We start from the raw sequence: 72,089 nt of genomic DNA, 5'->3' as shown, positions 1-72,089 counted from the left end.
TCAACCCCGTTCACTTGAACGCTTCCGCTTAGCGATCTACAAGGGTATGTAGATGCACTCTCCTTTCTACTCGTTGCTGGTCTCTCCATAGATTGATCTTGGTGATGCGTAGGAAAATTTTGAATTTCTGCTACGTTCCCCGACAGTGGCATCATGAGCTAGGTCTATTGCGTAGATTCTATGCACGAGTAGAACACAAAGTAGTTGTGGGCGTTGATTTTGTTCAATATGCTTGCCGTTACTAGTCTTATCTTGATTCGGCAGCATCGTGGGATGAAGCGGCCCGGACCGACCTTACACGTACTCTTACGTGAGACTGGTTCCACCGACTGACATGCACTAGATGCATAAGGTGGCTGGCGGGTGTCTGTCTCTCCCACTTTAGTCGGATCGGATTCGATGAAAAGGGTCCTTATGAAGGGTAAATAGCAATTGGCATATCACGTTGTGGTTCATGCGTAGGTAAGAAACGTTCTTGCTAGAAACCCATAGCAGCCACGTAAAACATGCAAACAACAATTAGAGGACGTCTAACTTGTTTTTGCAGGGTATGCTATGTGATGTGATATGGCCAAAAGGATGTGATGAATGATATATGTAATGTATGAGATTGATCATGTTCTTGTAATAGGATTCACGACTTGCATGTCGATGAGTATGACAACCGGCAGGAGCCATAGGAGTTGTCTTTATTTTTTGTATGACCTGCGTGTCATTGAAGAACGCCATGTAAATTACTTTACTTTATTGCTAAACGCGTTAGCCATAGAAGTAGAAGTAGTCGTTGGCGTGACAACTTCATGAAGACACGATGATGGAGATCATGATGATGGAGATCATGGTGTCATGCCGGTGACAAGATGATCATGGAGCCCCGAAGATGAAGATCAAAGGAGCTATATGATATTGGCCATATCATGTCACTACTCTTATTTGATTGCATGTGATGTTTATCATGTTTATACATCTTATTTGCTTAGAACGACGGTAGTAAATAAGATGATCCCTCATTAAAATTTCAAGAAGTGTTCTCCCCTAACTGTGCACCGTTGCTACAGTTCGTCGTTTCGAAGCACCACGTGATGATCGGGTGTGATAGATTCTTACGTTCACATACAACGGGTGTAAGACAGTTTTACACAGCGAAAACACTTAGGGTTAACTTGACGAGCCTAGCATGTACAGACATGGCCTCGGAACACGGAGATCGAAAGGTCGAGCATGAGTCGTATAGAAGATACGATCAACATGAAGATGTTCACCGATGATGACTAGTCCGTCTCACGTGATGATCGGACACGGCCTAGTTTGACTCGGATCATGTAATCACTTAGATGACTAGAGGGATGTCTATCTGAGTGGGAGTTCATAAGATGAACTTAATTATCCTGAACATAGTCAAAAGACCTTTTGCAAATTATGTCGTAGCTCGCGCTATAGTTCTACTGTTTAGATATGTTCCTAGAGAAAATATAGTTGAAAATTGATAGTAGCGATTATGCGATCAGTAGAAAGCTTATGTCCTTAATGCACCGCTCAGTGTGCTGAACCCCAACGTCATTTGTCGATGTTGTGAACATCGGACATACACGTTTTGATAACTACGTGATAGTTCAATTAAATGGTTTAAGTAGAGGCACCAAAGACGTTTTCGAAATGTCGCGGAACATATGAGATGTTTCGAGGGCTGAAATTAGGATTTCAGGCTCGTGCCCACGTCAAGAGGTTTGAGACCTCCGACGATTTTCTTAGCCTGCAAACTAAGGAGAAAAGCTCAATCGTTGAGCTTGTGCTCAGATTGTCTGAGTACAACAATCACTTGAATCAAGTGGGAGTTGATCTTCCAGATGAAATAGTGATGGTTTCTCCGAAGACATTACCACCAAGCTGCTAGAGCTTCGTGATGAACTATAATATATCAGGGACATATATGATGATCCTTGAGATATTCGCGATGTTTGACACCGCAAAAGTAGAAATCAAGAAGGAGCATCAATCGTTGATGGTCAGTGAGACCACTAGTTTCAAGAAGGGCAAGGGCAAGAAGGGATACTTCATGAAACGGCAAATCAGCTGCTGCACTAGTGAAGAAACCCAAGGTTGAACCCAAACCCGAGACTGAGTGCTTCTGTAATAAGGGGAACAGCCACTGGAGCAGAATTACCCTAGATACTTGGTAGATAAGAAGGCTGGCAAAGTCGATAGAAGTATATTGGATATACATTGTGTTAATGTGTACTTTACTAGTACTCCTAGTAGCACCAGGGTATTAGATACCGGTTCGGTTGCTAAGTGTTAGTAACTCGAAATAAAAGCTACGGAATAAAACGGAGACTGGCTAAAGGTGAGCTGACGATATGTGTTGGAAGTGTTTCCAAGGTTGATATGATCAAGCATCGCATGCTCCCTCTACCACCGAGATTGGTGTTTGCGTTGAGCATAGACATGATTGGATTATGTCTATCGCAATACGGTTATTCATTTAAGGAGAATAATGGTTACTCTGTTTATTTGAATAATACCTTCAATGGTCTTACACCTAAAATGAATGGTTTATTGAATCTCGATCGTAGTGATACACATTTTCATGCCAAAAGATATAAGATAGTAATGATAGTACCAATTACTTGTGGCACTGCTGTGTAAGTCATATTGGTATAAAACGCATGAAGATGCTCCATGTTGATGGATCTTTGGACTCACTCGTTTTTGAAAAGTTTGAGACATGCGAACCATGTCTATTGGTGTATATGCATGAAGAAACTCCATGCAAATGGACCGTTCGGACTCACTTGATTTTGAATCACTTGAGATATGCAAATCATACCACATAGGCAAGATGACTGAAAAGCCTCGGTTTCAGTAAGATGGAACAAGATAGCAACTTGTTGGAAGTAACACATTTTGATGTGTGTAGTCCAATGAGTGCTGAGGCATGCAGTGAATATCGTTATGATCTCACTTCACAGATGATTCGAGTAGATGTTGAGAATATTTACTTGATGAAACACAAGTCTGAATTATTGAATGGTTCAAGTAATTTCAGAGTGAAGTAGAAGATCATTGTGACAAGAGGATATAATGTCTATGATATGATCATAGAGATAAATACCTGAGTTACGAGTTTTGGCACACAATTAAGACATTGTGGAAATTGTTTCGCAATTAATACCGCCTGGAACACCATAGTGTGATGGTGTGTCCAAACATCATTGTTGCACCCTATTGGATATGGTGCGTACCATGATGTCTCTTATCGAATTACCACTATTGTTCATGGGTTAGGCATTAGAGACAACCACATTCACTTTAAATAGGGCACCACGTAATTCCGATGAGATGACACCGTATGAATTATGGTTTAGAGAAACCTAAGTTGTCGTTTCTTAAAGGTTTGGGGCTGCGACGCTTATATGAAAAAGTTTCAGGATTAAGCTCGAACCCAAAGCGGATAAAATGCATCTTCATAGGACACCCAAAACAGTTGGGTATACCTCCTAATTCAGATCCGAAAGCAATATGGATTGTTTCTTGAATCGGGTCCTTTCTCGAGGAAAGGTTTCTCTCGAAAGAATTGAGTGGGAGGATGGTGGAGACTTGATGAGGTTATTGAACCGTCTCTTCAACTAGTGTGTGGCAGGGCACAGGAAGTTGTTCCTGTGGCACCTACACCAATTGAAGTGGAAGCTTATGATATTGATCATGAAACTTCGGATCAAGTCACTACCAAACCTCGTAGGACGACAAGGACACGTACTACTTCGGAGTGGTAAGGTGATCCTGTCTTGAAGGTCATGTTGCTAGACAACAATGAACCTACGAGCTATGGAGAAGCGATGGTGGGCCCGAATTCCGACAAATGGTTAGAAGCCATGAAATCCGAGATAGTATCCATATATCAGAACAAAGCATGGACTTTGATGGACTTGCCCGATGATCGGCAATCCATTGAGATAAATGGATCTTTTAAGAAGAAGACGGACGTGGATGGTAATGTCACCATCTATGAAGCTCGACTTGTGGCGAAGTGTTTTCTGACAAGTTCAAGGAGTTGACTACGATGAGATTTTCTCACTCGTAGCGATGCTTAAAGTCCGTCGGATTCATGTTAGCATTAGCTGTATTTATGAAATCTGGCAGATGGATGTCAAAACGAGTTTCCTTACCAGTTTTCGTGAGGAAAGGTTGTATGTAATACAATCAGAAAGTTTTTGTCGATCCTAAGGATGCTAAAAGGTATGCTAGCTCCAGCGATCCTTTTAAGGACTGGAGTAAGCATCTCGGAGTTGGAATGTACGCTTTGATGAGATGATCAAAGATTTTGGATTTATACAAAGTTTATAAGAAACTTGTATTTCCAAAGAAGTGAGTGGGAGCACTATAGAATTTCTGATGAGTATATGTTGTTGACATATTGATGATCAGAGATGATGTAGAATTTCTATAAAGCATATAGGGTTATTTGAAAGGTGTTTTTCAATAGAAAACCTGGATTAAGCTGCTTGAGCATTGAGCATCAAGATCTATAAGGATAGATCAAAACGCTTAATGGTACTTTCAAATGAGCACATACCTTGACATGATCTTGAAGGTGTTCAAGATGGACCAGTCAAAGAAGGAGTTCTTGCCTGAATTGTAAGGTACGAAGTTAAGACTTAAAGCTCGACCACGGCAGAATAGAGAGAAAGGACGAAGGTCGTCCCCTATGCTTAAGACGTAGGCTCTTCAGTATGCTATGCTGTGTACCGCACCTGAAGTGTGCCTTGCCATGAGTCAGTCAAGGGGTACAAGAGTGATCCAAGAATGGCTCACAGGACAGCGGTCAAAGTTATCCTTAGTAACTAGTGGACTAAGGAATTTTCTCGATTATGGAGGTGGTAAAAGAGTTCGTCGTAAAGGGTTATGTCGATGCAAGCTTGACACCTATCCGGATAGCTCTGAGTAGAGAGACCGGATACATATAATGGAGCAATAATTTAGGATAGCTCCAAGTAGAACAGTTGTTTGGAATAGCTCCAAATAGAGCGTGGTAGCTGTATCTAGGAGATGACATAGAGATTTGTAAAACACACACGGATCTGAAAGGTTCAGACCCGTTGACTAAAACCTCTCTCACAAGCAACATGATCAAACATAAAACTCATTGAGTGTTAATCACATAGTGATGTGAACTAGACTACTGACTCTAGTAAACTCTTGGGTATTAGTCACATGGCGATGTGACCTGTGAGTGTTAATCACATGGCGATGTGAACTAGATTATTGACTCTAGTGCAAGTGGGAGACTGTTGGAAATATGCCCTAGAGGCAATAATAAAAGTATTATTATTATATTTCCTTGTTCATGATAATTGTCTTTTATTCATGCTATAACTGTATTATCCGGAAATCGTAATACACGTGTGAATACATAGACCACAATATGTCCCTAGTGAGCCTCTAGTTGACTAGCTCGTTGTGATCAACAGATAGTCATGGTTTCCTGGCTATGGACATTGGATGTCGTTGATAACGGGATCACATCATTAGGAGAATGATGTGATGGACAAGACCCAATCCTAAGACTAGCACAAAGATCGTGTAGTTCGTTTGCTAGAACTTTGCCAATGTCAAGTATCTCTTCCTTTGACCATGAGATCGTGTAACTCCTGGATACCGTAGGAGTGCTTTGGGTGTATCAAACGTCACAACGTAACTGGGTGACTATAAAGGTGCACTACAGGTATCTCCGAAAGTATCTATTGTTTTATGCGGATCGAGACTGGGATTTGTCACTCCGTGAAAACGGAGAGGTATCTCTGGGCCCACTCGGTAGTACATCATCATATGCGCAATGTGACCAAGGATTTGATCACGGGATGATGTGTTACGGAACGAGTAAAGTGACTTGCCGATAACGAGATTGAACAAGGTATTGTATACCGACGATCGAATCTCGGGCAAGTAAAATACCGCTAGACAAAGGGAATTGTATACGGGATCGATTGAGTCCTTGACATCGTGGTTCATCCGATGAGATCATCGTGGAACATGTGGGAGCCATCATGGGTATCCAGATCCCGCTGTTGGTTATTGACCGGAGAACGTCTCGGTCATGTCTGCATGTCTCCCGAACCCGTAGGGTCTACACACTTAAGGTTCGATGATGCTAGGGTTATAAAGGAAGCTTGTATCTGGTTACCGAATGTTGTTCGGAGTCTCGGATGAGATCCCGGACGTCACGAGGAGTTCCGGAATGGTCCGGAGGTAAAGATTTATATATAGGAAGTCCTGTTTCGGCCATCGGGACAAGTTTCGGGGTCATCGGTATTGTACCGGGACCACCGGAAGGGTCCCGGGGGCCCACCGGGTGGGGCCACCTGCCCCGGGGGGCACATGGGCTGTAGGGGGTGCGCCTTGGCCTTCATGGGCCAAGGGCACCAGCCCCAAGAGGCCCATGCGCAAGGAAACTTGGAGAGGGAAGAGTCCTAAAGGGGGAAGGCACCTCCGAGGTGCCTTGGGGAGGATGGACTCCTCCCCATCCTTAGCCGCACCCCTTCCTTGGAGGAGGGGGCAAGGCTGCGCCCTTCCCCTCTCCCTTGGCCCTATATATAGTGGGGAAAAGGAGGAGCAATCAGACCTAAGGCCTTTGGTTGCCTCCCTCTCCCTCCCGTGACACATCTCCTCTCCCGTAGGTGCTTGGCGAAGCCCTGCGGGGTTGCCACGCTCCTCCATCACCACCACGCCGTTGTGCTGCTGCTGGATGGAGTCTTCCTCAACCTCTCCCTCTCTCCTTGCTGGATCAAGGCGTGGGAGACGTCACCGGGCTGTACGTGTGTTGAACGCGGAGGTGCCGTCCGTTCGGCACTAGGATCATCGGTGATTTGAATCACGACGAGTACGACTCCATCAACCCCGTTCACTTGAACGCTTCCGCTTAGCGATCTACAAGGGTATGTAGATGCACTCTCCTTTCTACTCGTTGCTGGTCTCTCCATAGATTGATCTTGGTGATGCGTAGGAAAATTTTGAATTTCTGCTACGTTCCCCAACAGCTTTCTCGCAGGGAGTCGAGAAAGGATCTCTGGCCGAGGTTGATAACACTACTACTACTTTACTTTATGCTACTCTACTCCCTCCTGTTGCTGCAAGATGGTGGTTTCCAGAAGATGCTAGTCTTCGATAGGCTAGGCTTTCCCCTTCTCTTCTGGCATTCTGCAGTTCAGTCCACATATTCAGCCCATTTCATTGATATCGATGCATATGTAGTGTAGATCCTTGCTTGCGAGTACTTTGGATGAGTACTCACGGTTACTTTGCTCCCCCTTTTCCCCCTTTCTTCTTCTTTCCGGTTGATGCAACCAGATGTCGGAGCCCAGGAGCCAGATGCCACCGCCGATGCTTACTACTACGTGGAGGTCGCCGATGACCAGGAGTAGTTAGGAGGCTCCCAGGCAGGAGGCCTTGCCTTTTAGATTGTTGCTACTGTTGTGCTAGCCTTCTTAAGGCATCCTTGTCTAACTCATGTCTGTACTCAGATATTGTTGCTTCCGATGACTCTTGTGTATTCGAGCTTATGTATTCGAGCCCTCGAGGACCATGGCTTGTAATATAAAGCTTGTATTATTTTAATTTGTGTCTAGAGTTGTGTTGTGATATCTTCCCGTGAGTCCTTGATCTTGATCGTACACATTTGCGTGTATGGTTAGTGTACGATTGAATCGAGGGCGCCACAAGTTGGTATCAGAGCTAGCTGACTGTAGGTAGCCCCCTTTCCAACTCCTTGGCCGAAGTCGAGTCTAGTCACTACAAAAACTTCTACTAACATGGTTGTGTGTCTTACAGACCCAGATCGCCATTGGGTGGTATTACGATATTTTACTCCTCATCTATACTCTGGGACTCTGATCCCTCTTCCATTCGGGTTAAAACTTCTACTAACTTTGACTTTAGGTTCTCGTAAGTACTTTCTCCCGAAGAGCCCCTTCATTCCAGATGATCGCCTGCTTCACCAGAAGACTTCAAAGATACTCTCTGATGTTCTCCCGAGAACATGCGCTCATCGCTTTTGCAATTCTCTTCCACCGACAACCCCTATGGATAACAACATACAACTATCGTTCATACTTCCATTCCCCATTACTCTTATTATTACAAGATGCCCCGAAGTACTTTTGTTGTCCCGAGAATCCTTTGAGCTTACTGCCTTGCAGTTCTTTGCCACATGAATACCCCTATGGATAATTCCTCGCACTTAACGAGTATCCATTCATCCCTAGTTGTTCATATGCTTCATAAGATACTTGAAATACTATCCGATCTTTGGAGAATCCTCTTCAAACTATTTCTCTACAAATACTTGTCTTTTTGCATTATGGATCCTTCCCATATGTTTAGCAATATTCATTAGTATCCTTTGACACTGTCATTTTGATCCTATTGATTCAACATGTGTGTGAATGCATGCAATCATCAGTTGATCCCTCTAAATTATCTTTCCGGCTCAGACGTCATTTTGAACATGAGCTGGTTCTCGACCAATCTATTTGCGGTCGATTGTGCCCCTGGTCTATTCAACTTATACATCCTTGATCAGAGTGTATGCTTCTGATTCTTCATTTTGGAAATCATAATCCTTTGTTATCTAAGCATGGAATTATTCAGATGTTCTATAATCCGATGCCCTTACATTCTTTCTTCCTCTGATTGAGTACCGATACTCACATCCGCTCCATTGTGGACCGCCAAATCCATTTGTTGGATTATTATCTAATAGTGTCCTTCATATTTAATCACCTTGTGAGTTATTTCCCTGATACATAATGCCTTTGGTAAATTGCAACCTCTCCTTTTGTCAACCATGCTCTACTTTCGAGCTGGTGTTCATTATTCCTGAAGTTCGTGGTATATGCTCCTAATATACCCTGATGGGTTGAACCTATGCCTTCTCTAACCCGGGTCAACCCGATGGTTTCCACGGGTCATACTCCTCTGGTAATTCACTAGGTAGTTCTTCACTTTCAAATAATTTTTAACAAAGAAGTGAATGGAAGGTTATGCATTGGAGAAGCGGGACTCGACCTTGAACTTTGTGTTCATGCCCATGAACCCGATGTGGAACTTATCATGGAAGCTTCTTGTGATAATAATAATCCCATTGTTATAAGTTAATATGGTATCTATGTTTGGTCCTTTGCAACCGTGGCTCTGACCATGATTGTTCCCCTTTGATTCCATTTCTCGGACAAGTTAAAGCACTTGTCTTCTACATATGAATCCATCTCCTCAACCTCTATTTTGATATTCCTTCGAGTATTACCCCTGGTATCTCGAGGATATCATGCCATTGCATGACATCTTATGAACTTTTGATGAAGCACTACCTTTCCCTGTCATTGTCACTTCACGGGTTCTCGGTTGTTTATCAATCGAGAACACTGATAAGTGAACCAATTCCACACTCTGATTCAATAACTATAAGTAAATTTCATTGCTTACGAGTTTAATAATCCCTCAAGCCATTCCTAGCCTGATCGGCTATATCATTATCTTGCTAAATTTTAACTGTGCTACCTGGTCCTTCCCGGAGTACAATTTTCGACGATGAGCTAAGATTACGTCGATCTTTCTCGTCATATCATTTTTCCTTGAACAACAAGCTGGATTCTGAGTTTGTGATGTACCCATGGTTCCAATAACCTCTTGCTTCATCATTCCTTTGACTTGATTTCATCGCCGATCGATTACACCTTCATGAAATCTCTCGACAATTCTGTCGTGATCATCGTCAACATTTTGAGCTCTTCCAGGATATCAATCAAATTCATGATGGGAAATACCATCCTTGCCCGTCGATGATTTGTGTTGTCATCGACACCATCCTTGACTTCCTACCAATACAGAGTTGGTCATGTTTTGGTTATATCTTACATTCCTTGACATTCTTGGAATTGTTCCTTTGTACTTCTTGTGACCTTCAGAGTCAATCTTCCTTGAAACATCATGTTAATGGTACCTCGAAGCATGACTGTGGTACGCCGAACAACAACAAGAACATTGGAAGTGCATTGCCAAATGTTTCTTACTCTATTATCCAAACACCATTGTATGGATAACATCATGAATTCCCTTGCCCCTTTATCCAAATGGTGCTGTACTTGTTGATCTAACATGTATATCATGCTCTACTTTCCTTGGGAAAAGATACACTCCTAAATCTTGTGTATAAACATATTTTTCCTTTCCGTTGGTTTGCTTAACCTTTCTTGTGATCTATATATATTATAAGCAGAAATAATTCCCTGCTTATGTAAACATCTCGGTTTACAACTCTGTTAGTGTGACCCTGTTACTATTGCTGACGACATCCCGGTAACCCCCGATGGACGAGAACTTTGCCTATTGGTCCGCCTCGTTCAACGAGCAGGAAAATAGTTCTCTTCGTCCCTCGCCCTTGGTATCCACGTTGTTGCCAACATAAATGACAGGCTATCCTCTGACCTACCTTGCTATCATGACCGTTTAAGATGTTAGCGCCTACCTGCTTTTAACCCACATGGTGGGCCAATAACCCACAGTTCCTCAAGATCGAAACCTGACTCACCTGTACACCCTTGTTTCTAAGGATATTTCTAATGCTTGGCTTCATATGAAAATCCTGAGCCGCCTTCCGGGAGGCAATCTATTCTGGTATGAGACGCAATACTTATTCCCATAGCTCTGGACCCCCTTCACCCCTTGTTTCAGGCAACAAACGAATGTCTATCAAGTTGAAGATTCTTATTGCACCTCACCTTCCTTTTGATGACTTTCTTGAATTTCAACTCGAGAGATGTCTCTGCCACGTTCACTGACAGAGTCCTCACGTACCTATCTTGTGTTGAGCTCCATCCTTCCAGAGTCTTTCCCCTTACTCCACCTCTTAAATCTCGGGACGAGATTTCTTGTAGTGGAGGAGATTTGTAACACCCCCAGTGTCATGCTACAGTAAACCTCTATGATTATGCTAACTAAGCATTGCTTGATCACCCCTTGATTCAAATCTCACTGAAATTCCACTTTGGAATCAAATTCATTTTGCAAGTGAATTTTGAAGTTGCACAAAAGTTGCTGCAAAATAGTTCATCATTTAGTCAAAATTCCATAACAAATGATTGTTAAAGAAAACAACATCACCTCCAAGCTAAGATGGACTATAGAAAATTAAAACAGTGCCAACTCAGCAAATTAATTTGCTTTCCCATTTTATGCATTTTCAAACTAATTCAAACTTCTTCCAAACTTATTGTGGCAGTGCCAAACATTGCATTGTATTTATGTGGGCAATTCCCATATTTTACAAAAATCATTTTGGCGCCCCAAATATTACAAAACCCTCTCTATAAAAGAAAAGCAAAAGAATAAAAAAAGTAAATGAAGGCCTCCCCTGCCCCATTGGGCCTTAGCCCAACAGGCCGGCCTAACCCAACCACTTCCCCCTCGGTCGTCTTCATCACTGCTCACCCGATCGAGAGGGCGCGCGCTCGCTTCGCCATCGAGCCGCCTCCGCTGGCGACGCCTGAGGCGATAAGACCTCCCCTCTCCCCCTCGAACCCTAGCTACCCCACCCAGATCCGCCAGCTCACCCCCTCGCTCTCTCCTCTCCCTCTTGGCCTCTCTCCCATCCTCACCCAGATCCACCACGGCCACCACCGCAACCGCCATGGCCAAGCTCGCCGGCGCGACCACCGTCCTCCTCGGCGCCTGAAGCCCTGTCCACGGACTCCGTCGGCCTCCTCTACATCCTCTACGACCACTACTCAAGCTGGAATGCGCAAGTCAAGCGGACCAACCTCTTCCTCTCCGGCCGCCGGACCTCCTCGTCAAATCCGGCGTCGTCTGCTGCTCCCGGCCACCACTGAGCCTCCCCCGAGTTCGCTTTGCGCCTCTACAGCCGCGATGTGAGATCCTCCCCAAAATTCCCCTCTCCCCTTTGTTGATACGTGCCTGTAGTCGCCATTCCCGTGAGCTTCGTCGCCATGGCCGCGCCGGAGTTCTGCACGCACACGCGCCCGCCTCCCTTGCGTCGGTTGCACTTCCCACGGCCCTGGGTCGTCCCTCCGGCCGCGTCCCCTGCCCCGTGTAGCCCCTGTCCGCCGCACGTGCAGCCCGTTGCTGCTCGCTGCTCCCTGCGCGTGCGCCCGCAGCCGCATGCTGCCGGCTCCAATCTTCTCCAGCCGTCGCTGACCGCCCGCAGCTCGCCGGCAGCCGCGCCTGCCACTACTGGCCGGCCTCGTCGTGGCCGCTGCCGCCCTCTGCCGGCATCCTGCTGCTGCTGCTATGGCCGGCCGGCCCTTATATGTTTTTTTGGCCTAATTAGTTTAGGAGCTAATTGCCCCCCAACCAATGACAGTGGACCCCATCTAGTTAAAAAAAGATTTTAAGAATAATAATAATTAATCAATTAGGTAATTAATTAATTAAATACTTAATTAACTTAATTAGTTAATTAGTCTAAATAACTAAATCAGAGAATGAAAGGGGGCCCACCCTTGTTGACCAGTCAAACGTTGACTGGTCAACCAGGACCCCCTGGCCCACCTGTTAGTCACTGTGTACACTTTGTGTACACTGTGCTGGGTGCATCTAGCGTTTTAATCTTTATTTTTTTTATTAATAGTAATTTCAGAATATTGTTTAAATCTTTGAAAAATCGTAGAAAATAAACCGTAAGTCAGATGAAAATATTTTATATATGAAAGTTGCTCAGAATGACGAGACGAATCCGAACGCGTGGTTTGTTTACATGTCAGATGCCTCTAACTATCTGAACATGGAACATTCCCCCTCTGGTCATCTGTCAGATACAGGTTCGGAACCGACAGTACATTCCCGGTTGAGTTCCCCCTTTGCCGGTATCGTGTAGCACCGCGTTAGAACACGTCTAGCTTTGCATGTTGTCCTGTTATGCACTTGCTTGCTATATATTTACTGTTTCTCCCCCTCTTCTCTTCAGTAGACCCCATGACGATACTGATGCCCCTGTGATCGACTATGTCGACGACGACCCCTCCTTGCCAGAGCAACCAGGCAAGACCCCCCCCCTTTGGTCATCCCGATATCGTCCATTCCATTCTCTCATGCTTGCATTAGATTTTGATATTGTTATTGTTTGCTCCTATTCTGCTGCATAGCCTGTTTATTGTATCCTGCTATTGTTACCTACCTGCTTATCCTATACTGCTTAATATAGGTTGGTTAGAGACCCATCAGTGACCCCCCCCCCACTTGACCCGACCGCCCCGCTGGATTATCAGAAGACCCGATCAACGGGATCGAAGACCAGGCCCCGACACCTCACGTCACATCACGCCCCTTTGTTGCTCGACTCTACAGAGTTACCATCGAGTGCCGAGGGTGGAACCTCATACATCACTCCTGATGAGATCTCTGTAGAGTAGCTATTCGGTCGTGGTCATCGAGGGTGATTTCCTCCTTAACCACTTCCGATACGACTCTGTCGTGCAACCCCTCAAGTGTGAACCTCGAGGGTGGTTCCTCTTACATTCACCTTGATGTTTACATCGAGTGGGAATCCGACAAGGGTGATTCCTCAGGTTTTCCCCCTTGGTGTTAGACACACGATTACTATGGTTACTATGACTTTGCACTGGACCCTGTTACTAAAGACGGGTTGGCCCTGAGGGGTACCCGCGCGAGCTTAATTGCGAGTGATGTGGAGTCGGGCGGACCTGGAAGGTGCCCGCGAGATAATTACGAGGCGTGGCCGGGCATTCCGAGCCCTTGCCGCAAGTCCTCGAGACGGGGCAACGGGGTCACATCTTTCGCGAGTCTCTGCTTGTTACCGCGCATTCCTAATCCATTACGATTTGGATATTTGATCCGAGGGGCCTCTGGCCTAATAGCACTAACCATCATGTGCGCATAGTATGGGCGTTCTGCGTCGTATACATCAGCCGAAGCTTAATAGACATCAGCGACTGAGCGGTGCGCGCTGGGTTGGACTGCGTAAGCGCCTGCCTTGTTGAAGGAGGTAGCTAGGTCTGCTCAACGACCGCGTACGCAACATGCAGGAGTTCCCGGGGAGATGGCTCATGACCCCTGGGGGCATAGGTTTAGTCCGGCGTGCTGGCCTCTCTATTAAGCCTAGGTCGGGTTACGGTGTCTTGTTTGGCCGAGGCCGGGCATGACCCAGGAAAGTGTGTCCGGCCGGAGTTAATCGAGCGTGGTGGGTAAGTTGGTGCACCCCTGCAGGGAAGAAAACATCTATGATAGCCTGTCCTACGGTAACGGACACTTGGAGTTGTATCCCGATCGATACAACTAGAACTGGATACTTGTGATGAGACTGGATGGTGAAGAGTAATGGATTGTGATGATAACTGGATAGTATGGCTCTGGGATTGCTTTCTCGCAGGGAGTCGAGAAAGGATCTCTGGCCGAGGTTGATAACACTACTACTACTTTACTTTATGCTACTCTACTCCCTCCTGTTGCTGCAAGATGGTGGTTTCCAGAAGATGCTAGTCTTCGATAGGCTAGGCTTTCCCTTTCTCTTCTGGCATTCTGCAGTTCAGTCCACATATTCAGCCCATTTCATTGATACCGATGCATATGTAGTGTAGATCCTTGCTTGCGAGTACTTTGGATGAGTAGTCATGGTTGCTTTGCTCCCCCTTTTCCCCCTTTCTTCTTCTTTCCGGTTGATGCAACCAGATGTCGGAGCCCAGGAGCCAGATGCCACCGCCGATGCTTACTACTACGTGGAGGCCGCCGATGACCAGGAGTAGTTAGGAGCCTCCCAGGCAGGAGGCCTTGCCTTTTTGATTGTTGCTACTTTTGTGCTAGCCTTCTTAAGGCATCCTTGTCTAACTCATGTCTGTACTCAGATATTGTTGCTTCCGCTGACTCTTGTGTATTCGAGCTTATGTATTCGAGCCCTCAAGGCCCATGGCTTGTAATATAATGCTTGTATTATTTTAATTTGTGTCTAGAGTTGTCTTGTGATATCTTCCCGTGAGTCCTTGATCTTGATCGTACACATTTGCGTGTATGATTAGTGTATGATTGAATCGAGGGCGCCACACCTCCTCATGTGGGTTGTGAGGACATGACCATTTGAAGCTTTTTAAGCGGCCCAAAGAGGTGCAGAAACCCACTACCCATTAGGGTTATTACCTAGGGTCATTTTGGACTTCGCACGTGAGTGGATGGGGATACTTTACCCTCCATCTAGCAGCCACCACCAAGGTTGACGAAAAATCAATTCATCTCCCAAGGGGGAAGAAGAGAGAAAACCAAGAGAGGAAGGGAAGAAGAGGAAGATTGAAGGAAGAAGCAAAGGGAGCTCCACCCCAAGGTTGTGATGGTCCAGATCCATTACCTTGTCTCCTTCAAGCTCCGGTTCCACCATATTTTGTAAGATTGTTCCAATCCCTAGTTCTTGAGCCCAAATCTTGTTGAGTTCATCGAAGATTCAGAAATCTTGATGTATGAGATCCTCTAGTGCTATCTAGGGAAGAACTTGTTGTATCCCACATTTGATAATAGTGGAAGATGATTTCAGTGGCTTTGGCCCGTGGTTTTTCCCCTCAAGTTGGGGGGGGGGGGGGTTCACGTAAAATCTGGTGTGTCTGTGTTGATGCTTGCTACTGAAAATCTGGGTTGAGAGAACATAGGACTTGTCCTAGCTGCTTGCTGAAATCAGCTAGTACTTGTCCTGCTTGGCTGCTGGTTGCACCCAGAAGATGTCCTAGGTTCAGACTAAACCTAGTATCTCCATATATGTTTGATGCATATGTCTCCTTCCGTGTTGAGTAACGATCCTTGAGTTAGTACATTATGTGGTGCTGAGATTACCTTGTTTTCGCTGCAGTATTCAGTTAACCATAAGCGCATTTGTATGCTGATTCCCATCAGAGGGCTATCATAGCCTTAGTTGCTTAGAAGGTTACTAATCCTAGTTACTTGATTGTTACTGGAAGTGTTCCTCACAATCGCTTTGGAAGAAAGCGCTACTACAAGTGGTATTATAAAACTTGATTCTTCCAATTACTCACTATGGAAAGCCCATGATGGAAGACATCCTTTATTGCAAGTATTTGTATGAGCCAATTGTGAAACACAAGATACCCACCGGTGTCATGGAGGAAGAATGGAGAGTGTTGCACAGGAAGGAAGTAGGTATGATTCGGTTGTACATCAACCACGCTATATTCCACCATGTTGCAAATGACACAAATGCATATGAGATGTGGCAGAAGTTGGAGTCTATGTATGCGAGGAAGACATCAATGAACAAGGCCTCGGTGATCAAAAGGCTTGCAAAGCTCGAGTACCGAGATGGCACAAGTGTGATTGAGCACTTGAATGCCTTCCAATGCCATATAAATTAATTTTCAGCCATGAGGTCAACTTTGAGGATGAGCTGCAAGCATTATTGCTGCTGAGTTCCATGCCTGACAGTTGGAACACACTTGTTGTGTCACTTAGCAATTCAGCTCCAGATGGGAAGCTGACTTTGGAGATGGTGAAGAATAGCATGCTGAATGACGAAGCCAGAAAGAATAAAAAGGGTGATGTCTCTTATTTTGATGCATATGTGGCTAAAACCCATGGGAAGAATGAGAACTGTGGACGTGGTCACACGAGATTTCAGCAAGGTAGAAGTAAATCTAGGGGAGATCAAAATCAAACAGAGAAAAGATATTACTTGCTTTCATTGTGGAAATCCGGGACGCATAAAGAGCGAGTGCAGGAAGTACAAAAGAGAGCTTGCAGAGGGGAAACTTGCGAAGAAAATCAAGAAAATGGCTGAGAGAAGGTCAACCATGACTACAACAGATGAGGACTATCTAGTCATTGAAGATGAAGAATGCTATAGTGTTGTTCGTGATGATGCCATGAGTTGGGTTGTGGATTGGTGACTATAGGGGATCAATTGTAGCTCTTTTCGATAAGTAAGAGTGTCGAATCCAACGAGGAGCAGAAGGAAATGACAAGTAGTTTCCGGTAAGGTATTGTCTGCAAGTGCTGAAATTGTAAGTATCGAGTAGTTTGATAGCAAGATAATTTGTAATGAGCAAGTAACAATAGTAACAAAAGTGTAGCAAGATAGCCCAATCCTTTTGAGGCAAAGGACAGGCCAAAACAGTCTCTTATGATAAGCAAAGCGTTCTTGAGGGTACACGAGAATTTCATCTAGTCACTTTCATCATGTTGGTTTAATTTGTGTTCACTACTTTGATAATTTGATATGTGGGTGGACCGGTGCTTAGGTCCTGTTCTTACTTGAACAAACCTCCTACTTATGATTAACCCTCCCGCAAGCATCCACAACTATGATAAAAATATTAAGAATAAATTCTAACCATAGCATTAAACTTTTGGATCCAATCACTCCCTTACGAAATAACGCATAAACTGGGCTTTAAGCTTCTATCACTCTCGCAACCCGCCATCTAATTGCTACTTCACAATGCATTCTCTTAGGCCCAGATATGGTGAAGTGTCATGTAGTCAACATTCACATGACACCGCTAAGGGAATAACAACATACATACTATCAAAATATCGAACACATATCAAGATCACATGATTACTTGCAACATGATTTCTCCCGTGACCTCAAGAAAAAAAGCGACTACTCACAAATGATAAACATGTTCATAATCGGAGGAGTATTAAATAGCATCATGGATCTGAACATATAATCTTCCACCAAATAAACCATATACTAATCAACTACAAGATGTAATCAACACTACTAGTCACCCACAAGCACCAATCTATAGTTTCGGTAACAATATTGAACACAAGAGATGAACTAGGGTTCAAGAGGAGATGGTGTTGTTGAAGATGTTGATGAAGATTGCCCTCCCCAAGATGGGAGAGTTGTTGGTGATGATGATGACGATGATTTCCCCCTTCGAGAGGGAAGTTCCTCCGGTGGAATCGCTCTGCCAGAGGGCAAAAGTGCTCCTGCCCAAGTTCCGCCTCAAGGCGGCGGCGCTTCGTCCCGAAAGTCCTCCTATTATTTTTTCTAGGTCAAAACCACTTATATACCAGAAGATGGGCACCGGAGGTGGGCCGAGGAGGCCACAACCCACCAGGGCGCGCTTGGGGGGCCTGGCGCACCCAGGTGGGTTGTGCCCACCTGGTGGCCCCCCTCTGGTGTTTATTGGCTCCAATATTTCTCAAATAATCCATAAAAAATCTCCGTAAAGTTTCAGCTCATTTGGAGTTGTGCATAATAGGTGGCCTGACGTAGCTTTTCCAGGTCCAGATTTCCAACTGTCGGAATTCTCCCTCTTGGTGTGTTCCTTACAAATTATGAGAGAAAAGGCATTAGAATTACTCCAAAAAACATTATTATGGATAAAAACATTATAAATAACAGTAAGAAAACATGATACAAAATGGACGTATCATGGATTCAGGTGCGTCCTTCCACATCACATCAAGCAAGGAGTATTTCACATCTTACACTAGTGGTGTTACTAGCCAAGTGAGGATGGGAAATAGTGGTTCATCAACAATTGTTGTCAAGGGTTTTATATGGATTGATACAAACACAGGTTGCAGATTGGTGCTCGACGGTGTGAGGACTGTTCCCGACATAAGGCTGAATTTATAGTCAGTGGCCAAGATTGATGATATCAAATATCAAAGTTATTTGGTGAAAGAAAGTGGAAGCTCAATTGACTTACTATCGGTGTGTGTTCCAAACATAAAAACTAAATCATCATCACACTGCACTGGCACCCAAGCAGTGTTTTCCATGTACCAAAATCTTAATCCAGTAGCATCATATAGGCCCCATGCGTATTTTTCAGAGATAGCTGCTCTAAATTGGTTAAATGTTGAAGTACTCGATGGGAATGAAGCATGAAAATAAAAAAAATCCTACGAACACCCAAGACCTAATCTAAGAGATGCATAACAATGAGAGGGGAGTGTGTCTGCATACCCTTGTAGATCGAAAGTGTTAGCGTCGTATGTTACTTGTGAGATGCGTTGGGATTTCCCTGAAGAGGAAGGGATGATGCAATACAGTAGAGATAAGTATATCCCTAAGTTAAGAATCAAGGTTATCAATCCAGTAGGAGGATCACGCAAGACCTCTTTAGCAGTACCTGCACAACAAACTAACAAATACTTGCATCCAACGCGGACAAGGGGTCGTCAATCCCTCGGTGGTTATTTGCAAGATCAAATTTTGTAGTGGTAGATAGATAGATAGAACACAAAATAAATAAATTTAAATAAAATTGCAGCAGGGTACTTTTGGATTTTAATATATGATAAAAGTATACCCGGGGGCATAGTTTTCACTAGAGGCTTCTCTCTTGAAAATAGCATACGATGGGTAAACAAATTACTATTGGGCAATTGATAGAAAATGAAATAATCATGACGATATCCAAGGCAATGATCATGTATATAGGCATCGCGTTCGAGACAAGTAGACCGACTCATGTCTACATCTACTACTATTACTCCACACATCGACCGCTATCAGCAAACATCTAGAGTATTAAGTTCATAAAGAACAGAGTACCGCCTTAAGCAAGATGACATGATGTAGACAAAGTAAACTCATGCATAAATAAACCCCATCATTTTATCCTTAATGGCAATGATACAAATACATGTCATGTCCCTTTCTGTCACTAGGATTGAGAACCGCAAGATCAGACACATCACAAATCACCTCTCCCATTGCAAGAAAAATCAATCTAGTTGGCAAACCAAATCAATAGATCGGAGAGAAATACGAAGCTATAATAATCATGAATAAAAGAGTTTACAGAAGACTCAAATAATATTCATGGATAATCTGATCATAGACTCACAATTCATCGGAACCCAACAAACACACCGCAAAAAGTGATTACATCGAATAGAACTCCAAGAACATCGAGGAGAACATTGTATTGAAGATTAAATAGAGAGAAGAAGCCATATAGCTACTACCTATGGACCCATAGGTCTGTGGTAAACTACTCACACATCATCGAAAGGGCAACAAGATTGATGTAGAAGCCCTCCGTGATTGATTCCCCATCCGGTAGAGTACCGAAAAAGGCCTCCTGATGGAATCGCGGAAGAACATAGACTTGCGGCGGCAGAGAAATTGTTTCGGGTGGTTCTCTAGGGTCCACAAGGTATCAAGGCGTGCCATGGTGCCTTGCCGTCTCCTCGCTTCTCATTTGGTCTCCTCCCAAAGCTTCTAGTGTCTCTTTTGTCCTGAAAAAATTGTCAAAGAATTTCATAGTGTTTGGACTCCGTTTGGTATAGATTTCCTGGAAAACAAAAAAATAAGTAGAAAACAATAACTGGCACTAGGCACTGGGTTAATAGATTAGTCCCCCAAAATGATATAAAATTGTATAAAAAATATTCAAGATTGATATTGTAATAGCATGTAACAACCAAAAATTATAGATACATTGCAGACGTATCACCAGTCCCACCGCATCTCAATCCCCGAGCTCTCCCTCGTCAGACTGGAATGAGATGAAATCAAAAAGCTAGGGTTAAGGTTCTTGTCGAGAGAGAGTAGAGAGAGGAGAGACCAAATGGTAGATGCAGAAATGAGACTGAGATTTTGGAACGATTTGATGCGGCCCCACATGTGCCCAGTAAATGTCCATGGTCAAAGGCCCTTTATCGGACGGAAAGGGCACTTAAGGGTATTTCCGTAAGGGAACCAGTTCCCTTACGGTAAAGGGGCAAATTTGGGCACATGGTTTTTTTAGGTGTTAATGCTAGAGTTGGGGCCAATTAGGGGGGGGGGGGTGCAAATGTTCCAAGAAAAACAGATAGGGTAGTTCGCTAGGCCACCAAAATCAAAGCTTGATAGCGCCCAAACATGACAGGGCGACCATAGATAACTGCTCAAAAAATATTTAAATTTAAAACATGAATATTAATAATACATGATTAAACATTAAAACCGCTGGCCAAAGTCCCCTTCAAACATAACTAAATATAATAAAACATAATAAAAACAAAAATCCTCACAACAGTTCTCGCCCACAGCCGTAAGCGTCATCCTCATCGTTGGAGCAGGTGAAGTCAAAGAACTTTGGCGGCTGTGCCCAGGGGAACGCTGTCTGGTAGGCTGCGAGCGCGGCCTCCTCCGACGTCTGCTACTACGCCATGGCTGCCTGGCGCCGCTTGCCTCCTCCTGCTTCCGCCGCTCCTTCTCCTCCTCGCGCGGCTAGTGCTATCGGTGCTCCTCCTCTCCGCGCTCGTGTCGCATGCGGTGCTCTGACCAGTCCACTTCTCCTTTAGCGTGCGGCAGTGCCGCTGCTCAAGGTAGGCCGCCTCCTGCTCCGATGCACCGAGCCACACCAGTGGTGTGCCGACCCTCCCGCACGATGCCCTGCCACTGCGTATGTCTTGGTGACTGTGGGCGGTGCCGGCGTGGGTGTATGTGGTGCTGGTAGCGATGGCGGCGGCAGTGGCGGGTAGATGCAATTGCCGGCCACAGAGAGCTGGAGCGCCTCCTCCAGAACAAGTATGCAAGACTAGTCATATTATTTTGTGATGGTTGTATTGGCCACATGGCAACTAGTTTGCTGTAGTGGCCATATAGCAAATACTTGGATGCTAAAATCTAATGGCAACAATATCTACCATGTTTTTGGTGCTAGTGATCACATGCCGAACTTGTTTCATTTAAATTTTGGTTCAAATTTTAACAATTTCAGAAAATATGAAAAATTCCTGTGAATTTCACATGTCTACAGTACCATTCTGGGAAAGTTTTACCCCATTTGGATCAATGGGTTGAAGATAATGAAAGTTTTGGTTAGCCCGTACAATTTTTTGGTTCAATTTTTGACATTTTTCAGAAAAATGAGAAACAATTCCAGTAAATACTACATGTATTCAATACTAATTTGAGAAAGTTTCGGCTCAATTGGACCACAAGTTTGGGAGATAATGACGATCTAATATGTTGGCTGATGTGACCGGTTTTTATTGCCACATGTGCACTTACAAGTGGGACCCATCTGTATAAAATTATGTCAATGTATCCAAACACTAGATTAGATCTAGTTGCAATGTATTACACCAATATGTGGTGTTTTCTGCAACAAACCCGTATAGTAGGTGTTCTGTGCAACACTAGCCCCAATAAGTGGTGGATTATGCAATTCCCTCCTGCTCAAATGGTAGACACATAAAATGCATAAGGTACAACTAACAAAGGCGAGATCAAACGTTGCAAAGCATTCACACAAGATATGTGGAAGAGGTGATGTCGAGGAGGGCCAATCAATCATCGTTCTTGCGGCTAACATGATACTCAACTTCTTTCTCCGTCGCACCAACTGGACACCGTCAGCATCGACCACAGAGACATTAGACACAAGTTCATCAGTCTAGGAGAGGATGCCCGAGATTACTATGGCAATGACGGGCTCCTTGGACATAAGGGCTTCTCCTTGGCACGAACGGCCTTGATTGTCATGTCTGACAAACAGAGGGTCTTCCTTGAGAGCCAGAGGCACTTGTCGTGTCGGCAAAGAGAGGGTCTTCCTTGAGAGCCAGAGGCACTAGTCGTGTCGGCAAATAGATGGTCTTCCTTGAGAGCCAAACATAGTTCTCATGTCAGGCAAAGATAGGGTCTTCCTTGAGAACCAAACGCACGCTCCTGCGGGTCCCTTTGAATCTTGTAACTTTGGAGTTGAATTCATGACAAATGTGGTACCAATAAGATGATTTCTCTGCCTGACAATGTACTAATATAACATAGTATGCATCTTTTTATCTGAAATACATATGGATGATCTCAAATCCAAAATCTGATGGATGTGTTAGAAAAATGTAATTGTTTCTCTGTTTGCTATACATTTTTTCAAAAGACCTTTTTTGTATCTTTTAATCTATAGAATCAACGTATCCAATATATACATGTTTGAAAAGTTCAGGAAATGAGCTACAACTTTAGTGAAGATACCATTCTTTGTCTTATCATTAAGTAGGCCTAATCTTCAACTCAAGACAAACCACAATATCTATCTGAAAATTCAGATAGTCATCCTTCATTTTATTTTGTTAGCTTCTACTCCCTCCGTCCCACAATATAAGACGTTTTTGCAAGCTATGTTAGCTTGCAAAAACATCTTATATTGTGGGACGGAGGGAGTAAATCACAAGTACAAAAATCATGAAATTTCACTGGAGCAAGGAATTTTCATCCTATACAAGTCTCTAGATATTTTAATCTCTAGGAAACCTCATTAAGATGGCCAAGAGCATACTCAAATTTGACTAGCAAATCTGTCAGCCTTTTAGGACAGTCAATTAGGAAAATACACATCTTCTAAACCAACAGTCAAAAAATTCTGAAACTTTTCCTTGAAGATATATAGCTACGACTTTGTAGGTAATGATTTATATAGGAAAAATCATATAGCTCATCAAAACCTGTACAACAGGCACGCTGCTAAACCTGTCTGTGCACACAACACTATGTTTCATAGAAGCACTCTGCATTGCTATCAAACACTGGTACACGATAATGGCACTCTGAATTTCTATCAACCATATACAATAACTTTGTACATTGTTTTAGAGGACCAATGTAAGCTGACCGAAGTCCAGAGATAATAAAATTTGGCAGCAACAATTAAATTATACTACTCCAGACGTTTTTGTGACAAAGAAAAACAAGTCCAGAGGTAGTAGCATTTTTGTGACAAATCACGAATCCTTTGAAACTATCTGCATCTACAATTTGATCACTACATATACATTGGAACAGAACTGTATCATGAGAGAATAAAGCTATCAAGAAGCAATGGACTGAGAAGATCAAATGTGAAACGCCTGACCATGGAGCACCACTTGAAATCTGAATGTTCTTTGTCCCCCACTTGATATCCACCCATCATTTCCCATTGCACTATTGCCCAAATCTTTGATGAAACAATTCGCTTTTTTAGGATGAAACAATCATTAATAAGTTCCTCCTCATTACACACTTTTATTGCATCAGATTCTTTTATAAACAAGTAAAAAAAAGAATCAAAGAAAAACAAGACTACTACTACATTCTACACAAAGGCATCAATATAATGGTACAATGCAATTTCCCTTTCCTTCCCAATGTTTTGCAAGAGAATGCACCACGATGTTGATCATCATCACGGCGAGACACCGATGAGAATCAGGCGGAGCTCCACTGGCTGGCCTTCTCAAAGCCGTTGCGGCCGTAGTAGTAGTCCTCCATGGCCTGCTGGATTTGGGCACGTGAGTTCATGACGAAGGGCCCCTGCTGCACCACCGGCTCATTGAGCGGCTGTCCCGCTGCTAATGCAAACCGCAGCGGCGCGCCGGACCGGTTCCACACGCTGAGCCCGTCCCCTGCGCTGAGGACGAGGCAGTGGTGCGCGCTCGCCGGAGCTGCACCCTCCTTGCCGAACACGCCCTCCCCCTCAATGATGTACACGAAGGCGTTCCAGCCCTCGGGGATCGGCTGGTGGAGCTGCGACCCTGGTTGCATTGTGAAGTCCATGTACATGGTGGGCGTCTGTGTGTAGACCGGCGACCGCACCCCGAAGGCTTCCCCCGCAATGATCCGCACCGCCACGCCGTCTTTCTCGGCCTGGCTGATGTCCTTGCTCTCGAGCTCCTGGTACCTTGGCTCAATCCTGGCATTAATGAATGGGCATTTGCAGAAGCAGAATTGGTGTGTGAGTGGTTGATACATACATCATATGCAAATAACCATTGTCATGATACATACATCTTGTCTTTGGAGGCGAGGTTGATCCAGAGCTGCAGGCCCTTCTGCACGCCGTCGGCTGCCGGCATCTCCGAGTGCACGATGCCGCGCCCTGCCGTCATCCACTGTTGAGGAACAGAGCATTCAGATGCATTGTTGGTTCTCAAGTCAAAAATGGAATGGGTCAAGTCTCAAGTGGTTTGTCTGAAGAACTGGATGAGTAGATCAGACCTGGACATCTCCTGTCCTGATGGTGCCCTTGCGGCCAGAGAAGTCCTGGTGGGTGAAGGCCCCCTGCATCGTCAGAAACGCAGAAGACAGAATAGCATTTCAGCAAACACCTTGAAGGCAACAGGATGGAAGAAGCTCAGAGCATGCGTCCGTACGTCTAGCATGTAGGTGACGGTCTCGAAGCCCCGGTGGGGGTGGTCGGGGAATCCGGCGGGCTTGGAGACGGAGAACTCGTCGAGCAGGAGAAACGGGTCCAGGTTCCGGAGCTCGCAACTGAAGCAGCAACAAGAAGAGACATACAGACAGAGGTCAACGCCAGCGCCCCATGATGTGAAATTCAGAGTCGATTAATCGGGCGTGATCTCTTCAGATAGGGGTTGATGGTGTCTTACCCGCCGATGCTCCGGCGGACGGTGGCGCCGTCCCCCTCGGACTGGGACAAGGACAGCACCTTCTTCACTACCTTCCTCGGATTCTCGAACGGGACGGGCGTGGAAGAGGAAGACATGATCGCTGGCGTGGAACAAGAGGACTAGGAACAGAAGAGGTCTGTTGTTGGCGCTGCTTGTAGAGCTTGAGCTTGTCTTTCTGGACGCGAGATGAACACAGTGGCTATTCTGCCTGGTGAGGCGCGCGGGTGCCCTATAAATAGGGGGAGAAGAAGAGGAGGATGAAAAGACGAGGAGGTTCTGCATCAGCATCGTCGTCGCCATGACCTCCTCCTCCTCCGGCCGTTGAAGTAACGGTCAGCGCAGCGCGGCTGCTTCCTTTTTTTCTATTCTTTTGCTGCTTGCGGTGGGTGGTGTGCCCGACGACGTGCTGGCGTGAGGCCGTCGTCACTCGTCACCCCCGCCCCCGACCCACACTAATCATGATGGCTATGCAGCAAATACACCCACACACACAAAAAAAAAAAAAATAGGGTAAGCATTGGTCGCACCACCCGCAGCTTTTCTGAAAACTATATAAAGAAAAAAAAATAGAGAGTAATGGGGTATAAACATATGTAATAGTGCCTCTATCTCAAAATAAGTGACTCAACTTTGTACTACTAGCTTTACTACAAAGTTAGTACAAAGTTGAGTCACTTATTTTGAAACGGAGGGAGTAGGATTTTCCAGAATACCCATATAAAGAAGATATTAATTAAGCACCATAGACTTAATTCTAGTATAAATTATTGACATGCAAGATAATAGCATATTTAAAATCTACACATTTTTCTGAGGGATTTTCATGTATAACATGTTAGATTTGAAATTAGGATTTAAAAGTTTTGAATATTTTAAAAAGCATCTGAATTTGCACCAAAAAGAGAAGTGAAAAAGAAAAGGGAGTGACTAAACAACAGATGTCTGTTTTTAAATTAGCTTCAGGTTGCTTTTTTGTTCCAGTCATAGGTTGACAGCTGTCTGTACTAGGTACTCAGTCTAAAGTTCAGTTTAAAAAAAGCGTCTGAATCCTTACTCGTTTCAGGTCGAAAAAATGTGCCTCAGCCTTTCTGGTCCTCGAATGTGTAGCGCCCCGTCCTGTACACCTAACGGGCCGCCTAACCAACCCGTTAACAAACCACACACACGCATAGAAAAAAGCTTCCCCTGATAGTGGGCTGGGCTATAGCCCCGACCGCCACTAGTACCCTAGGTCAAAAAGCCCTCCCTTTCCCGTCACTTACCTCCCCTCTACCTGATCACCTTCTTCCTCTCCAAGTATAATAACTAAACAAAGAAAAGAAGTCTTTTTTGAGAGAGAGAGAGAGAGAGAGAGAGAGAGAGAGAGAGAGAGAGAGAGAGAGAGAGAGAGAGAGAGAGAGAGAGAGAGAGAGAGAGAGACTGTCAGGCACTTTATTGATTAAGTAACATCATTCTAAAGTACTTCCCAGATACACCAGGGGATTACATCAACAGAAATATTACAAACTGAATGTTCACTATTGCGAGCTAATAGATGTGCCGCTACATTCAAGTCGCGATGAACATGCTTGAAGATACAACAGCCACCAGAGACTTTATATCAGCTATCACCGAGCCCAACAAAGATAGATCCTGAGCATCAGAATGAATGCACTGAAAGTCAGAGAGAGACAATCAGAATTAAGAAGCACAAACATGTGACCATGATCTCTGGAAAATGTGAACACGCCTAATGGCCAGGCCACTACTTCAGCAAGTTCTGGTGATGTTACGCCTTCAAAACGTTCATTGCATGCCAGCACACAACATCCATGGTGATCACAGATAAAAAACACCCACTCCCAAGCAGCGATTATTCGCGAAAATAGTAGTATCAACATTGATACGTACCGTGCCCGCGGTGGTGTAACCCAACGAGGCCTCGAGGTAGAGGACTCACACCTGGAAGAGGACGCAGGCTTGTAACAAAGAAAAGAAATATGTGGAAGCGTGACGTTAGCTGGCGGGTGGTGGGGAGAGAAGACATGGATGCAACTGCGTGTGATGCTGCTTGCGATGAGTAAAATAAAAAAGCAGCAGGGGAATCAGCTTCCTCGCCGAAATTATCATGGACTAACTAGAATAATGAGGGATAGCTGAAAAATATAGATGACTGATGATTCAAAAACATGTAAAACAATGAAAAATACTAAAAAAATGCACACAACACTGAAACTGAGAAAGAAAATATAGATAGACGGAAAACTGTATGAACAAATTTGCTAAACTAGCTAACAAACCTAACACTAAAGAAATGAGTAGCATGAAAAAGCTAAAGATGACTGAAACCTGAATAAGACTGAAATTGACACTGAACATAACCATGAACTAACCTGCAATGAAGATGACTGAAACTGAAAACTACAAACTGATATATGGCTAAGAATTTTATGACACTTCTGAGATGACAAAACTGAATACAACACAAAGCTGAAGAACATTAACTGACGATACTAAAAATGACACCTAACACTCAACCAAAAACTATAAACTGAATTTGACACCTACGGGTTCAGACACTAGAATGACAGATAAAATGATACCTAACATGATTGAACGAGAAAATGATAAACACATAGACAAACTCTTCCTAGAAAAACTAAAAAAAATGAATAATAATTAATGAAATAACTGCACTGAAAAATGAAGACTAATCAAAAAGATGACTGAAAAACTAAGAACAGAGACTCACCAGATAACTAATTTAAACTACAAGAATTATTAACACATATCAAGTCTAACAAATTTAAAATGAATGCTGAAAATACAGGAATAACAAAATAAACTAAAAATAATAAGCTGAATGGAAACTAAACTAGTTAGAATAATAAATGACTTAACTTAAAACTGATAGACAAGAACAAACACTGACCAAATAACTGAATAGAACTAAAATGAGACACTTAAGATAATGAACAAACACTGACAAAATAACTAATCACTTAACATATAGTTGAAGAGAACTAAAACTGATACTTTGGTTTTTATGTTTCTTTTTACATATACTACAAGATTTTGTTTGTTTTTTCGTTTTTTGGGGGGATTTATTTTTTCGTAAAACGCAAAGTAAAAATATTGAAAGGGTGCGGTCGCAACTGGTCTGGGCGAATAGACACGAGGCGATTTTTTTCTTTTTTGTAAAACACGCATAGTAAAAAACACTTTTTGTAAAACACGCATAGTAAAAAACACATAAAAAAGAGAAAACTAGGATTCGTACTCACACAACCTAACACTGCTGAATTGCTCCCACTAGCCACTACACGCATCTAACATTGATGTTATGATGCGAGGCCCGAACATTTAAACCACATAGAGCAGCGCCGAGATTTAAATCATTTTTGAAGGGCAAACAAATATTGAAAACGTGCAGGCCCGAACAATCTTTGAAATATCCGTTTCTTAAGTGGGAACAATTTTAGAAAATTCTGAATAACTTTTTTAAAATATGAACATTTATTTAAAAACAACCAATTTTGAAAAAGGGAACACCGTTTGAAACATATATATTTTTAAACATGGGAACAAATTTTCCAACCTGATTTAAAAAAAACAATTGTAAGAAATTGTCGTATAATTTTCTGAAATCTTTATGTCATTAATAAAATGTAATACATGTATTTGGCAAAATGTTACGGTGTCACATTTAAAAACTGATACTTAGGAGTACTGATGACTAAAAAGTGAAAATAATCTAGCAAAAAAACAGTGCAAAAAACAGAAAACAGAAAACTTAAAACTTAGGACTTACATGAACAGGAGGTTCAAAACAGAAATAATCATCTACTAAAAGACAAGACTCGTGAGAGATAGGACTGAAGAAAGATGCAAATGATAACTAAATATGATAAAATGAGGACTGATACTATTACAAAAACTAATATAAGACTGAGAAGGCAATCTTACAAACTGAGGAACAAAAATAATGAATACAGTTGAAGAATAGTAAGAAGTCAGTTGTTCACCTTAGAATGAATACATAGATAAAATGATTGACAACAACATAAGAGACCAGAGCAAGAGACTTAGAGAGAAATGGACAAAATACACTAGAGTGAAGAAAATGAACAAAAGTCACTAGGCCGTGACCACACACGCCTCTAGCCAGCTAGCCGACACCTTAGAATAGTGCACAACGACGTCCACAATTCCATGCTCGTGCAACACTGGCAATCTTCCTACACAAGATTAGCATATGAGAATGGGCCAGAGCTCAACTGACTAGGAAACCCCCAAAAAGGGGAAACTTGACCACCTCAAGCAGTTGAGACTACTCATTGAAGAAAATTCGGCCGGACTACCGCTATTGCATAAGTATCAATACATTCACAGAAAAATGCGTGTATGAATTGGTTAAGGGGGAATGTATATGTTTAGCAAAACACTAGTGAACAAAGAAAAAGATGGGGTGCATAAGACTACAATTTAAGCTATATAAAGGTGCAATCAAACCTTCTGACTTTTGAAAAAAAATGGTCGAGGAAGCAACAAAAAGGTCGAGGAAGCAACAAGCTTGATGACCGAGAAACAGGGACTTGCGTGATAACAAAAAACATGGGAAATATATAGAGACAATAAAATAAGATGGAACACCTCAGATATGTGATTCAGGGTACTGCTTGTACCAAATTGCTGCAGATTTTCATATGTGCATAATGTAAAACAAGACTACAACATTCATGGACACCATGAATCAAAACAAACACCTAGTAACTAATATATGTAGTATATTATCTTACAAGATAGCATGACTTTCACATTAAATAAAATTGAGCACATGGTAGCATTTCAGTTCCATCTAGACACAACGAAATCATCACAAAAGCATTGGTGTTGCCTTAGTTTTAATTGGCTGTTGTAGAGAATTGCAAAACTGAATTCCAATAACCTGAAGCAGCAGAAAGGGATTAGGACTTGATTGCTACAGATCTGCAAAACTGAACCCGGATGAACCTATACAATAACAGAGAGAGTTAGGATTTGAGATCTGCTTGTGTTCTTGGGTTCAAGAAGAGAGAGGGACAGACTCACAGACACCAGAATAGAGAGTAATGAGGCGCCATATGAAGAAGGGAGGGGGAGGGGTGTCATGGGAATGGAGGGATGGGCACCATGGGAGGGGAAGGAGAGAGAGAAGGCGCCATGGTAGGGAAGGGCATGCTGGAGGAGAGGGGCAACAAATGGAGAGAAGAAAGGGAGGCGATATGCCACAGAGAAGACAATATCTGAAGTTTGACCTCTCTATCGTCGCCTCGAGCCCACCGTCGTCGCCATGGATAAGGATTGAGGAGGACAGACTAGATCCTCCACGCGACACTGGAAAAAAGCGGGCGCGAAAATGACCCAAAAGGATCCACTAAGACCCACTAAGACAAAGCGGGCCCGAAAAGTTCAGCCACACCAGCGCAGATCTCAGAACTGAATCGAACGACTGAAAATTCGACTTGAAGCCAAAATGAAAACAGACGACTGTTTTTTAGTAAAACTGAAAGAAAAAGGGGCGTGGCTGGGGTCAAACCCAGGTCTCCTGGGTACTCGAGTGGGGCGTTAGCCACTGGGGTAGATGTGTGGATGCCAAAAAATTAGGGTGCCAGAAATTATTTGTTTCTTTGATTATTTAAGAAAAGCGGCATTTGTCAGTTTAGGTTCAACAACGACAAATCTGAACCGCCAAAGGTCCCGTAGTAGTTTAGTTGGATCTAAAGGCATCTTTAGCCTATCCTTATATCTCAACTCCTTATATGTCTCATTATGCTTAAGTCTTTATAATTTGAGGGGTTAAACGGTGGCCAGACCTAGCCAAACCCCTATAATTAACTTCTAAACTTTGTTTACAGATTCTTCTAGCCTTGGTCATATAGATTTCAAATAATTGCATAGTATTTCATCTGCCATTCGAATGATTCAAATTGAACATACACAACAGATCAATAATAAACATGTATATAGTTCATCTAATCGAGCAATTCAAATTAAAAGATGCATAGACTTCATAAAAAAGGCACCATATTGACCAAGTTCGATCCAAAATCACCACAACATAGTATGTCTTATGTCATGTATCAAGCACTTTCATGCTCATCACCTTCACGAGAGACCTCGGATTAGGCCATGATCTCCGCATGAGTGAGCTCCCAATACTTCCTTAACGTGGCATTGATCATGCATGGGTTCATGAACATGATAGCCTGCTCTTTGGCCTTCTTCTATCTTGCAAGGCTCTCCTCCTAGATAGGAACCCTATGCTACTCCGCCTTAATATTCCTCCTAGATAAGAACTAGAGGAGGGAGAGCAGAACCTCACGGGACTTCTCTATTATGTGGACTAGAGAAAACTAGAACTAGATCATGACTAGAATGAGAGAGAGAGGGAGAGGAGGGAGAGAGAGGGCATCATTGACTCTAAATAAATACTAGGGAGTCCTAGATAATTATCTAAGCCCTCTATTATTTATGTTAGGTCCCCGAAAACAATTTCCACCTATATATCATTTCCCAATATTACATGGTATTCCCCGAAACACTTTAGGTAACCTCGAAACGCTTTCCGTTTCTCTCTTGAAACAATTTCTTTCATTTTTGAAATTATTTGGAGAATATTTTCTCATATTCTTCACTCCAGTAAAACTCAACAGATCGTAATCCCCTTAAGCATGTGACTCTGTAGGTTCGATAAAATATAGACATGAACGAAAACACCTTTCATTCAATGATCAATAGCGGAACCGCGGACATCCATATTGATCCATGTATTTACACAAATGATATTCGAGTCAGCCTTTTGGTTATCATATGCTATTTCACTTGCTTCGCGATACTTTACAAAATCTGTGGTGAGATATGTTGGTATCCTCTTGAGTCATTCTCATGCTCATTACACCGGCTCCTTGTTACCGGATTTGTTCTTCTTTCTTGTTGTCATGTTTCGGCATCCCTGTGAGCTAGTCACCTGTGTCTGGCCAAATAATGATGGATACCATCATACAGAGAGTACCCCAAGAACACTACAACAAAAACACCCCTATAGCATCGCATATCTAGCAACGAAATAATAGCATGTGTTGTTAGGTCCACCTCCCACGTTCCACGAAGAGTTAACCTTCCCTATCCCTACGCACCTCCCCCATTATCTGTACCTCCGTGCAAATAGCACACCTCCCCCATTCCCTCAAAAAAAAAAGCACGCCACAGATGTTGTATAGAAAGAAAAGAACATATCTTTTCTCCACACCACTTAGGGCATCTCCAACGCAAGGCGCTAGTGGAGGGCGCCAGGAAATAGTTCCTGCTAGATGGGCGGTTGCATCAATGATTCCCTGGCAGATCCTGGTGTCAGGCGCAAGAGGGACGCAAAGTAGTGCATCGGGCGCTTGGTGTTTTCTCAAGTACGCGCTGAACACAAGCAGCTCTTCGCCTCTGTTGCCGATCTACATGTAGCGCCTCTAATTAGCGTCTTCTATTGGAAGACAAGATGCCTAGATGCCTTTTTATTTTCTTTAATATTATTTTTTCTCCCTAAGCGTCTAGCTAAGAGCCTTGCATTGTAGATGCCCTTATCTCCGCTGATTCATCTCTCCCATCGGCCTGGATCCCCTAACCTCTCTCCTCCGATCCTCCCCTGTGGAGACGTTCTCCATGCCTCTCCATGCGCCCCCGCATCCATGGGTCTCCGTCGCCAGCGCGGCTCCGCGCCTCATCTGGTATGGCTGCTCGGCGTCTTCGCACGCGCGGGAGCTGAATTGCGCTCGACGGTGCTGCTCCGCCTCGGCTACATCGACTTCGACGCCGACGGTTCGGTAAGGCACTCCCCCCATCTTCTCTTATCCTTCCAGCCGCCGCACCTCACGCGCGAGTCCGAAGGCGCAACGCGCACTACACACACCGCCTAGGTGCCCCTTCCCCGGCGTCTTTGTGATGCTCGACGCCACCGCCCGACCCTCTGCCGCGGCAGGCAGCCGATGCCTTTCCCCCAAGCGCTGCCTCGGCGCCCCTCTCCTGGTCTCGGTAGGATTCTTGATTGTGCCTCCATCATCTCTGTGAACGGCCGTCGCTATTGTGCGTTCCTCTCGTGGTTAAAATAATTGTACATCTTCTCTGCCTATTTGGTATGTAAGTAGTGTGTTTTCCTCTTCTGGTTGATATGCAAGTAATGCGTGCCCATTGGAAGTTAATGTCATATAGGAAAGAGGGAAGCACCACAATGAACTGCAGCCGAGTTCGAGGAATAATTGTTCTTATAATGCAATTTGGGCTCTGTTAATTGGTGAATTCTATTTTAGAAGTCCACTTTTATAGGGAAAAAGTAGGTGCCACAATCTTGAACTCCCTGTTAGTGTTAGATATTCAAGGACCTGATTTAGATTAACCTTGTAGTTTTGATATGTTGAATCACAAGCTAGCAATAATCTGTTGTATGCTTGCACCAAATCCTTTAAAAATATGTTCTTTCAACAACTGTTTATATGTCAAGTCCTCCAAATTAGGAACACAGCTAATGACACCACATGTGAGTTTGATACTGCATTTATGATCAGTTCCGCTGAATAAGTACTGAGCAAATGACACGATATTTATTAAAAATAAGGAACTGCTTTTGCCTACTGACAACCATCACAAATAAGTAATTTAGTTTTTAGTGAAAAATGAAATGACTTGATTCTTATATAGTTAGAAGAATTCCCTTTTCTTTTTAATGTGCATTATGAATTAAATTAAAAGTATGCATTTAACTTTCAGCAGTGCATGTCCAAGTCAGCTGTAATGCAAATCACAAACTAAAGGCTCACATATAGAGAAATGACATCACCTAGGGCTCAGCATACGTAGTACTTGAATAGGAGCAGGATTATGTAATACATATCCGCTTGTGAGATGTGAATTAAATGACTAATAAACACTTTGTATTATGACATGCATAAAAAAATCTGGTAGTAGTTTTCATGTGTTGTAGACTTGTAGTTTGATTGCGTTTATATTGTCCTGTCATGAAAGTTAACAATGGGTTTATGTGATATTCAGGGGTGCTGTTCAAAGAATTAGGTAGCTTGCCTGAATTCTTCTTGTGGGAGTTGTGCAGAATCCAGGACAATTTGTCTCCCCATAACCACTTTGGTGTCCTGTTATGGAACAAGTTATACATCACTCTGGTACATCTAATGTTCACTTGTCTTTTATGCGTATTGATAGTGTTCATATCTAATTCTCATATAACTCCAGCTGGCTTAGTAAATAGAAAACCCCGACAAGACCCTCTTTATGGTATCTCTAATTCAAATCCACGCTCAAGAAGGAATACAGGTAGAGCTACTGTTGACTTCCTCTATATATGTGTATTGCAGGAACATTAGTACTGTTTAAATTTTGTTCTGTTAACGAAAATAGTTCAAACTATGTGTATGGGATGTCCCAACAGTGCAAAGATGTGTATGACCTGTGTATATCTCTAGATATCTCTTCGAGTTCGATTACAAAACATGCTGATGTACTAAAGTGCTATGGGCGTTTTTGAAAGTGGTTTATGGAAGAAAATAATTTCAATGGAAGTATGCTATATTTGTGTACAAGTTTTAGAGTGGTTGGGCTTTTTTAGAACCGTTCGTTGATGTCGATCTAACGGCAGACAAATACGAAGTACTGGGTAGTACTTCGATGAAAGTACGCGAAAGTACTAAAACGAGTGGGGCCGGTACTCGTGACAAGGTGGGGACGCGTTTTAATCTAGGGGCAGTTTAGTCCTAGGAAAATTTGCACGCGCCGCCCCTCTCGTCAAATGAATAACCGCCGCCATGGTGCTACACATTCCACAATTACTCATCGGCGGCCATCTCCTCCCTCTCCTCCATGTCCACCGCAGTCATCTCCTCCTTCTTGCCGCTGCAACTTCGCTCCACTCAGGCAACCCCTCCCCCCCACCCACCCCCACCCCCTCTTCCACGGCAGATCGAGCTGATGGCCGGCGGCGAGAACACCGACTTCGTGCAGATCGCCGGCGGCGACCAGGTCAAGTTGGCCAGGTTGAGGGAGATCCATTCTTGGTTTGACAACACATGGCAGATGAGCTGGACGGCAATGGCCACTCTCAAGAATTTGACGAAGAAGGAGAGGGCAAAGCTTTTTCCCCCAGCCCGTGCAACCGATTCAGAAGATCGAGATCCTCCTCTGGGCGATGGAGTAGGCCAATTCGTCCAGCGAGTGGACCAGGCGGAGGTGGTGGGCGTTCAGATCCAGGGTAGAGCATCCACTAGATCAGGAACCACCGTGCACGAGGTGCCGTTGCAGATTGTGCAGCCTCCAACTGAGCCACCGGAGACTTCGAAGCGCAAGATGAGGAGGACAATGGCCGCGGCCTCGCTTCCCCGCCGTTCTCCACGCTTCCCTCGCCGCTCTCCTCATCTGAACGGCGGCGGTAGCTATGTTTAGAGTAAGCTTCCCCACTCCTCATCTTTCTACTGCTCGTGCTTACATCATGGTGATACTGATCATAATAGCTCAGAGAGGGAATGCTAGATGGCATTTTAATCTCAATGAATTGCATGAACATTTGAGTACATGGATTTGGAGGATGGATTATGATGTATGTGAACCCTAGGCATCATATGAACCCTAGGAAAAATTAGTAATGTTCTAGTGGTAGACACTGAAATATTTCGGTACACACCGGTAGGCACTAAAATATTTCGGAACTGCCCTAGGCAAAATTTGTAATGTTGTAGTGGTGGACACTGAAATATTTTGGTACACACCGGTAGGCATTGAAATATTTCGGTACTGCCCTAGGCAAAATTTGTTATGTTGTAGTGGTAGACACTGAAATATTTCGGTACACATCGGTAGGCATTGAAATATTTCGTTACTACAATTTCAGTACACACCGATGCACACTGAATTATTTCACTACTGTAGTTTCAGTACACACCGGTACACACTGAAATATTTCAGAACTGCAAATTCTATACAAAGTTGGCATTTTGTCATTTATGTGCGAATTAATCCATGCATCATATGGCCTAACTTTGTACACGAGTTTGGGTCAATTTCATGTCTATTTATTGTTAAAATTATTGTCATGCCATGAAACACAAGACAAGTCACTGACCCAAGCTTGCAAAGATGCCATATCAATGTTGCTGATATGAAATATGCATGTTTTCACATAGTCTTGTGTCTGAATTAAAACTGAGCATTTTTTCTTGATGGTATCCATGGATCTAGAACTCCTATGAATTTGCTCATGTTGGATGTTTTGTTCTCCATCATTTGTACTAGCATTCCGTGCGATTAGATGTCATGACAAGACCCCTGGCATATTTATTTTCTTGCCTCCAACATCACATGTGTGTTTTGCAGGAAAAAACCTGGAGTTCACCAGGCTGGCTGAAGTTGTGAGGCTGGGAGGCTGAATGTGGAAGTACCTTAATTTTTAGGAACGAAATGTTGCTATGTATGACCAAGGGTTTCATACCTTAATCTTTGGATAATTAATTATGTGAACTGTTGAATGTGGCGCATAACGAAACGCCTCTACCATTGATACTAGTTCAACATGTCGGTCCAATTAGAGACCAGCCACTACCATATAGAACAGTTAGTATTTCATACTACAACCTGGCACGTACAAAACATCACACAGTGGAAGCACATCCCTAAGCACCTTGCATTGTACAAGGTCTTAGAGACAAGCCTCTACCATATATAACAGTTACCATGTCACACTACAGCCTATAAAACATCACACAGTGGAATAATCATAGCTAGTAGAGCATTAGTTACCAGTTAATAATAGTTGCAATCCATCACAAGCAATAGTACCTAGATATGAGTAGATATAGGTACGGTAATACACGACAAGTACTCGCAAACAAGAGCTAACATAACAAGTTCATTTCAGATTGATACATGGCCCACCCCAGTTCTAAATCAGGTGGATGGTGATCATCATCCTCAAGTCATGGCGACGGGTGTTCGCAACAGTGAGTAGGATGGCCTGTCCTACCCGAAGATTCTTGGCACGAAGGAACTTCTTCCACCCTGCCCTGCTCAAGACAGTGCGACCGTCCGTGTCCACTGCATAGGCACAACTGGTGATGGAGCCCGTTCTGGTAAGGCGTAGTCCAGCAGCCATGCCTTCTTCATCCGGGTCGATGCCACAGCTATCAAGTAACCTCTTAGGTAATTTCTGAAAACAGTTGACATGATCATATACATTAGTGGAAATAGCAAAACAGTTGACATGATATATGATCATGTCACGTGCAATTATCAACAAAGCATACACTTCAAGACACATATATCATTGGATTCAACACTGAGCATATATATCATCACATCAGTACACTATACGCCAAGCATCAAATTACTACAGTAATTAGGCATATCATTAGATTACTGCGTACACTAAGCATATCATCGCATATTACTACACTACATGCATGTCATAAAATTCTTCACTAAATGAATTCTAAACTAGGCCTCTCATCACAGTACTACAACATGCATATCATATGAACTACTACACTAACTAAGCATGTATATCATGTAATTACCACACTAAGTAACATACCATGATATGCCGTTTAACATTCGTCCTTGTGAGGCGGGTCACGAATGGCTTCCCTAGGTAGTCTTCACGTAGCGGAAGCATGTCCCAGAGGTTGCCGATTTCCTGGTCGCCCAGTCTGAGTCCTTGGGCATACAGGTATTCAACAAGTGGGTTCTCATCATCATATGAATCGTCATCATCTGAATCAGCACCATCTTCCTCCTCATGAACTTCATCCTCACTATCCGGAATCAAATTTAGATAGATAACAGAAATCCTGGGCCTATCTTTTCTGAAGGAGAAGCTGATCAATTCACCCCCACTAAGACGCATGCGGGCGATGAAACGATCCCAATCATCTCCTCCTATTTGGGTTATCTTTCGCCCCTTCTTGACCTGCATAGTGTATGGGCCCCCAAGAGCATCGAAGGTCACGGTGTCTGCGACGAGCTCATTGTATGCCAATCTCACATTGCATGGTACGATCTATGTAAGATAAAAACAAATAACAGACACAATACATTAGTGGAAATAGCAAAAAAAACAAAAAGAATGTACTGTCAGAAGGTTCATATAAATTGTTACCGCTGCAAAAACAAAAGAAGGCTGGAAGTAGATGCCGAACAGCGTGGCAGTAGAAAGGCTGGTCCGGCACCGTGAGTTGCAGCATCCACATTGTGCTTCCTCCATTCTACACAGAACGTGTTGAACTCTAAGTTGAATTGTACATAGTACAATACAAAGATCATACATATAATAAATCATAGTGATAACCTATACTGGCAATAGCCAATCAATCTATTTTCTATCATCTACGTAATAAAGCAATGCCAATGACAATGGCAATGCCCGTCTCATCTAAACCTGGGAATAGTTCGGCATCCAAACAAAAACCAGTCCAATCCATAGCACACATCAAAACCAAACCAATCCAGATATTTTCATTTAGAATCTAGACCAAACCGAACTATACATGCTCGTCATCCAACCCAGTCCAAACCATTTTCAACTTTTGGATTGAATCCAAAGGTTCAAACCGTGGACAAAGCCATATGCGAGGGCACGTCATGAATCTAGATCAGACATGGCGTCAAAGCTCGAGAGAGCCGACGAGCTCCGGCTAGGAACAGCGACTCTTGGATTTGAAGCAGTAGTAGGTGGTAGTGGCGGCTCAAACTAATTGATTGATTTGGTCTTAAACTATAGAAACCAAATCAAGATCCAATCCAAAAACTAAGTTTCAGTCCAAACCAATCGGCTCAAATCCGCCTCCGTTGGGAGACGCGGTTGGGAAAGGGAAGAAGAGGGGAGATCTCACGTACTTGCCGGAGTTGGCGGCGGCCGCGCACCGGCAGCGAAGAGAGGGGTCGTCGAGAGATGGCGGCGACGGCGGCGGCGCTGGTCGAGAAGGGGAGAAAGAAAGATGTGGAGTGGTCGAGACGGGGGAAAGAAAAATGTGGTACTTATGGTGGCTCGGTTGTGTGGATGACAAGGGGACCCACTTGTGAGACCGATAGCAATTGATGGCAAACCGCAGAAGGTGCACAACCGCATGCACGACTGCCACGTCCCCACGTGGAATGGGGACGGCCGGGTGGGTGTGTCAAGTCAAATCGGCACCCGCGGCTTCTCGGTAACTCCAAGAGGCAGGAGCAGTGCATTTCTTCCCCAAATTGGGTAGAAAACCCTCGTCCTCTCCCCACCCTCTCTTCCTTCCTCACCACCTCACCACCCTCTCCTCCTTCCTCACCACCCTCCTCCCTTCCTACGCCTCCCTCCTCCTGTCTTCGACCGATGATGAAGCGCGGACGTGAAGATGCGGCGGACAAGCCGGAGGCAACCATCGGGGCAGCGCAGTCTGCTGCCATGGCTGCAGCCGTAGGTGGAGCGGCGGAGTCCGCCATAGCAGCGGAAGCTGCCGATGCAGCGACCATTGTGCCTGCTCCCGCTGCCATCGCAGCCGTCGAGGCACCCGTCGGCGAGCACAAGGTCGGGGAAGATCTGGAGGAGGAGGAGATGAGAAGGCGTAAGCGCAAGCTTCATGACGAAATCGAAGAGCTCTTCGAGGAGAACGCCATAAAGGAGTTCGACTTAGATTGCAGGAAGGGCATTGACTTCGATGAGGATGCCATCGACGAGCTATCTGAGGTAGTACTCTGTTTTTTCCTCTATTTTTTTCATGACATTGGGGTTTTTCTTGTAAACTAGATGAGCATCAATTTCACTTGGGCGTGCTACTTCTACGTATGTAGGATTGTAGGGATCTAGCATAGATCTTCATGTTGGATGTGGATTTTTAAATCTGATTCACATTCTGATTCCAGCAGATACTCTGGGTTTTTTTCATGGCATTGGGGTTTGTCTTGTTAACTAGATGAGCATAAGTTTCACAAGAGATACATTAATGAAAGAAGTGGGGTAATGAACCCAAATACAAGAAAATGTTCATGGCAGGGATACATTAATGAAAAAGTGGGTTAAACAATGGATATATGGCAGGATTCTCCATTGGCTTCCCAAGGACAGTGACAAAATGCTGTAGTTCCTGATTCATTTTAGTTTATGTAGATGAATTAATTTGCACACATGTTCATATATGATTAGTTTGCACACATGTTCATAGATGATCCATTTGCAAATTCTATACAGATTTCCATTTTGCAAAGGAAGTGATCGCTCCCTTAATAATTATGGGCTGACAGTACATATCCACTGGATACCAAAAAATCAAAACATTTCATCTAGCCAATTTTCCACAGTATGTTATCTAGATGATCACAGCCACATCTCTCATCAATATGAGCAGTGAGACACCCCATAGCTCCTTTACCAATTTCCTTCTGAAACTTATCAGGGTCTAACAATGTTGGAGAAGCAGTATTGCCGCTGTCAGAAAGAATAATGGTTTCTTCATTCCAGTAGATAGAACAAACCCCCCTTGTGTGAAACATGGAGGAGTATAATGAAGCCATTTTTCTGATTCCAATAAGAATTACACCTGTAACAAGTATCAAATATCATTAAACCAAGCCACTTCATGAAGTCTTTCATGTGTTAATTATGTACTACTTGTGCACTAATCTATAAATGCAACTATTCCACCGTCCATATTTATGCATGTCAGTTTCTTTGGCTCAATTATGTATGTGCACATACGCCTTGTTTCTAGCAAATAGATAGTTGCCATGTTACACATGTGTACTTTCAAAACATTGTAATTAAAGTCAATGTACCATAATAGATTAGCTGAGTTCTTCTATGTGTACTAATTCACTAATTCACAGGAGGATGACGACGACGTGGACTACAGCATGGACAGCAGGCACAGCAAGAGCCGGTACACCCTGAGGCATCTGATTGCTGGGAAGATCAAGTACCGTTTCTTTGGCAAGATTGGGTGCCCTTTCTGTTGCAAGGTGATCGGTGGCGGCATAGATGGCATGATCCAGCATGCCTTCAGCACTGGCAATGGACATGGTAAGAAGCATAAAGCCAGTACTCTGGCTAAACATGCTGCCTACGCACGCTTCCTCGAGATTGTCAAAGTCAATGAGCCCTACAACATGCATTGAAGAAGGGAGAGAAGTGATGTGCTGCTAGAGTGCTGCTGCTGCCCCAGGACCGCCGTGTCCTGTTATGTTATGTATGTTTGTTTGTTGTTGGAGTCTAAAACTGATGTCCTATGGTGTGTCTGAACCTATGCTGAGCGGTGGTTGATCTGCCGTTTATGTTAAGAGTTTGCTGCTACTCTGGTTTAGTGTTCCTAGTTGTTAATACTATTTTGGTGATGCATGTTTAAGCCTTGTACAATGCTAGATGCTTAGGGTGGTGCTTAGAAAAATAAACAGGGTATTTCTGAAGCACCGGTGCCTATTTCTACAGGAGAGACGCCTAGTTATGCGTCTACCCTGTAAAAATAAGCACATGTGCTTAAGAAAAGCCTGGTTTATTTCTATAAGCAACTCCCCTAAGCACCTTGCATTGTACAAGGCCTTAGCAACTCAAGTATCGTACGGTGGTCTATGTTATGGTTGCTGTGTTATTCTGCCGTACGGTGATGCATGCTAGGAACTCTCATAATATGACTATGGTAGTTATAGCTTGGCATGACTATGTTTAGTGTATAACTCAGCATGTTCCTGCCATATCTATGAGCAATTACAACTGAACTATGCATTAATTTTTGACAAAATTAAAGCATGCAAATGATTGCCGATTCCACCTATTGCCAAATCAAGCTTTGTACTGATGATGCATTAGATATTGCAATAAGTAGAGGATGCTCATGATTGCCAAAAGTACCTATTTTCACTTTCTGATAAGAACTAAACATGTATCAAATGATGCTAAAAGTAGAGCATGAGCATGAGCATGTATCAATGCATTAGATATTGCAATAAGTAGAGGATGCTCATGATTGCCAAAAGTACCTATTTCCACTTTCTGATAAGAACTAAACGTGTATCAAATGATGCTAAAAGTAGAGCATGAGCATGAGCATGTATCAATGCATTAGATATTGCAATAAGTAGAGGATGCTCATGATTGCCAAAGGTACCTATTTCCACCTTCTGATAAGAACAAAACGTGTATCAAATGATGCTAGAAGTAGAGCATGAGCATGAGCATGTATCAATTGATGCTACCTATTTGTGTTTGAATGGGCTCAATAAAGCTGGTGCTGGTTTATGCTCTCTGCGTGACCGTGATGGTAACGAAGACACTTGGTTGGCTATGGTCTTGCTGTCAAATTTAAGTTTCAGTTCTTTAAGACTCTTTGTTTTTTCTGCTTCCTCGGGGTCGACTAGCTTTCTCGGGCGTCCACGTGCTCTCTTCCTTTTGGGGGAGTTGGGTGCACCATTTTTGGGGGAGTTGGGTGCATCGGTATCCTTCTGGGAGTTGGACGTGTCAGGTTCGTTGGAACCATCGGGATTGTTGACTAATTGTACGTCCTCTTCTGAAGCATCAGGTAGAACTGCTTGCTGGGCATCGTACACCTCCTTCTATATAAGAGAGAGTGCTGTGTTAGTTCTAATCATGAGACTTATGAAATAAATGATATGTTCTTCATGTAGCGCTAACCGTTATGGGGAACTTATATGATTCGAGACGAAGCGCATTGCAATTTGAATGCAGTAAGGATGTACATATTTTCCACCTGAAAATATCTATCCTTGCCTATATTGGATAACCGACACTGACGTCAGCATAGCTTTCAAGCTAAACAAAGTACAAATTTAAATTAGGCATTCAATTACCTGGTTCAAAATATCGGTCATTTCATCCCCGTTCCATGACAACATGTACTGCAGTGTCCAAACCGCACAGGAAGTCCTGCGATGTTTAGTTAAAGATCAGTAATCTTATTCGTGTACGCAAATAATAATTTATGAGGCCATGCGTACCCATCGGTCTGTTGTGGTATGTTCTCATAGCGTTTTTTGGTCCATTTGGCAAAACTGATGTTATTAGCTGGTGATATCAACCCTTTCTTGACAGCTTCGTCAATGCAGAACTGAATCGAGTCCACCTAGGGTACGACGAGTTATACATAGGGTTACGGTACTTTGGGAGCTCATGTTCCATGCGGATCAAAAGAGGCAGCAAGAGAACACTTACAAGAGAATCTTCCTTGGTCTTGTCGCAATGATAATTCATGGAGTTCAGAGTCTGAATTTCTTTTTTGTCAAAATTAAACATCATTAGCATCCAATGGTTTTGGTGTACATTGAGTGGGACATGCACCTGCAGTAAAATTTGGGTTGGGTTGAGAACCGAAATTTGTCGTGTACAGTGTGTACGTAAACTATGAAAGTGTGGAAAACGTGTACCTTTCGGCGCCCTACAAATTTTCCTGCTACACGAGCTAACCATGAGGCTGCATGTCCAATAGGAACCACCCCTTCATTTGTAACAGCTTTTCGGTTTCTTGAGGGGATATGATTGAGGTAGTATCATTCTCAATTTGGCTAATGCGAGCATATGCCATAATAACCTGCCAAATTTTCAATCATACAATAATAAGACAGTTGTTGCAGTAATGATGTAGAATAGAGTATAATGGGCTTACATCACCATAAATGTATTTGTCGTCCAAATTTCGCTTCAGATTTTCTGCTGTGAGGGAAATGTCTCCGATTCTAGCTATTTCAACAGGGTCATATGTTCCGCGGATGTAAACGGCTGTCTCTATGTCCTCATCCGTGAACTTGTAATCATTACCAAAGACAGGCTTCATCGGAGTTAATTGTGGTTCCTCATTGTTTTCCGTCACATGTCTTGCACTTGGTGTACTCGAAGTCCCTGTCGTGAATTGGCTAGCCCTAGGAGTTCCTGTCAGGGATGAATTGCACACATTGACTTGATCCTACAATGAACAAAGGTAGTTCATCATTAGTTTGTTACTTTTAGATATTAACTGTGTTGGGCCAATTTTGATCACCTGCACGCCTCCTTTCTGTGACACTGATTGTCGGTTCCTTGTAAATTCGTATTTTAAGTCCTGTAACAATGCAAACAATAATGAACATGAAGGAACATATTCATAAAAAATACAAAATGCACAGTATGACATACATGGAGTTCCCTCCTTAAGTCTTTAATTTCGTCCTCGGCCTTCGACAACCTAGGATTAGTGCCAGTTTTAGTCTTCATGTCGATCAAGTCTTCACCTAGAGTCTGGTATTTGACATCAAATCTGTGCTCAATTTCCATTAACTTCCTGCCTACCTTCTTTTCATGATCAGCAATGCGTGCATTCATGACTTCAACTACCATTTCAATCTGTGTAAACAAAATAAAACCCCGTTGATAACAATAGCTAAATGAATGAGGTTCCATGACACCTATTTGTGATATTGCAAAAACAAATAGTCTTTGGAGTACATACTTGCTGGCTACTAAATTGCTGTCCTTGTGATGGTGCTCGATACGAATCATGTTGATGCACATGTTCATCTTTTTTTCTTGGAAAATTATTAGAATTCTCGGACGGTCGTTGAGGAGCACAAATTTCCATGATAGCCTATTTTTTTAAAATATAATGAACCATTAGTACCAAATAAAAAATTGGATATAGAAAGTTCAATTGTAGATAGGTACCAGCCCGTTATGAAGACCTCCTTTCTCGTAAGCATCGCTTCTTAAAGTAGCCATCATTTCGTCCCATCGTGCGATCAATGGAGGGGGTCTAGAAGCATACATTAATCGGCCACTACGCACGTGCTCCCAGTACCAATACTACACAATAAATTAGTTCATCACCATACAGATATGCAACAGAACAATAATTAAAGGACATTAAGTAGTGATCTATCACTAACCTGGAGCAGAATTAGATTTCCTTGTAGATTTACGTGATCTCGATTTCTAAACTTGTGAACGGACTTGAAGAAGTGATTAAGTGTGAAACATCCCCAGTTAAATTTCCGAAGGTTTTCAAGATCTGTAACAAGGTTGAGAAATTTCGAGTCCACATAATGTTGTGCTGTTGGTGCTAGAACAGTACCAATTGCGTACAGAATGAACCGCCTCAGGAAATCGCCGTCTGGGGCTTTGGAAGCTCGGATCGCCGTTTCAAGGTCAGAAATCAAAATTTGCCCATTGTTTGCATAGGCGGTAAACAATTCTGTGTCGGTTTGCATTTCCAGATGTGGCTCTATATCCTCCCCTTCTATCGGAATGCCAAATATACCTTGCACGTCCTCTTTTGTTATAGGAATTGGCGTTTTACCGATGGTAATGGATTGCGTGTCCATATCTATGCTCTTGGCTAGTCTAACCAACATTATGCGCCGTAGAGTCACTTCATGCATCTGGGTTAGACCGCCAAGACTGGTTTCTGATATGATGTACTTTTTGTGGTCTTGTGACAACAGTTTCATGGTTTTTCCGAACCTTGTCTGTGAGCATACTAACTTCATATGACCATGCTTTTCGGCGAGTTCCTGTTACATGCCATTAAATATTACTGAGTACACATGAATTATGTGTACGAAACGATTGTACACAAACAGTAAATTACTTACCGCATCGGTAATTTCGGAGATGGGCTTTTCTCCATTATTAAGGTTCGTATCTGAAACTGACATTGCTGCCTCGTATGCAATAATAAAATCAGGCTCAATTAATCTGAACAAAATTGGAAAATGTATAAAAAAATTAGCAGAGAATTAATTTTAACAAAATTAACTGGGTCATTTAACATATGATCCACTTATGGGTTTAAGCACAGAACCTATTTGGGTGCAAAACCAATGAGGGTTCAACAACTAAAGCATCGGCGGACAACGATTATAAAGAGTTACGATCAGCTAATACCTTATCTCGGAGATGGTGCCACCGAGTAGATGGTGGCGGTTAGTGTGTCGGAAACTATAAGTGCCGGTATAGCGCGGTCGACGGCGCAAAGAAAAAATGGCGCGTTCACGCGAGGAGGAGGCGGGGAGAAGAACACTGACGTCCGTGCCCTCAGATCACGTTGGCGGTGGGCGGCGAGTGGTGGCCGCCGACTCCTGTATTCCGTGGGTGACCGGCGTCTCCGATCTGATCTTGCAGCAGTCGTGGGAGGTGCGGACGGCCCGGGTGGTTAGAATGTGGAGCTGTAATCGCGGGATTTAGGGAGGGGTGGGCCGCGTGAGTTATGTGAGATTTGGATAAATGATATAAAGAAATAAGAAAATCTTGTGAACTCGGTGTGGGGTTTACGGGGTTTAGGGTCATTAGGGTTTAGGGGTTTAGGGGTTTAGGGTTATCAGGGTTTAGGGTTGAGTGTTTACATGCAAGCCCGGAAATGCACGTGTTAGAGAACGTACTTGCATGTATATGTACTAATGATCCCAAACTTTCTTAATGGCATCCCATGACCACATAGAGAATGAATGCATAATGGTTTCCATGTTGGGCAAAATTTTGAATGTTTTTACGGTTTAGTGGGGGGGGGGGGGGTTTAGGGTTATCAGGGTTTAGGGTTTAAGGGTTTTAGGGTTGACGGAACTATGTTTGTCTTACGGTGGACGTAGCACACACACCGGACATTGGTGGAGCGTTGGTCTACAATGGATTCCCTCCGGTAGCATCGATCCGATCCGTTGAATGGCTCGGCCGACAAACTTCGTGCCACATAGAGCATGCATCCATCCACTTGGCCTGATCAATGTTGGGTTGGTTTCATACAGGTGAGGAAAGCAGCTAGTGCTTTCGGGGTGTTGACATGCTAGGCCGGAAATGCGCGTGTCAGAGATCGTACTTGCATGTATAATCCCAAACTTTTTTCATGGCATCCCATGACCCCATAGAGAATGCATGCATAATGGTTTCCATGTGGGGCAAAAATTTGAATGTTTTTACGGTTTAGTGGGGGGGTTAGGGTTATCAGGGTTTAGGGTTTTAGGGTTTTAGTGTTGATGGAACTATGTTTGTCTTACGGTGGACGTAGCACACACACCGGACATTGATGGAGGGTTGGTTTACAATGAATTCCCTCCGGTACCATCGATCCGGTCCATTGACTGGCTCGGCCGACAAACTTCGTGCCACATAGAGCATGCATCCATCCACTGGACGGGATCGATGTTTGGTTGGTTTCATACAGGTGAGGAACCCAGCTAGTGCTTTCGGGGTGTTGACATGCTAGGCCGGAAATGCGCGTGTCAGAGATCGTACTTGCGTGTATAATCTCAAAAATCTTTCATGGCATCCCATGACCACATAGAGAATGCATGCATAATGGTTTCCATGTGGGGTAAAAATTTGAATGTTTTTACAGTTTAGTGGGAGGGGGAGGGGTTTAGGGTTATCAGGGTTTAGGGTTTAAGGGTTTTAGGGTTGACGGAACTATGTTTGTCTTACGGTGGACGTAGCACACACACCGGACATTGATGGAGCATTGGTCTACAATGGAGTCCCTCCTGTAGCATCGATCTGGTCCGTCGACTGGCTCGGCCGACATACTTCATGCCACATAGAGCATGCATGCATCCACTGAACCGGATCAATGTTGGGTTGGTTTACATGTACATGTACAGGAACCCGAAATGCGCGTGTCAGAGATCGTACTTGCGTGTACATGTACCATCCGTTCCATCCACTGGCTGGGCCGACAACCTTCGTGCCACATTGTTCATATTGTCCAATTAACACTTTGTATAGATTTTTTTTGGTAAAAAATGAACGAAATAATGCAACTAATCCGAACGTAATGTTTGGCATGTATCAAACCAAGTTTCCACTATTCCTCAAAAAAAAGAACCCAGTTAGCCACTAATTGCGCCAAACATATCTCGTAATTACGAACGAAAATGGCTTGACAATTATATCTGGAAATTCTTGGACTGAATTTATTGCTCCTCCTTTTTTAGAGAACAATAAGTTAGAATGGTGGGCGGCGGGTTGGCACGGGCACGGCGATGGCTCGGGCTTGTGTGATATGTGGTTCGACCCGCGGTCAGTGCACATATTTTCGAAGCCCCGAAAAGATCGCGCTCGTTAAAAGAAACTTGAATCGAAGCGCATTACTTCAAAATAACTAATTAACCCTACAATCACGGATATATACCTTCCCATTGTACCGCATATCTACCCTATCCTAACCACCCCCATCTACCTTGTTTCTCCTCACATAGCCATCGCCGGGATCGCGCCATCGCTTCTCAAGCGACCACGCCGACGCCGGATTAAAAAGGTCTCCTCCACGGCTTCTCTCGTCTTCGATTGCAGTGCTGATTATTTTTTCCATTGATTCGACCAACAAGTAATTTCCGAAGAGATTAGAAAATCCAGCTTTTGCCATAGTTGAGTAGTTCTGGTGTGATTCGAGTACAGGATGTCATGCGAGAGCTTTTTGATTGATAGTTTGTACTAGTTGATCGTACGAACTGATTATGAATATATTTTCATGGTCGTATTGTTACAATTAGTTGGATGAGGGTGTGGATACAGTTTTCATACTATGGGTATATGTGTTGCTGTAGGGACCATGGTCTCAGAAGCACATAACAACCGTGCGGAGTACGACAAGTCTTTGCATGAAGCGCGTCGGGAGATCGACTTGAAGGTGCAAAAGGATCGCGCTGAGGTAGATAAGAAACTGAAAAAGAACGTTCATACGTGGACAGGATGATAAAGTAGGAGCGTGAGGAGTTTTCCCGTAAGATGGCGAAGATGCGTCTTGAGATTGAAGAAAAGTATAAGAGGGACTGTGAGTACATGGAAAAAAAGTTCGTCTTAGGCTACAAGGAAATGCATCAAACATTGCAGAAGGACCGTTAGCTTATGGACAGTATTATACAGACAGAGCGAGTCAGGATGGATGCCTATGTGTTGCAGGCACGTGCGGATATGGACAGTAAGCTGCTACAGGAGCGGTCGGACATGGATTATAAGGCCATGCTGGAGAAGGTCCGCTTGGAAGGACATATGTTAGAAGACCGTGCGATCTCACGGCCACCCCGACAACATGTCTTCAATTATTCTCCCCCTGTAAGTATCTCGCACCGATTCTATAAATTAAGGACCTACGTATTCTATGATACAAACATCTTCAATTTGTGGCAACCTTATGTCGGCGATTGTATGTAGGCTAAGTATCATGAGACGGCACAGTCGCCATTCACTCGAGATATTGCGATAGAGTCACCCGTTCAATGCCACATCAGTCCACCCCAACAACATATCGTCAATTCTCCCCTTGTAAGTACCTCGCAACGATGCATACCCAAGATATGGTATGACCTTTCAAAACTTGTGTGTAAACCCACTGTCGACGTTTCATACGCAGGATAAGAAACCTGTGATGGCAGAGTCCCCAGTCACACCACATGAAGGATACATTCCACATAACAAGGTGAGAAGGTTTCAGATGGCGCAATCCCCAGTCACTCCACATGAAGGATACATTCCACAAAAGCAGGTAACAACGCCGCAATGTTGCTATGCACATAAAAAATTATGTTTGCCCCTTTACTCATTGAATGTATTAACTCTGATGTGAGATACTAGGTGATGGTCATGGAATTTTTTGTTAGTAGGGATGATGAGATGTCACATGTCCCGAGAGCATACTTTGATGAACACCCGGCAGAAGTCAGAATTTTTGAACCCGCCAAAGTGACCTACGATCTCATTATGAGTGAAACGAGAGATACTTTTGGTTGCAAACTGGGAGCAGAACTGTACTACTTATTACCCGGGTCTGTGTGGAAGCTGCCAGAAGGAATGTTCTTGATTGCAGGACCATATGATGTACAAAAAATGTTTTCTGACCTGAATGGCAGCAAGACATGTCACCTGTACATTGTGTACAATAGAACTATGGGTTGTTTTCCCGAGGATGACATTGATTCCGAGGTTCAAATTTTACATGTTACATGCATCTAGTTTATGGCTACGTCTTTTTTGAGTTCTTCCTAATACAATTCCTATGGTTTTCTACAGGAAGTGAGAATCCAAGAAATGGAGGGTCTTGCTAGAGAGTTGGCAGAGAAAGACCAAGAACAACTTAAGTTGTATGGTTACATTGATGTTAAAGAGAAAAAGATTGAAGCACATGGGTCGTCGTCAAGCCCGACGCAATCTCCAACGACGCAACACAAGAGGTCACTGGATTTTGGCAGTGCAGAAGACAATATGGAGTAGGCTCAATTGTTTTTCAACCAGTTTAAGCTTCAAACCAGGATTATTTAGTTGCAAACAAACATTTTGTTTTCTGTTTCACACTATATTCGCAATTATGGTACAATTTATTCATGAGACAGTTCTTTGAACAACAATGCATGTGTTTTATGATCAATCATACAGTTGTTTCTGAGTTGTTTTTGAGATGGCATTGTGTCTAAAGAAGTTTCCATCTATAAAACTTGGCACGCAGTCGCATCGGAATCGCGTATCACGCGAGAGGCGTGCGTCGCACGGGAGTGCGTCGCACGCGATCTTGTTTTCGGGTAGAAATCATAACATATTTCGGATAGATAAAGTTCACGTCCGCCACCCGCGCATGCAAACCCACGTCGCCGCCATTCCCATGCATGCATGCCTCAGGCGTTGACAACGAGACAGCCCATCCGAATTAGGCCCATCCGAAGTAGGTCATTAGAACCCTCCCCCCACTCCACCTATTCCCCTCACACTGTGGCCTCCCTCCCTCCATCGCCAGATCCCCCACTTGTCCCCCTCTGTCCGCCGCCCCTGCACGCCGTCGGCGACTCCATCCCCGCCGCCCCCGCGCCCCCCGAACGGGATCGGCCGGATCCATCTCCTCAACCACCGTAGGACAGCGCAGGTACCCCAGTTTCTGTTCACGTCTCAATGGTATCCATGCTGATAATGCTAGGTAGACCGACTGAGTGTAGCAATTTTGTGCCACCAATCCACTTTTCTGGAAAATACTTGCTAGAAAACCATCTGAAACTTGTGATGCTTGCTACTGTATAATATAGGACTTTTCAAAGTTCTGTTATGATGGCACTATTGGACACATACAGTAGAGCTATGTTTTTAGTTGTTATACTTTCAGTTACCATCACTGCTTGGGAAAGGCCTAATTGGATGCATTCAGGTCTGTAGTTGATAGTGTATCATCATAATGTAGGTGCTGTGTTGTGTGATTCTTCATGCTGAGAACTTCAGCTTTTTCAGTTATAGTGAAAGGCTTCTGTATAAAAAAACTACTAAATGATCACAAAAACTTCTAGACAACATTCTGTATGATCTGACCAAAACTTGAACTAAATGATCACCAAAAGTTGAAGGATTTTGCATCACATCACAACCATAAGTGTTCTGCACCAGCATCATAACAATCACATAACTACATAACAAAAGCAAACTTGTTCATCATTACAAAAGCAAACTTGTTCAACATAACAAAAGCAAACTTGTTCAGCATTACAAAAGCAAACTTGTTCAACCACATAACTGCAAACTGAGACACATAATACCACAAACAACTCAATATCCCCAGTAGTAGGGGTCATCCCAATGATCCTCCGCCTCTTGCCAGTACTTCAAACCTTCTTTGACGATTTCGATTTTCTTCCATGCCTCGTAGGTGATGTACGCATCTTTCACTACATACTCGATGAGGTTGTTTGGCAGTGGGCTGTCCCCACATAGTTTGTGGTCCAATTCCTTGTTGATCTTCTGCTTCATTTCCTTGTATGATGGGTGGATGAGGCTGGCTGCAAACTCAGCCAAAGCCTGCCACTTCTTTCCATTGTTTGGAACTCTCCATTTGCGCTGCATGTCGACGTACTTGTCGGGGTTGATCTCCAAACCAGACAATTTCAGCTTCTCCTTGTCACCTCCAATGGAGAAGCCAACAAAGGTGTACAGCTTCTTCTCCTGCAGGAGCGAGCGGAGTTCCTTGGGCCTGCATCAAATTAATCTGGTGCATCAAATTCATCTACTTCAAAAACTTCAGAAACTAATAATTAGACATAAAATTCAGAACTAGTATTGCATCTACTCCAGAACTTCAGAACTAGTATTGCATCTACTTCAGAACTTCAGAACTATTGCATCTACTTGAGAAACTTCAGAAACTTCAGAACTATTGCATCTACTTGAGAAACTTCAGAAACTACTAATTAGACAGAAACTTCAGAACTTCAGAACTAGTATTGCATCTACTTCAGAACTTCAGAACTATTGCATCTACTTCAGAAACTTCAGAAACTACAGAAACTACTAATTAGACAGAAACTTCAGAACTTCAGAACTAGTATTGCATCTACTTCAGAACTACAGAACTATTGCGTCTACTTCAGAAACTTCAGAAACTACTAATTAGACAGGAACGTCAGAACTTCAGAAACTTCAGATCTGGATGTTTTTACCATTTGGTTGCCGCGGTGATGTGGTATACCAGGACGAGATCCTCCACGCATAATTGTAGAACTGCAGCCTTTTGTGGAGGTTCGTCTTCCCTCGTATACTCGACATCAACGCCGATCAACCGAGAAAGCATGCCGCCGAGCCTCCTCCTGATCTCGCGGATCCTCTTGTCGGCTTCGTCTGAATTGCTGGTGCAAACAACATCCAGCTTCTCCTTCTTCAGGTGGATATCAACCATGAGCGGCACGGTGTAGTCCTGCTTCTGCCCGGGGACCGGAACGTCGTCGTCGACCACCAGCGGCTCCTTGCCAGACGCCTCACCTTGGTGATGCTTGGCAGACGGAGGGGAGTTGCTCCACGATGCCTCCGCCATTCTCTTGGCAGACGGAGGGGAGTTGCTCCACGATTCCTCCGCCATTGCCCTCCTGGCCAGCGATGGTGGAGGCAGAGGGGAGTTGCTTGATGGTGGAGGCAGAGGGAGGCAGAGGGAGGAAGATGGAGCGGCAATTGAATGAGGAGGGAGGCAGAGGGAGGCAGATGGAGCGGCAATGGAATAGGAGGGGAGTTCCCTGCATCGTGGGGAGTTGCCAGTGGAGGGGAGTCGTGGGGAGTTGCCTCGAAAACTCAAACGTCCTGCCCTTTGGCCCTCGAAAAATCTGGAGGGGAGACTTGGGCCCTTTGGTTTGTCATGTTTCTAAAACAAAACAAAAAAAATAACAGCCATATTTTGCTCTCACTTCAACCATATTAAGAGATCAAAATGGCACCAAAAAGTCACTGCAGCCATCCTAAATGGCACGAAAACAGCACCAAAACAACATCAGCCAAAACAGCAAAAAAATGCATCCATCGATCATTCTTTATTTTTTCTAACATTCCGTGTTCTGTGCAGTGAGATAGACACAACGCTACAAATGCAGGCTGACAACGCCCGCGATTTCATGACCATCAGGATAGACGGCGGCTTCATCCACGCTTCGGTCCCATGAGTCGAGTCGAAAGTAGTGATGCTATGTGTAGTTCTGAAACATTGATTGGCTCATGCTGTAATTAAACTTTAATGAATTGTATGTCTCTTTGGTTTGGACAGTCGTTCAACTTAGATGTGATCGATGCTCTTTATTACTAGGACCATGAATTGTGCTATTAATGTCTTGCTTTTCTCTTCCGATCCTTTTATTGCATACTTATTTATTGCTTATGTATTGTCTGTTGTTTGGCTTGTGCATAGAGATGCCGTCGTATGTCGTGTACAAGGGTAAGGTTCCCGGAGTCTACGACGACTGGGAGGAGTGTTGGAGACAGGTTCACCGTTTCAGCGGTAATAGTTACAAAGGGTACACCACTAGGGCGGAGGCGGAATCTAGATACGCCCGCTATCTAGCGGGAGAGAGGAGGGAGCGTTGGAGGAACCGGATGAAGACCAGTTTCATCGCGATGATGCTCATCGTGATGACCGCAACTCTCTTCTATGTGATGGTAGTTTAGATGATCGATATCGACTTGTAATGTGAAGACAAACTCGCTACTCGCGGTCTCGAGACTTGTAATGTTCTATCTTTGTTCGGTCTTTTGAATTCGGAGACTAATATGATGAATTGTATTCGGAGAGCTATCTTCTATTGTATTCGATGAATGTGCTGTTGATGTGTGGTGCTGTCTATATTCTGTCCAATAATATATTTTGTAACCTGTGAAAATATCAGAAATGTGCATTTTTTCGACCACCTCCAAATCACCTCAGTTTTGGCACACATGATCTCTTCCACAAACAAAACTAGGTTTCCAAGTTTTTGTATTTTTTTGAATTTTTTTGAATTTATAATGCCCTCTAGACTGACTGCTGAAAACATCGGTCTATGCCTCAAGGGGGCATTGCAAAATAATTTTTTCCAAAATTTTCTTGCATACACATGTTTTGCACATGTGGGTCACCATGTACAAGAAAATTTGGGTGATTTGGAGGTGGTGGAAAAATTCACGTTTTTTCAAAAACTGGCTTAAGTTACACCAAATGGTCCCTCCGAGAATGCGGGCATTTTTTTGACCACCTCCAAATCACCTCAGTTTTCGCACACATGATCTCTTCCACAAACAAAACTAGGTTTCCATGTTTTTGTATTTTTTTTGAATTTTTTTGAATTTATAATGCCCTCTAGACTGACTGCTGAAAACATCGTTCTATGCCTCAAGGGGACCTACATGCAAGAGTCAGGGACCTGCATGCAAGAGTCGGGGACCTGCATGTGAATAGTGATTCATCAAGGCCTTGACAGCTACTGGCACAGCGGCTGCCGCCCGATTTGCATGCAGCAAAGATGAATGTGCATGGAGGTTTTTCAAAGATTTCCAAGCACACCCCAGTGGGCCCCGCTTATTTAAAAAATACGTACTTGCATGTATATGTACTAATGATCCCAAACTTTCTTAATGGCATCCCATGACCACATAGAGAATGAATGCATAATGGTTTCCATGTTGGGCAAAATTTTGAATGTTTTTACGGTTTAGTGGGAGGGGGGGTTTAGGGTTATCAGGGTTTAGGGTTTAAGGGTTTTAGGGTTGACGGAACTATGTTTGTCTTACGGTGGACGTAGCACACACACAGGACATTGGTGGAGCGTTGGTCTACAATGGATTCCCTCCGGTAGCATCGATCCGATCCGTTGAATGGCTCGGCCGACAAACTTCGTGCCACATAGAGCATGCATCCATCCACTGGACCGGATCAATGTTGGGTTGGTTTCATACAGGTGAGGAAAGCAGCTAGTGCTTTCGGGGTGTTGACATGCTAGGCCGGAAATGCGCGTGTCAGAGATCATACTTGCATGTATAATCCCAAACTTTTTTTCATGGCATCCCATGACCCCATAGAGAATGCATGCATAATGGTTTCCATGTGGGGCAAAAAGTTGAATGTTTTTATGGTTTAGTGGGGGGGGGGGGGGTTAGGGTTATCAGGGTTTAGGGTTTAAGGGTTTTAGGGTTGACGGAACTATGTTTGTCTTACGGTGGACGTAGCACACACACCAGACATTGATGGAGCATTGGTCTACAATGAATTCCCTCCGGTACCATCGATCCGGTCCGTTGACTGGCTCGGCCGACAAACTTCGTGCCACATAGAGCATGCATCCATCCATTGGACCGGATCGATGTTTGGTTGGTTTCATACAGGTGAGGAACCCAGCTAGTGCTTTCGGGGTGTTGACATGCTAGGCCGAAAATGCGCGTGTCAGAGATCGTACTTGCGTGTATAATCCCAAAAATCTTTCATGGCATCCCATGACCACATAGAGAATGCATGCATAATGGTTTCCATGTGGGGCAAAAAATTGAATGTTTTTATGGTTTAGTGGGAGGGGGGGTTAGGGTTATCAGGGTTTAGGGTTTAAGGGTTTTAGGGTTGACGGAACTATGTTTGTCTTACGGTGGACGTAGCACACACACCGGACATTGATGGAGCATTGGTCTACAATGGAGTCCCTCCTGTAGCATCGATCTGGTCGGTCGACTGCCTCGGCCGACATACTTCGTGCCACATAGAGCATGCATGCATCCACTGAACCGGATCAATGTTGGGTTGCTTTACATGTACATGTACAGGGACCCGAAATGCGCGTGTCAGAGATCGTACTTGCGTGTACATGTACCATCCGTTCCATCCAGTGGCTAGGCCGACAACCTTCGTGCCACATTGTTCACATTGTCCAATTAACACTTTGTATAGATTTTTTGGTAAAAAATGAACGAAATAATGCAACTAATCTGAACGTAACGTTTGGCATGTATCAAACCAAGTTTCCACTATTCCTCAAAAAATAAGAACCCAGTTAGCCACTAATTGCGCCAAACATATCTCGTAATTACGAACGAAAAGGGGTTGACAATTATATCTGGAAATTCTTGGACTGAATTTATTGCTCTTCCTTTTTTAGAGAACAATAAGTTAGAATGGTGGGCGGCGGGTTGGCATGGGCACGTCGATGGCTCGGGCTTGTGTGATATGTGGTTCGACTCGCGGTCAGTGCACATGTTTTCGAAGCCCCGGAAAGATCGCTCTCGTTAAAAAAAACTTGCATCGAAGCGCATTACTTCAAAATAACCAATTAACCCTACAATCACGGATATATACCTTCCCATTCTACCGCATATCTACCCTATCCTAACCACCCCCATCTACCTTGTTTCTCCTCACATAGCCATCGTCGGGATCGCGCCATCGCTTCTCAAGCGACCACGCCGACGCCGGCTTAAAAAGGTCTCCTCCACGGCTTCTCTCATCTTCGATTGCAGTGCTCATTATTTTTTTCCATTGATTCGACCAACAAGTAATTTCCGAACACATTAGAAAATCCAGCTTTTGCCATAGTTGAGTAGTTCTGGTGTGATTCGAGTACAGGATGTCATGCAAGAGCTTTTTGATTGATAGTTTGTACTAGTTGATCGTACGAACTGATTATGAATATTTTTTCACGGTCATATTGTTTCGAATTAGTTGGATGAGGGTGTGGATACAGTTTTCATACTATGGGTATATTTGTTGCTGTAGGGACCATGGTCTCAGAGGCGCATAACAACCGTGCGGAGTATGACAAGTCTTTGCATGAAGCGCGTCGGGAGATCGACTTGAAGGTGCAAAAGGATCGCGCTGAGGTAGATAAGAAACTGAAAAAAGAACGTTCATACGTGGACAGGATGATAAAGGAGGAGCGTGAGGAATTTTCCCGTAAGATGGCAACGATGCGTCTTGAGATTGAAGAAAAGTATAAGAGGGACTGTGGGTACATGGAAAAAAAGTTTGTCTTAGGCTACAAGGAAATGCATCAAACTTTGCAGAAGGACCGGAAGCTTGTGGACAGTATTATACAAATAGAGCGAGTCAGGATGGATGCCTATGTGTTGCAGGCACGTGCAGATATGGACAGTAAGCTGCTACAGGAGCGGTCGGACATGGATTATAAGGCCATGCTGGAGAAGGTCCGCTTGGAAGGACATATGTTAGAAGACCGTGCGATCTCACGGCCACCCCGACAACATGTCTTCAATTATTCTCCCCCTGTAAGTATCTCGCACCGATTATATATATTAAGGACCTACGTATTCTATGATACAAACATCTTCAATTTGTGGCAACCTTATGTTGGCGATTGTATGTAGGCTAAGCATCATGAGACGGCACAGTCGCCATTCACTCGAGACATTGCGATAGAGTCACCCGGTCAATGCCACATCAGTCCACCCGAACAACATATCGTCAATTCTCCCCTTGTAAGTACCTCGCAACGATGCATACCCAAGATATGGTATGACCTTTCAAAACTTGTGTGTAAACTCACTATCGATGTTTCATACGCAGGATAAGAACCCTGTGATGGCAGAGTTCCCAGTCACACCACATGAAGGATACATTCCACATAACAAGGTGAGAAGGTTTGAGATGACACAATCCCCAGTCACTCCACATGAAGGATACATTCCAAAAAAGCAGGTAACAACACCGTAATGTTGCTATGCACATAAAAAATTATGTTTGCCCCTTTACTCATTGAATGTATTAAGTCTGATGTGAGATACTAGGTGCTGGTCATGGAATTTTTTGTTAGTAGGGATGATGAGATGTCACATGTCCCGAGAGCATACTTTGATGAACACCCGGCAGAAGTCAGAATTTTTGAACACGCCAAAGTGACCTACGATCTCATTATGAGTGAAATGAGAGATACTTTTGGTTGCAAACTGGGAGCAGAACTGTACTACTTCTTACCCGGGTCTGCGTGGAAGCTGCCAGAAGGAATGTTCTTGATTGCAGGACCAGATGATGTACAAAAAATGCTTTCTGATCTAAATGGCAGCAAGACATGTCACCTGTACATTGTGTACAATAGAACTACGGGTTGTTTTCCCAAGGATGACATTGATTCCGAGGTTCAAATTTTACATGTTACATGCATCTAGTTTATGGCTACGTCTTTTTTGAGTTCTTCCTAATACAATTCCTATGGTTTTCTACAGGAAGTGAGAATCCAAGAAATGGAGGGTCTTGCTAGAGAGTTGGCAGAGAAAGACCAAGAACAACTTAAGTTGTATGGTTACATTGATGTTAAAGAGAAAAAGATTGAAGCACATGGGTCGTCACCAAGCCCGACGCAATCTCCAATGACGCAACGCAAGAGGTCACTGGATTTTGGCAGTGCAGAAGATAATATGGAGTACGCTCAGTTGTTTTTCAACCAGTTAAAGCTTCAAACCAGGATTATTTAGTTGCAAACAAACATTTTGTTTTCTGTTTCACACTATGTTCGCAATTATGGTACAATTTATTCATGAGACAGTTCTTTGAACAACAATGCATGTGTTTTATGATCAATCATACAGTTGTTTTCGAGATGGCATTGTGTCTAAAGAAGTTTCCATCTATAAAACTTGGCACACAGTCGCATCGGAATCGCGTATCACGCGAGAGGCGTGCGTCGCACGGGAGCGCGTCGCACGCAAGCTTGTTTTCGGGTAGAAATCATAACATATTTCGGATAGATAAAGTTCACGTCCGCCACCCGCGCATGCAAACCCACGTCGCCGCCATTCCCATGCATGCATGCCTCAGGCGTAGACAACGACACGGCCCATCCGAATTAGGCCCATCCGAAGTAGGCCATTAGAACCCTCCCCCACTCCACCTATTCCCCTTGCACTGTGGCCTCCCTCCCTCCATTGCCAGATCCCCCACTCGTCCCCCTCTGTCCGCCGCCGCTGCACACCGTCGGCGACTCCACCCCCGCCACCCCCGCGCCCCAGAACAGGATCGGCCGGATCCATCTCCTCAACCACCGCAGGACAGCGCAGGTACCCCAGTTTCTGTTCATGTCTCAATGGTATCCATGCTGATAATGCTAGGTAGATCGACTAAGTGTAGCAATTTTGTGCCACCAATCCACTTTTCTGGAAAATACTTGCTAGAAAACCATCTGAAACTTGTGATGCTTGCTACTGTATAATATAGGACTTTTCAAAGTTCTGTTATGATGGCACTATTGGACACATACAGTAGAGTTGCGTTTTTAGTTGTTATACTTTCAGTGACCATCACTACTTGGGAAAGGCCGAATTGGATGCATTCAGGTCTGCAGTTGATAGTGTATCATCATAATGTAGGTGCTGTGTTGTGTGATTCTTCATGCTGACAACTTCAGCTTTTTCAGTTATAGTGAAAGGCTTCTGTATAAAAAAACTACTAAATGATCACAAAAACTTCTAGACAACATTCTGTATGATCTGACCAAAACTTGAACTAAATGATCACCAAAAGTTGAAGGATTTTGAATCACATCACAACCATAAGTGTTCTGCACCAGCATCATAACAATCACATAACTACATAACAAAAGCAAACTTGTTCATCATTACAAAAGCAAACTTGTTCAACATAACAAAAGCAAACTTGTTCAGCATTACAAAAGCAAACTTGTTCAACCACATAACTGCAAACTGAGACACATAATATCACAAACAACTCAATATCCCCAGTAGTAGGGGTCATCCCAATGATCCTCCGCCTCTTGCCAGTACTCCAAACCTTCTTTGACGATTTCGATTTTCTTCCATGCCTCATAGGTGACGTACGCATCTTTCGTTGCGTACTCGATGAGGTTGTTTGGCAGTGGGCTGTCCCCCCATAGTTTGTGGTCCAATTCCTTGTTGATCTTCTGCTTCATTTCCTTGTACGATGGGTGGATGAGGCTGGCTGCAAACTCAGCCAAAGCCTGCCACTTCTTTCCATTGTTTGGAACTCTCCATTTGCGTTGCATGTCGACGTACTTGTCGGGGTTGATCTCCAAACCAGACAATTTCAGCTTCTTCTTGTCACCTCCAATGGAGAAGCCAACAAAGGTGTACAGCTTCTTCTCCTGCAGGAGCGAGCGGAGTTCCTTGGGCCTGCATCAAATTAATCTGGTGCATCAAATTCATCTACTTCAAAAACTTCAGAAACTACTAATTAGACATAAAATTCAGAATTAGTATTGCATCTACTCCAGAACTTCAGAACTAGTATTGCATCTACTTCAGAACTTCAGAACTATTGCATCTACTTGAGAAACTTCAGAAACTTCAGAACTATTGCATCTACTTGAGAAACTTCAGAAACTACTAATTAGACAGAAACTTCAGAACTTCAGAACTAGTATTGCATCTACTTCAGAACTTCAGAACTATTGCATCTACTTCAGAAACTTCAGAAACTACAGAAACTACTAATTAGACAGAAACTTCAGAACTTCAGAACAAGTATTGCATCTACTTCAGAACTATAGAACTATTGCGTCTACTTCAGAAACTTCAGAAACTACTAATTAGACAGAAACGTCAGAACTTCAGAAACTACAGAACTGGATGTTTTTACCATTTGGTTGCCGCTGTGATGTGGTATACTAGGACGAGATCCTCCACGCATAACTGTAGAACTGCAGCCTTTTGCGGAGGTTCGTCTTCCCTCGTATACTCGACATCAACGCCGATCGACCGAGAAAGCATATTTCTGAAACAAAACAAAAAAAATAACAGCCATATTTTGTTCTCACTGCAACCATTTTAAGAGATCAAAAATGGCACCAAAAAGTCACTGCAGCCATCCTAAATGGCACGAAAACAGCACCAAAACAACATCAGCCAAAACAGCAAAAAATGCATCCATCGATCGTTCTTTATTTTTTCTAACATTTCGTGTTTTGTGCAGTGAGATAGACACAACGCTACAAATGCAGGATGACAACGCCCGCGATTTCATGACCATCAGGACAGACGGTGGCTTCATCCACGCTCCGGTCCCATGAGTCGAGTCGAAAGTAGTGATGCTATGTGTAGTTCTGAAACATTGATTGGCTCATGTTGTAATTAAACTTTAATGAATTGTATGTCTCTTTGGTTTGGACGATCGTTCAACTTAGATGTAATCGATGCTATTTATTACTAGGACCATGAATTGTGCTATTAATGTCTTGCTTTTCTCTTCCGATCCTTTTGTTGCATACTTATTTATTGCTTATGTATTGTCTGTTGTTTGGCTTGTGCATAGAGATGCCGTCGTATATCGTGTACAAGGGTAAGGTTCCCGGAGTCTACGACGACTGGGAGGAGTGTCAGAGACAGGTTCACCATTTTAGCGGTAACAGTTACAAAGGGTACACCACTAGGGCGGAGGCGGAATCTAGATATGCCCGCTATCTAGCGGGAGAGAGGAGGGAGCGTTGGAGGAACCGGATGAAGACCAGTTTCATCGCGATGATGCTCATTGTGATGACCGCAACTCTCTTCTATGTGATGGTAGTTTAGATGATCGATATCGACTTGTAATGTGAATACAAACTCGCTACTCGCGGTCTCGAGACTTGTAATGTTCTATCTTTGTTCGGTCTTTTGAATTCGGAGACTAATATGATGAATTGTATTCGGAGAGCTATCTTCTATTGTATTCGAGGAATGTGCTGTTGCTGTGTGGTGCTGTCTATATTCTGTCCAATAATATATTTTGTAACCTGTGAAAATATCAGAAATGTGCATTTTTCGACCACCTCCAAATCACCTCAGTTTTGGCACACATGATCTCTTCCACAAACAAAACTAGGTTTCCAAGTTTTTGTATTTTTTGAATTTATAATGCCCTCTAGACTGACTGCTGAAAACATCGGTCTGTGCCTCAAGGGGGCATTGTAAAATAATTTTTTCAAAATTTTCTTGCATACACATGTTTTGCACATGTTGGTGACCATGTACAAGAAAATTTGGGTGATTTGGAGGTGGTGGAAAAATTCACGTTTTTTCAAAAACTGGCTTAAGTTAGACCAAATGGTCCCTCCGGGAATGCGGGCATTTTTTCGACCACCTCCAAATCACCTCAGTTTTGGCACACATGACCTCTTCCACTAACAAAACTAGGTTTCCAAGTTTTTGTATTTTTTGAATTTTTTTGAATTTATAATGCCCTCTAGACTGACTGCTGAAAACATCGGTCTATGCCTCAAGGGGGCATTGTAAAATAATTTTTTTCAAAATTTTATTGCATACACATGTTTTGCACATGTGGGTCACCATGTACAAGAAAATTTGGGTGATTTGGAGGTGGTGGAAAAATTCACGTTTTTTGAAAAACTGGCTTAAGTTAAAAGACCAAATGGTCCCTCCGGGAATGCGGGCATTTTTTCGACCACCTCCAAATCACCTCAGTTTTGGCACACATGATCTCTTCCACAAACCAAACTAGGTTTCCAAGTTTTTGTATTTTTTTGAATTTTTTTGAATTTATAATGCCCTCTAGACTGACTGCTGAAAACATCGGTCTATGCCTCAAGGGGACCTGCATGCAAGAGTCGGGGACCTGCATGCAAGAGTCGGGGACCTGCATGTGAATAGTGATTCATCAAGGCCTTGACAGCTACTGGCACAGCGGCTGCCGCCCGATTTGCATGCAGCGAAGATGAACGTGCATGGAGGTTTTTCAAAATTTCCAAGCACACCCCAGTGGGCCCCGCTTATTTAAAAAATACGTCAGTCATTATTGCTCTATAAATGAAGAATATGCATGATGATTATGAATATGCATGACAACCATAGTAAGGGTGAAGAATCATAGTGCCCAATTTGTCGAAATACATCATCATTCTTAAAGTTGGACATCAAATGATACACACAGAAAATGGAAATGAAAGATGTCAAACTAATACAGTAACATGGCAGTACAACCGCACTTCACTAAATTACTGTCACGATGAAATAGAATGTAAAGACCACGTCACACAACGCTGAATGGCACACGACTTTCTCTGGCTCATCGTCGGTTCATGCTGTATGTAGATATCACAGTTCAGCCTCGAGATCCTACACAGAAGAATACAATAAATCACATGGACATCAATTATGAGTAAAACACATGCAAAAAAATATGAACATATTTCGTACCTTTAGCAATTTAGCGCATTTACGTCGATTGTGACCTGGTTTCTTGCAATAGCCACAGATATTCTGTGATCTTGACTTCTTTGTCTTTGCGTGCAGCCTTTTCTTCGGTGCACCTCGTCCTGGCACATGCACGGGATCCAGAACCTTATCAACTTTCTGCGAGTGCGGCATCAACGGGCCAAACCTAATGCTGTTATGCTGAGCATTAGTTGACTCCTTGTTGTCAGCTTGTTCAAAACTTGATTGCTTGCCATGATGTTGTGCTTGCAAAAGCATCTTTAGACGGTGATAGTCCTCATCAGAGTGGCATGCCTGGAAACTTGCGGCGTGACTACAATTCCGCAACTCGCGGTACCTCTGCAGGCTTACCGAATAGTCATACATCTGGTTTTTTCTGGTAGGTGCGTATGCACATTTTGCATTCATAGTCCACCTAGTGGGAACGCAACAACCGGGCAGAATTGTTTGTTTTAAAATCCCCAATATGTAAAAAATGTGGGAACATGGTGTGCCTGCGCATTCCAGCTTACGGCAAGAACAACTCACCCTGTGCAAAAGACCTCCTTGCTCTTCAATGCGCACTCCAAACTTTTTATCCATTCTTTCCTGCTTGGACACAACATAAGTGGAATCTTCTGATCCATCTAGTATCTCTCTAATCTGACATTTGCTGACAGCATCTATGCTCCATAAGACCATCTTAAAGACACTAGGTGTGAAAACTGCTGCGGCGTGTTCCTTAAGCGGCGAAGCATTTTCCTCTGTAAATGGAACGGACTGCAAGGCTTCGACGTCATGGAGAGCTTCGTTAATCCCTCGCGACGCAAGGCAACGCTCATAGTGGTCTAGCATTTCAAACAACGACATCTTACCCTCAAGATGCGTATGTAGCACAGAGTTCAAGCTCTCACTCCTCTGATTGCTGCTCAATCCTAGGAAACAACGCCCCTCAAGATATGGAGCACACCACAACTTTCTCATATGATACATCTGATGCAGCCAAGACTCCTCACTGGTTACTTTATTCCGTTGTAAGAATTGTATCCATTTTATCTCATGCTCTTCAATGGAAGAAGTATCATAAATGAAAGATCTGAATTCCTCCTTTACGTCGTCATCATGCAGATGGCGTACAATGTTCTGCTGAATGTGCCATATACATAGTATATGGTTTGAGTCTGGCCAGACCACTCTTATTGCTCTCTGCATTGCAAGGTCCCCATCTGTGATCACAGATATCGAATGCTCCTGTGGCATGCAATCAGAAAAGGTCCGCAACATCCACTCGTATGCCTGGCTTGTTTCATGAGAAATTATACCATAGCCAAATATAACAGTGCTGCGGTGGTGATTCAACCCGACAAAAGGCACGAATGGCAGATTGTATTTGTTGGTTCTGTATGTGCTATCGAAAACAATGACGTCTCCGAAAGCCTCGTAGTCAAGTCGCGATTGACTATCAGCCCAGAACAGTCCCTTCAGATGGCCATGCTCATCTACCAAGTACTTGAAGAAAAAATCCACATCTCGCTCTCGCCTCGCCATCATGTGCATGATCACCGTTTTAGCATCACCGGTACTGATTGTCTCCTACTTATTAGCATGGCAGAAATTATAAATGTCCCTCTTTATGCATCCAACCTTATCAAATCCACCGTATTGAAAGCACAAAATATCCATAATACGGTATTTGCGGATCCCACATTTTTCCATGTCCGCAATGTCCGCTTTCTGCTCATCGCTAATTCGTTTGTGCGAACGCAGCAGACAAGAAAGATCCCGTGGAGCTAGAGGATGGCTGTGCTCATCGATGAAATCCTTGACAAACCACCGACCGGTTTCCTCCTGTCTCGCAATGACCAGTTTAGCATTACACCCAACACGAGTTAAACTTCGTGGCCTCCTCTTTATATCTTCCATCTTTCTTTTCATGTGCTTATCTTCGCGAAACCCTTGACGACTACACACAATTTTCCTTAAAATTATGTATTTGTTGGATCCATCCCACTCAACGTAGCTTTTCCTCACACTAAAACCTTTTTCAAGAGCATATTTGTTGTAGAATTCATAGCCTTCAGCCTCACTATCAAACATCTTGCTGACAACATTTACATACTTGAACATACTCTCATCACTTGCATACGCCATGTCTTCCTGCATATGACATGTGAGGGAAACCAATCATCAACATCTTTCTGTTTATCAATGTTGCAGGTGTAAAATAGCTCATAGGCAAAGACAAGTGCATGGAAAAGACTTTGCTGGTTTGACATGTGAGGGAAACCAATCATCAACGTCCAACAAGTAGTATCTCATCTTCCTTTAAACTATATTTCATACGCTATGCAAACCTAAAGTGATGATGACTTTAATAAACTAAATTAAGTGAACTATGGAACCAGTATCTCATCTTCCTTTAGTATATCTCATCTCAAACGTCAACATCTTACTTAAACAAACATGATGCGATTAGCTCAAGAGAAACTATGCCACGATGAAGCTTTCCATTCGTTGTTCTAGTCCATACCCGGATCTTGTGGGGTTGAGGTTGTACTGCATGCACGGTGGAAGGGCGCAACGGCCAAGAGAACGAGCAGAACGCCAAGCCGAATTCATACCTTAAGGATGGTACGCGCGAAGAGATGGGATCGCCGGCCGCGGTCGCCGCCGATTCAGCCGGCGCAGATCCGGCCTTCTTCTTCTTCGGTGACGGCGTGGGGGCTGGGGTTGGTTGGGTGGAGGACGAGGACGATGAATTTATTCCTCTCACCGGGCAGGTCGAGGACGGAGAAGGTTAGGAGCAGCGAGCGGCGACGAATAGATCGGAGGAGGATTCTGAACTGGATCGAGTAGACATGGATCTGGTCCTCAGGTGATCGGTTCAAGAAAAGATATTTCCCCCTGGACCATTATGCCCTTATCGCAATTAACATATTAAATTTAATCAATTAAAATTCCCCGCAAGATCTGATGGCTAATAAAAATCAGACATGATCAGACATGTAAGTACTGCTAAGTACTCCGAGTACTAACCCAATCACCGTAAAACAGCTCATATTTGTGAGGTTATGCAATACAACCTGTACAAGTACATTGTTACAGATTATTCCATTTAGCATGGACGAACATCAATTTGACAATGGCGCCAAAACCATTGTATATTGTTATTAGTGAGATATTTTTTAGTCTTGATTCTTATAATAGGCCTACTTCCTGTACATCAAGGTGCATGTTTACAGTAACCAAAGGTGAAACCACTTCAGTCATCATCTCTTCATGGACCATGATTTAATTGTATTCTCATCACATCCTTGACTTTCAGAGATGTAGATATGGTGATCGTTTATTAGCACCTTCAAATTTCTAGAAAATATATAAGAACAATCCAACTCGGCTGAGAGAAAATATGTTTGTTACACTGGTAAGTACTGACCTAGCTAGGATATAAAACTGAGGTTGTTAACTTTGGAAATGAATTGTGAGCAATGTGTGTTGATGCTACAATAGAAAAATATGATCAGTTGATATGACCACTCAAAAATGTCACAAGTATTGATCATGTAGCTAGATTATTTATCTCATGACCTTCAACCTTGTATATGTTGCTTCTCTTCTAAATTTTGTTTCTCTATTAACCTGTTTTATCTTCTTTCTCTAATGATACGTTACTCATGTCAGCTTTTTTTTATTGCCGTAGATGGCCCAGGTAATTGAATGGTCCATGGCTAAGTTGTTAATTGCAAGGTGGAGAATGAGGGTCAAAGTTGTTGATGCTAGGTGGAGAATGAGGGTCAAGTTGTTGATTGCAAGGTGGAGAATGGGGGCTAAGTTGTTGATTGCAAGGTGGAGAATAAGGCCAAGTTGTTGATTGCAAAGTGGTGAATGGGGGCAAAGTTGTCTACTACCAAATAGTTTTACATTCACATTGTAGAACATGAATTTCATGGTCAATGTATAGGAATCATTGGATTGTGCTCCATGTAATGCATCCGACATGATTTAATAAAGAGATCTTTCTGTTTACTGGATTTTTCATTCATATGCAGTATAAATGTTGATTTAACCATTATAGTTGGTAATTTATAACATACTAACATAGAAGGGTTGCACTAATCTGTTATGTCCATTTCAAAATCAGTTCGTGTATCACCAACGCATACGAAGCATTGTTAGGCTGCAACAATATAAGTTGCTACCCTGCAACGCTTCTTCACATCGATTACCAACGCAATTATATATGTTGTTGTAGACCCTTCCAACGCCACCAACGGCAACGCATAATAATCTGTTGGTGTAGGCCTTGGCAACGGTTATACATACATACGACAATGCATCAATGCGTGCTGAAGGGGGGTTCTTGTTGTAGTGGAATATCTCTCCATCATGGAGGAGCAAATCCCACTATTTGAAGCAAATATTCCCTAGAGGCAATAATAAAGTTATTATTTATTTCCTTATATCATGATAAATGTTTATTATTCATGCTAGAATTGTATTAACCGGAAACATAATACATGTGTGAATACATAGACAAACAGAGTGTCACTAGTATGCCTCTACTTGACTAGCTCGTTGATCAAAGATGGTTAAGTTTCCTAACCATTGACATGGGTTGTTATTTGATTAACGGGATCACATCATTAGGAGGGGGATGTGATTGACTTGACCCATTCTGTTAGCTTAGCACTTGATCGTTTAGTTTGTCGCTATTGCTTTCTTCATGACTTATCCATGTTCCTATGACTATGAGATTATGCAACTCCCCTTTACCGGAGAAACACTTTGTGTGCTACCAAACGTCACAATGTAACTGGGTGATTATAAAGGTGCTCTACAGGTGTCTCCAAAGGTACTTGTTGGGTTGGCGTATTTCGAGATTAGGATTTGTCACTCCGATTGTCGGAGAGGTATCTCTGGGCCCTCTCGGTAATGCACATCACATAATCCTTGCAAGCATTGAAACTAATGACTTAGTTGCGGGATGATGTATTACAGAACGAGTAAAGAGACTTGCCGGTAATGAGATTGAACTAGGTATTGAGATACCGACGATCGAATCTCGAGCAAGTAACATACCGATGACAAGGGGAACAATGTATGTTGTTATGCAGTCTGACCGATAAAAGATCTTCTTAGAATATGTGGGAGCCAATATGAACATCCAGGTTCCTCTATTGGTTATTGACCGGAGACATGTCTCGGCCATGTCTACATAGTCCTCGAACCCGTAGGATCCGCACGCTTAACGTTTCGATGACAGTTATATTATGAGTTTATATGTTTTGATGTACCGAAGGTTGTTTGGAGTCCCGGATGTGATCACGGACATGACGAGGAGTCTCGAAATGGTCGAGACATGAAGATTAATATATTGGAAGCCTATGTTTGGATATCGGAAGTATTCCGGGAGAAATTGGGATTTTACCGGAGTACCGGGAGGTTACCGGAACCCCCCGGGAGCTTAATGGGCCTACATGGGCCTTAGTGGAAATAGAGGGAGGCAAGGGGAGTGTGGGGCACGCATCCCAAGGCCCAAACCGAATTGGTTTAGGGCAAGGGGGGCGGCCCCCTCTTTCCTTCTTCCCCTCTCTCTTTCCTTCTCACGAATCCTATTCCAACTAGGAAAGGGGGGAAGTCCTACTCCGGGAGTAGGACTCCTCCTGGCGCGCCCTCTCCCTGGCCGGCTGCACCCTCCCTTGCTCCTTTATATACGGGGGCAGGGGCACCCCAAAGACACAACAATTGATCGTTTGATCTTTTAGCCGTGTGCGGTGCCCCCCTCCACCATAGTCCACCTCGATAATACTGTAGCGGTGCTTAGGCGAAGCCCTGCATCGGTAGAACATCATCATCGTCACCACGCCGTCGTGCTGACGAAACTCTCCCTCAACACTCGGCTGGATCGGAGTTCGAGGGACGTCATCGGGCTGAACGTGTGCTAAACTCGGAGGTGCCGTACGTTCCGTACTTGATCGGTCGGATCGTGAGGACGTACGACTACATCAACCGCGTTGTGCTAACGCTTCCGCTTTCGGTCTACGAGCGTACGTGGACAACACTCTCCCCTCTCGTTGCTATGCATCACCATGATCTTGCGTGTGCGTAGGAATTTTTTTGAAATTACTACGTTCCCCAACAGTGGCATCAGAGCCAGGTTTTATGCGTAGATTGTTGGGTAACGTTGCAGAAAACAAAAAATTTCCTACTCGTTTCACCAAGATCGTCTAGAAGTTCATCTAGCAACGAGTCATTGGATGCATCTACGTACCTTGTAGATCGCGAGCGGAAGCGTTCAAAGAACGGGGATGATGTAGTCGAACACGACGTGATTCGAATCACCGGAGATCCTAGCACCGAACGGACGGCACCTCCGCGTTCAACACACGTACGGAACAGCCACGTCTCCTCCTTCTTGATCCAGCAAGGGAGGGAGGAGAGGTTGAGGGAGATGGCACCAGCAGCAGCACGACGGCGTGGTGTTGATGGAGCTGCAGTACTCCGGCAGAGCTTCGCTAAGCAATAAGGAGGTGGAGGAGGTGTTGGGGAGGAAGAAGGAGGCAACCAAAGGCCGAGGACTCAAGGTATGAAGTCCCTCCTCTCCCCCACTATATATAGGGGTGCCAAGGGGGGGGTGGCCGGCCCTAGGAGATCCAATCTCCTAGGGGGTGCGGCGGCCAAGGGGGTTTCCCTCCCCCCCAAGGCACCTAGGAGGTGCCTTACCCTCCTAGGACTCTTGCCCCCTTGAACCCTAGGCGCATGGGCCTATGTGGGGCTGGTGCCCTTGGCCCAAGCAGGCCAAGGCGCACCCCCTACAGCCCATGTGGCCCCCGGGGATGGGTGGCCCCACCCGGTGGGCCCCCGGGACCCCTCCGGTGGTCCCGGTACAATACCGATAACCCCGAAACTTGTCCCGATGCCCGAAACAGGACTTTCCATATATAAATCTTTACCTCCGGACCATTCCGGAACTCCTCGTGATGTCCGGGATCTCATCCGGGACTCCGAACAACATTCGGGTTACTGCATATACATATCCCTACAACCCTAGCGTAACTGAACCTTAAGTGTGTAGACCCTACGGGTTCGGGAGACATGTAGACATGACCGAGATCGCTCTCCGGTCAATAACCAACAGCGGGATCTGGATACCCATGTTGGCTCCCACATGCTCCACGATGATCTCATCGGATGAACCACGATGTCGAGGATTTAATCAACCCCGTATGCAATTCCCTTTGTCAATCGATATGTTACTTGCCCGAGATTCGATCGTCGGTATCCCAATACCTCGTTCAATCTTGTTACCGGCAAGTCACTTTACTCGTACCGTAATGCATGATCCCGTGACCAAACACTTGGTCACTTTGAGCTCATTATGATGATGCATTACTGAGTGGGCCCAGTGATATCTCTCCGTCATACGGAGTGACAAATCCCAGTCTCGATCCATATAAAACAATAGATACTTTCGGAGATACCTGTAGTGCACCTTTATAGTCACCCAGTTACGTTGTGACGTTTGATACACCCAAAGCACTCCTACGGTATCCAGGAGTTATATGATCTCATGGTCGAAGGAAGAGATACTTTGACATTGCAAAAACTCTAGCAAACGAACTATACGATCTTGTGCTATGTTTAGGATTGGGTCTTGTCCATCACATCATTATCCTAATGATGTGATCCCGTTATCAATGACATCTAATGTCCATAGCCAGGAAACCATGACTATCTATCGATCAACGAGCTAGTCAACTAGAGGCTTACTAGGGACATGTTGGTGTCTGTTATTCACACATGTATTACGATTTCCAGATAACACAATTATAGCATGAATAAAGACAATTATCATGAACAAAGAAATATAATAATAATGCTTTTATTATTGCCTCTAGGGCATATTTCCAACAGTCTCCCACTTGCACTAGAGTCAATAATCTAGTTACATTGTGATGAATCGAACACCCATGGAATTCTGGTGTTGATCATGTTTTGCTCTTGGGAGAGGTTTAGTCAACGGATCTGCTACATTCAGGTCCGTATGTACTTTACAAATCTCTATGTCTCCATCTTGAACATTTTCATGGATGGAGTTGAAGCGACGCTTGATGTGCCTTGTCTTCTTGTGAAACCTGGGCTCCTTGGCAAGTGCAATAGCTCCAGTGTTGTCACAGAAGAGCTTGATCGGCCCCGACGCATTGGGTATGACTCCTAGGTCGGTGATGAACTCCTTCACCCATATTGCTTCATGTGCTGCCTCCGAGGCTGCCATGTATTCCGCTTCACATGTAGATCCCGCCACGACACTCTGCTTGCAACTGCACCAGCTTACTGCCCCACCATTCAAAATATACACGTATCCGGT

General features: G+C 43.7%; 1 protein-coding gene and 2 long non-coding RNA genes across 3 annotated transcripts; 1 reads left to right on the top strand and 2 right to left on the bottom strand.

Moving 5' to 3' along the window:
• Positions 1-23,978: 23,978 nt before the first annotated feature.
• Positions 23,979-25,619, bottom strand: LOC123087642 (pirin-like protein). The gene is made up of 5 exons (XM_044509684.1): positions 25,345-25,619; positions 25,108-25,225; positions 24,953-25,015; positions 24,743-24,846; positions 23,979-24,647 (listed from the first exon to the last, which is right to left on the bottom strand). Exons 1-5 carry the CDS (start codon positions 25,458-25,460, stop codon positions 24,164-24,166), a joined length of 885 nt encoding a protein of 294 aa, XP_044365619.1. The 5' UTR covers positions 25,461-25,619; the 3' UTR covers positions 23,979-24,163.
• A 3,112-nt stretch (positions 25,620-28,731) lies between these two features.
• LOC123087643 (uncharacterized) lies at positions 28,732-30,604 on the bottom strand. Its single transcript, XR_006441459.1, has 3 exons — positions 30,436-30,604; positions 30,293-30,357; positions 28,732-29,582 (listed from the first exon to the last, which is right to left on the bottom strand). It is a non-coding gene; the product is annotated as an uncharacterized lncRNA (long non-coding RNA).
• A 2,614-nt stretch (positions 30,605-33,218) lies between these two features.
• Positions 33,219-35,285, top strand: LOC123087644 (uncharacterized). The gene is made up of 3 exons (XR_006441460.1): positions 33,219-33,706; positions 34,423-34,550; positions 34,621-35,285. It is a non-coding gene; the product is annotated as an uncharacterized lncRNA (long non-coding RNA).
• Positions 35,286-72,089: the final 36,804 nt, after the last annotated feature.

The sequence above is a fragment of the Triticum aestivum genome, chromosome 4A, assembly GCF_018294505.1.
Source record: "Triticum aestivum cultivar Chinese Spring chromosome 4A, IWGSC CS RefSeq v2.1, whole genome shotgun sequence".
Classification (NCBI taxonomy): domain Eukaryota; kingdom Viridiplantae; phylum Streptophyta; class Magnoliopsida; order Poales; family Poaceae; genus Triticum; species Triticum aestivum.
Note: the sequence above shows the minus strand (reverse complement) of the source record. Positions and strands in the feature narration are given on the sequence as shown.

Excerpts from the sequence above, each read along its gene's own strand:
- LOC123087642 (XM_044509684.1), bottom strand. The coding sequence starts at position 25,460 with ATGTCTTCCTCTTCCACGCCCGTCCCGTTCGAGAATCCGAGGAAGGTA. Across the intron at positions 25,016-25,107 it reads CCGTCACCTACATGCTAGAC|GGGGCCTTCACCCACCAGGA; the intron begins GTACGGACGCAT and ends CTGACGATGCAG. Across the intron at positions 24,648-24,742 it reads CTCGCCTCCAAAGACAAGAT|GATTGAGCCAAGGTACCAGG; the intron begins GTATGTATCATG and ends CATTAATGCCAG.